We start from the raw sequence: 60,948 nt of genomic DNA on the forward strand, positions 1-60,948 counted from the left end.
CACACAAATATTAAAATACAGGAGATCTGCCCTTCTTTGAATCTGGCCTCCCCAAGTACAACTAGCCGCCCTTTTGTCCTGTCTGCTATAGTACACAGAAAAGGTCGGTGTGGTACATTAATGGAGTGGTACTGAACCTGTGTAGCTCCTTTCTCAATGGAATTTCTCAAGTGGCATGTTAAGACCATATTTGCCCCAGTTTCATTGCAATTGTTTGTCCCAATCTTTTAGCAAAATGCTGCTATTCATGCTGCCCCAATAATGTGTCCTGTCTACAGAGCTGGCCTCTATTCTCTGGGCACCTCAGGTATAAGGTCAGTGTGAAGGATGAGATGATAGGTCAGAAAATAGACTGTCTGTATTTGCTGTCTCCTTTTTCTTTCCTTGCCTAACAGACCTTGTAGAATTACATACAGTGGCCAGATAAAGCAGCAATCAAAAGCAACTAATCCAGATAACAGAATGACTGGACACAGGAACAACGTGTATTAAATAAGTGTGCGGATGGCAATTTTATCTGCATTGGTACTTTGCAAAGACCCCAGCCATCTGAAGGAGAGCTTTCCAAAACAGCACAAAAACTCCTCCTTTAGAGGCTGGAATCCCAACTGATTGACAATTGACTGATGTAGCTTGTTATGTTCTGCAACAGAAATCATTTTTTCCCTGATGCAAGAAATTGCAATATTAACTGACAGTTGGTCTAATCTACTGCAGCTCAGGGCTAGCCCATCTGGAGCTTCCATCTGTAGCCAACATTAACCTTTTAACATCTGATTCTTCATTCTTTACTTTGTGCTTGCTGATTTGCAGTTATTGAACATACTCTTATCTTCTATGCCTGTTTTTGTTGTTGTTTTGCCTTTATTGCAGCTCTAGGACAGGTTAAGTCTTATTCTATTAATCTGCTTTGTATGCTGGTTGTTACTGCTGATACCTGGGTACTGCCACACATTCTAACAAAATTGTTTTCTGTGTATGGATCCCTCTAGTTGGGAAGCTGTACAGAAATGAGTGAAAAAGACACTAGCAAAGGGATTGATATATTCTGTGGTTTACAGATGTTGTATGGGTGATGTAGAACTGTAAGGATTCAGTAGATCAGCTAATCCAATGTCTTGTCTTTTCAGGGCAATTTATAGTACCTTAGACATTGATATATGTCCAATATTTTCTTTTTAAAAGAAATGATAATCCCACTAGGTAACATATTCCATTGCTGAATGTTCTTATAGTTAAGAATAGCAGTACAGGACTATAGATAATCTACTCAAGCACCTGAAGGAATGCTTCCTCTATTACCTGCCATCCCATGCCTTAAGAACTTTGGGAGAGGTCCTGTTCATGGTTCTGTTGATATATGTAGTTTGTGGTGCGACAATGTGGAGCAGGGCCTTCCTTGTTTGTTTGTTTGTTTGTTTGATTTATATCCCACCCTTTCTCCCAGGAGGAGTCCTGGGCAGCAAACAAAAGCACTAAAAACACTTTAAAACATCATAAAAATAGACTTTAAAATATTTAAAACAAAAAACCATTAAAAACATATTAAAACAAAACTTCTTTAAAATATTTTTAAAAGCTTTAAAAACATCTTTAAAAAAAGGTTTAACACATATTAAAAAGCAATTCCAACACAGATGTAGACTTGGGATAAGGTCTCTACTTAAAAGGTCTCTTATTATTCAAGTTTTTCTGACTAGCATCAGCAAACCATACACAGTTCAGTTAAAGCTTCCACTGAACATAACCATCTGGTCTCCTGAGGATGAACTTTGTACAAGCCACCCTGCAGTACATTTCAAGATCACAAAAAATTGTTCTATTCCATAACTGGTAGATATTGTATTCTTGAATGTAATTGATACTCATGCATTGTGCTTTAAGGATGCGATTATTTAACCATTGCTATTTTTCATTACATAATTTAAGTGTTAAGAATGTTTTGCTTATAGGATGGGTTTGCTTTTCAAATCCCTCTGAATGATTTCCTAGCTGAGGGTTTTGCAGTATTTGGCTATTTGTTTTGAGATATGAGATTTGCCAATGTAGAATCTTGAACCGTTGCATTAGGCTATGAGCTCGCTGATCTCCAGCAATTACTTTCTCACCCATTTTATTTACTTTCTCACCCTGTTATAGAAAAAAGTTAGAAGTAGTGAAACACTTAGGAGAGCAAGCTACACTTCAGATAATATAGATGGTTGCACATAGATGGTGAGATTCCCTGTCTGGCTGGGGAGAGGACACCAAAGGAGGTTTAACCCTTATAATGCACCCCATTGTGGTGATTTTGATGTTTCAAATAATTCTGGTCTTTGTCTTAATGGCCCTTGTAATATGGATCCGATCTCACATGGCACAGTTACACCGAATGGAAGTCAGCGTTAGAGCCCGGGAGGCAAGACTGTGATGACTGAGGTGTGAAAGGACTTCTGTATAAGTATGTACAGATGTCTTCAATGGGGGGGAGTGTTACGGCTTGGCTAACCCCATTTTGGTTCAAGTGGAATCCAGGAGGTGCAAGGCCAAGAGCTATAACTCCCACCCCCACTCTCACACACCCCCACCTGATGGTATGGCTAGTGATGCGTTCCAGAGGTTTTGTGCAAAGGAAAAACAAGGACAGAGTTAAGAAAAACTATTGCATAAATGTTATCTTATTCTTTGGCGGACTTCCCCCACTCACAGTGAATTCCATTGTTTCGTTAGAAGGAGTCTTAGTTTTTCAGGGTCAGTTAGAAATATACATGCAGATATATATACACACATGTATGGGATTTCCTCACACCAAGACCCCTCCTTTTCACATTGATAAATGATTAATGATTAATGCTACCATGCACCTAGTAATTTTGTAATGCTATTCTCCTTTTTTCTCTTCACCAAATACTTTAGGATAATAAAAAAATGTGATATTGTATGAAGCTAGTATTCTAGCTAGCTTCAGAGGGGGGAGATGATGGGGATTTTTATATATACATACATGTATAGCTAATGGGGAATTCAATATACATAAACAATAAGCAAAATGTATTCTTCTATAAAGCTATATAGTTTCATATCATTTTAATAGTTTAGTAGTCAACCGGAACCTTTTTCTTCTTGCAGCTGTCTCCCTGACTATGCTGGTTGTTTGGAACTACTTGTACTCAAAACAATTGATAACACTGTGCTGAATATCTCGGTACCTCTAAGACATAGAAAGAATTGCAGAATAGCTCAGATGCTTTGCTCATTAGCAGCAGTGCTTAGCTCACTGTGAAAATGTACTTTCATGTGAAGTACTGAACATTGCCAAATTCATTAGAACACCAAATTCACTAGAACATGATGCAGAAAGGACAAAGTACCTGTGCAAATGCCTGTGTAATACTATCATGTCTATGTCATTCTGATGTGTTAAATCCTGATTGGTAGATGCTAAAGTTTTTGTCCTGAAATGTATAAAAACCCCAGACAAACAGTGCCAAGTTGCAGTTCTCCACTCACTAAGAGGGAGACTGGCCAAGTGTACACTTGTCATCCAATAAAGGCCTACCTTTTTGCTGCAAGCCTGTGTCTTCAAAATTCTTATTCAAGGACCCCCAGCAAAAGATCCCAATGGAGAAATACAAAATTCTCCAACAAATGTTATGTCAGCTCATGGATTCCTCCTTGTGCAAATGAATACTCTCTCCCTCTCCTCTCCCTGCCCCTCCAAATCTGTTCTGGTTTCCCCCCAACCCTCCATAGCAGATTTGGGGATGGTGCAGGGCATACGCTGGGAAAAGACCCATTGCCCCAGTGGTAATCCTTGCATTAGTGCTATTATTTTGTTAAATAGTTCCCTGTTTTTAGGTGTCAGGTTAAGAAGCATTCATTTTCCCAGCTGTATAGATTTGGCTGATGTAAGAAACAGATTGTTGCTGGATTGTCTATATTTCTGATGCCCTCATATTCTGAAACTTTGTTGTTGAGATCTGTTTTATCATCACGGTTATTCTTATTATAGTTTTTCTTTGCATTTTAACTTTATTTTAATTTTGTATGGGTGGTTTATTTATTCTAGTTGTAGTAACCCAGAATCCAAATTGGAGGAGGAGTGGAGTACAAATTTTTTGTTTAAATAAAATTAAATATATTGTTGGCTTTATGGTTCTTTTATTGATTTGTGTATTTTAATATATTGTTATGCACTACCCTGGGAACTTTTTTTATTACTACTATCTACTACTACTTCTATTCAGAACAGGGTCCCTTGATAGACTGACAATGGGACAGAAGGAGGGTATGGGAGCCAGAACTGTTATGGTGCTTCAAGAACAGTTTGCCAGAAAGGCCCTGTCTATTACAGACATGTAGTGGATTAGCATCCAGCCACTGAGGTTAATCAAGGTTGTTCGCTCACCAGAGTCAGAGAGCTGAGGGATGTGTCTTGTGGGGACTGAAAGCAGGATGTAGAGAAATATCAGATCTTTCAGTTGGCCAGCAAGGAAACTGACAGGAAAACAGACAAGCTGTATAGATAGATAATGCAGGACAGTTAAGGAAGGCACACCTGACTAGGAAGCATTTCCTTCCAGGCCAGGAATCTGGTTGCAGGTGAGGTGACAGCCAGCATTGCATTCACTCTGAATCAGAGCTTGGAAAAGTTACTTTTTTGAACTACAACTCCCATCAGCCCCAGCCAGCGCCATGCTGGCTGGGGCTGATGGGAGTTGTAGTTCAAAAAAGTAACTTTTCCAAGCTCTGCTCTGAATTAGCTTTGTTTATATTCAGTTATATTGTTATGTGCCCATATCTGAGTAGCTAGGTGTGATGGCATTGTTACGAGGAAGAAGAAAGCTGATTTGGGGGAGGAAAAGAATGGTGTGAAAGCTGCAAGAAATTGAGGTTCCACCCTCTGACCATCTCTTGAAGATGCACAGAGACAAGGGCCTCACATGTTGATCAAATGGGATTCATAGGTCCATGAGGGGAAAGACGGCCATTGAATTATTGGGGCCTTCAGCTATTGGAATCACCAAAATATGGGATTTGTATTTTGCGTCTCTTACAAATATATATCAGGTATAGCTTTAGCTGCAAACTTTGTTAATGAAAAACTCCATTAACTCCTTTATTTTCCTTTATTTTTCTCCATCATCCCTCATGACTTCATCCCCTCTTTTACTGGATCCCCTTCAGGACAAAATTCTAGACAACTGAACTGATTAACTGGTATCATGTAACAGTTGGCAGGGGAAATTTTCAGAGGGGAGAAAATGTGAATAAGAAGAAAACTTGTTTTACCTTCTCCCTGTTGTAGTCTTATTAATATCCTTTTAATAAATGTTGTAATTTTTTAATAATATTTATCAGCAATCCCTCTGCCCAAAGTAGGGTTGCCAGGTCCATGGCCTGAGACTGATCCTGTATCTTTAGAAGAAGAGAAAGTCAGCCAAGTGTCTTGCAACACTGTAATGGGAAAAAAGTCAGCCAAGTGTCTTGCAACACTGTAATGAGAAAAACCACAAGGTGGAATTCTTCGTTCCCCTGCACAACTTTTAAAGATACAGAAGACTTCTTGGTTGCCAGGCCCGGCCTCCAAGAGGTCTTCTGTATCAGGATCAGGCCCTGAACCTGGCAACCCTAGTCCAAAGTGATCATGGCAGGCTCCAGATCTGAGGGGGCCGGGGCAAAATGCCATCTGGTGAGCCCGCTCCTAAGTTGGTTAGTTTCCTCAAGCTGACATGGCAATTGCAAAAGCAGCAGCATTCTGATAGGAGCAACTCTGGACACTGTAGGAAATTAAAATAGCTGTTCACAGTACCAGCTGCCTGGCACAGGGCAGGTGTCAGTGCTGGTGGGCTCTAACAAGCTGATGGGGCCTCAGGACACTGGCTGCTGATGCTGGTGTTGAAGGTGATGAATAATATTACAATTTCATTGAGGACTGAAAGCTGTTAAGACTAATTTATTATGTGTCACACATCAGTTTTGATATTTTTTCTTCTTATTTATTTGCTTTCTGATCTCTGTTTCATCCCCATTGTGCTCCTCTCTCTCTTCTTGGCAGTCCTTCTTGAATTGTGGTACCTAGAACTGAACACATGATTTCCTATGAAGCCTTTCCAGTGATGGTCACATTGTAGCTATTTCTCTAAACTTGGACATAATACTGTTGTTTATACTACCTAAAATGACATTGGCCTCTTGTGCCACTGTGTCACTTCATTGGCTCATGTATAGTTTGATTGTATAATATTCTGCCACATTTACTCTGTCACAATAGCTCCTTGTTGCATCTGTGGGCAATTTTCTTAAAACTGTGCTAAAACAGCTGAATTAGTTGCATTTAGGCATTATTGTGTTCAAAAGAGAAGATTCTTCAGTTACATGATGCAATCTCAGCCTATCTGCAGTAAGACTGTTTGAATGCATATTATAAACACTTGTGATAACATGCTCACACAGAATCAGATATCTTGAAATGTAGAGGGTGCTTCAGAAATGTTTGCCTGTCTTATATCACTTGAACCGAGCTCCCTGAAGAAGAACTGAACTGAAAATCTTGCTGAGAAGAGCTGTTTGACAACTGCTGAGGAACACTACTACATCCAAGGCAGTTGCAGGGCGGGGGTAGGGATTGATGGCAACCACACAAAAAAAGTCTAGCAGCTGGGGGGCCATCAGGTGGCTCCACCCTCCCTAAAGAGGCAGTAGCACACTCCCCTTCAAAAAGGAAAATGCCACCAGTGCCACCCACTGTCCACCTATGTAAGTTCCCAGAAGCCTTTGGGGCAATTTTGCCACACACCCAACCAAAATTGTTCCCTGGTTTTTGCCTGCCCAGTCAGCCCCACATTTCAAACTGAGAATTTGACAATTTGAACTTTCAGCTCAGCCTACCATACAGTCAATTCAGCAAGCAATCTGTTTCTCGCCACAAGGTGGCTGCAGCTTTGAGGCTTACCATTTCCTAAGGTAACAATTTGCAGAGGAGCAGCTGTGTTAGTCTGTTGTAGCAAAAACAATGAAGGCTCTTGTGACTCCTTGTGGCTTAAGATTTCATAGACTACTGCTCTCTTGATCAGATGTATTAAGTGTTAGCCTCAGTTGGCAGATACACACACAGAAGAACAGAAAAAAATGTAAACAGTGGGGCTTCATGACTATGAAATATAAGAGGTACAGTTTGCAAGATGTCTTCCATTTCATGCTCCTCTGGCCCAACTGTTTATATTTCACTCCATATTCATGTATATGCATATACTTGCCAAGAGATGAAATGGTATCTAGTGCATATACGGACATTTATTCCACAATAAATATAGTAAGTGTTGTATCCAACTTAGTCATGGTCCCCACATGCCTCCAAATCTGGTCCAGAAGGCTGGAGGAAAACCCAGAGCAGATTTGGTAGGTGTACGGTGGAAGGAGAGGGGAAGTTCCATTGTGCTCGTGGAAGTCGTTCCACGTGCACAATGATTTAATTGGATTACAACTAGGGTTGCCAGGCCAGAAACATCCCAAACCCTGAGATTTCAGGGGTGGGCCCTAGTGATGTCATGGGGTGAACTCTAGTTATGTCATTAAGCATGATAAATTAAGCAACAACCACAGCTGCTTGGAGCATACCAGTCAAACAAAAAAAATTCTCTGATTGGAAATTAAGATAGAAATCTTAGCTAAAAGAGGGTGTTCCCAGGTCCAGCTGAAGTGATGGGATCGTTCCTTCTCACCTGCTTAGGAAGCCTGGATAGGGAATATTTAATTTAGCCTACTTGCTTCTGGCAAGAAGGGTTTAAGTGCTCTCAGACTAGGCCAGTCACCAGCAGGCCACTGTAGGAAGAAGGGGTCCTAGTATTGTGGGGATATTAGATGGGAGCATTCAGGAGTAAAGATGGATGCCCCTGAAGGCTGCAATTCAAAACACACTTAATAAGGAATTAAGCCCTATAGAACTCAATAGGACTTACTTCTGAGTAGATATGGTGAGGATAGTGCTGTTGGTAAGGCTTGTCTAGGGATCCTCTGCAAAGATACCCATATTCAAGTAGAGTTGGCAACCCTCTGTCTGGAATGCCCTGTCCCTGCCTTTTAATGTGACTGCTTCTTTACAGACCTTTAACTGCAGAGAGAGGTTCGAGAAATGAGTAAGAAGATTCTCTACCCTTTCCTCCCTGCCCTATGGGTTGCTATAAACTCACTTTGAAAGCCAACTCAATTCCAGTGGGTAATAATTGACAGAGTGAAAACACACATGGTTTGGTCTACCTTCACAGGCAGTAGCTTGGGAACAACAGCAATTGGAGCCATACTTCCAAGTATGTTAATTCTCTTTTACCTCTATTGGGCAAGAAACAAAGCATCATGAGTGGGTTTAAAGGGACTGAGCAGAGTACATGTAACCACTGTTGTTGCTTCTATGGATGTAAGGGAGTGAGGTCAGAGATAAATGAAATGCAAAGAAAGAAAAAAAGAAGACAGTGATGATTTCCTAAATGCAATACCATACCAATGACAACAAAATTCCTATGAGTAAGGCAGAAAACTCACCATCCCACAAGCAGTCAGGTTTCCTAACCAAAACTAAAAAAATCCTGGCAGCCAGTCAGCTAAGATCACAGAAATCCCCACGCAGCACAACCTGACACGGGGGTTCCAGTTAGTGCAGAATGCTGCAGCAGAATTGCTGACATGAGTGAGACCCTATCAGCACATAATATCTTTGCTCTGAAATCTGCACTGGTAGCCAAATTGCTACCAGGCAAGGTGTGTTTTCCATGTTATGGGTGCCACATGTTCTGCTCTTGTAAGAAATTTATCCTTTAGTATGGCAGCATCTGTGCTTTAGAACTCCCTGCCTATTGACATTAGGCAGGTGTCTTCATTGTACTCTTTTCAGCACATGCTAAAAACATTTTTGTTTATGCAAGCCTACCCAGGCATGTAGAAACTATTATGTCTTTTGTCTGTTTTTAACTCATTGTTTCTTTTATTATTTTGAATGTTTTTAATTGTTTTAATTTTTTCTGTAAACCACTTTGAGGTTTTTTACAATAAAGCAATATATAAATATTGTAAATAAAACACATAAATAAATTTTGGAGTCACCGTGGCCCTTGGGTCTCTTTCCTATTTTAGGAACAAAGGAATATGCCTTATACCCACACAGGCCATTTGGAACCATCTAGCTCAGTACTGATAACATGGACTAGCATTGGCTCTCCAGGATTCCAGGCAATAATCTTTTCCCGAGATTGTATTTTGGACATTTGCATGCAAAGCGTGTTCCCTACCACTGAGCTACAGCCCTTTTCCTGTTCAAAAATTATCTTTAAAAATTGTTCATTTCAATTCACTAATGAATGCTCAGCATACCTAGGGGAGAGCCACACATTTAAAGCACATTCAACAAAACCTTTGAAACACAGAATCATGGGAACTGTAGTTTGTTAAGGGTGGTGGGAATTATAACTGTGAGGGGGAAACTACACTTCCCAGGATTCTTTGGGGGAAGTCATGCACTTTAAATGAGAATTAGATGTGCTTTAAATGTATTGTGTGGATCTGCACTACTTCATAAGCTATGCCTGCATATAAATCATTTTAATGATTTTTAAAAAATGGAAATCAGCGGCAAAGTTTACTGGGTGACCATGGGCTACTCATAATCTCTCAGCCTAATCTTCCCCTCTTAAAGGGGGACTTAAAATGTAGAGGAAATAATAACGTACAACCATAATGTAAAATCAGATCAGAGCTTGGAAAAGTTACTACAACTCCCATCAGCCCAATCCAATGCAGGCTGGGGCTGATGGGAGTTGTAGTTTAAAAAAGTAACTTTTCCAAGCTCTGAATCAGATACTTATCAGGACATAGTATGAAGAAATATTTATATAAGCATGACAAAGATGTTTATTGTTTACACAGTCTACAAAGTTATTTATAGTGCAGTCCTATGCATATTTACACAGAAGCAAGTCCCAAGGTATTTAGGGGGGCTTACTCTAACAGAAATGTGCATAGGACTGCAACCTCAAGTGATAAGGAACTTCACTCATCTAATCCAAAATTCGGAATCATGCCACCTCAAGCTGTTTTGTAACAGTTTTATACTTGTTTTTATGGTTATTGGATTTTAAATGGATTTATTTCTTGTTGTGAGCTGCCTTGGTTTCCAATCAGCAACCCTACCTCACAGTGTTGTTTATTTATTTATTTATTTTATTGCATTTGGATACCTCCCCATAGCCGAAGCTCTCTGGGTGGTTTACAACAATTAAAAACATTAAAAACAAATATACAAATTTAAAAACACATGTTTTTAAAAAGCAAATTAAAAACACATGCTAAAATGCCTGAGAGAAGAGGAAAGTCTTGACCTGGCGCCGAAAAGATAACAGTGTTGGTGCCAGGTGCACCTTGTCCTTTTTGGAAAGCCTCCATATACACACACACTAGAGATATAAGAATACATACATCCCATATAATAGTTTATTGTCAAGACCAGTTGGTCATTGCAGAACTTTTTTAAAATATCAGTATTAGTTTCCTACCAAATAAAAGCAGTGACACCTAAGAAATCCCTGTCTAACTACTTAAAATAGGTTTGGAAGGGGAGAGAGGAAAACTTACAACACTATCGTTTTCTATGTTCACTAAAAAGTCCCATTGATTTACACCACAATCATAACCATGTCTACTCAAAAGTAAGTCCTAGTAAATTCAGTGGGTTTTTCTCCCAGGTATGTGAGATTAGCATTGCAGCTTTACTCCCAGAAAAGAGTATAGGGTTAAAGCTTCATATGGGGAAGGTTTTAAAAACAGGCTATGAATTAGACAAATAAACTGTCCACTTCAACAGCCCTGGAAAATTTAAACTTGTTTGACTCCTTATAATTAGAAAAGTATAACACATTGTAACGGCATCATAAGATGCATGTATACTTTTTAAAAATTTCTGTTAAAATATTATTCGAAGATAAAATGTATAACATGCTATTTTTACAAGAAATTTAAAAAGCCCTGCATGGACACTTTAATTATAATCATAACTGAAATTGTTTACTGTGCATACCTACCAAGATCCTGCTGTGGCCTTCAGTTCTAGATCTCCTGCTCAATTATTGTGCAGTATATTCACATAGAGAAAAAGGCACTCTTACTGTTGCTGAAAGCTATAAACTTATTCAATTAGTGATGTGCAGATAAGTAGGAAAAGGAAGCTATTTTCAGGATTTGCAATGGATTCTAGCTATTGCCTGGAGGTTAACAAATCCCTTATCAATCACAACCCTGACTTCACTTATAGTCTAAAAACCTGAAATGGCAGGGATTTGAGCAGCTGGTTATTAGCTCATTTAACAGAAGTTGCAGAAGGGGGATGCAGCTGACATTTTGTTTATCTTTTGAACCAGACCACCTAGAAACTTATTTTTTTTAAATGAAAGCTTATGATCCAGAGAATGGGGAGAATCTGGGTGAAAACCAGAGACCCTGCAATGCTGATTACAACCCTAAGTCTTTAAGGTGCTGCAAGACTATTGCATTTTGTGAAGGCTTACATTAATTCCTAGCATTGACTATATTTGGAGACAACAGGATATCAGGCTTATCTTATGACAGGAATGCTAATAAGAGCACATCCTGAACCAGTGCTTCTAGAAATATCAGAATTTGTATGGTCGGAATTTTAAGATAATTGTAGTGGTGGGGATTGGCAAGAGGCTTTCTAGCACTAGCCAATAAGTTGCTTTTCAGACTGGTAAGAGGTAAAGAGATTTATACAAATCTTTCCCTAGTTGATCAAGTTCCCTAGTTCATTTCTATTGACCAAGGGAGAAAATTATAGCTGGCTAGCAGGCTTTCTCACAGTACAGATGTTGCTGGTGTTCTCAGCATGATGTTGATGGGACACAAATTTAGTCATAATTACTTTACAGCACAAAGAAGATTAAAGAGGTTGGCATGCAGGTTTGAGGGGGAACAGCCTTGATTGACTGATTGATTGATTATACTTTTGTACTGCCCTTCATTCCAAAGAATCCCATGGTGGTGTACAAAACATATTTTAAAAAGTGCAGGATATGTGGATGTGGGGTTGAAGGTAGCAGTACTATCCATCAACAAGCTGCCAATGCCTTGCTACTTGGTCGTGATATTTTGGCCTACCTCATCCTCTTCTAAAGTGAGTCTTCAAGATTCCTCCGTTAGATGGGACGTTTGGTGGACAAGTGATAAGCAGGTGCAATATGGGCTTAGATTGTGTACTAAGTCAGACAATTGTTTTTCATTTTATTTATTTTATTTATTGCACTTGTATACCGCCCCATAGCCGAAGGTCTCTGGGTGGTTTACAGCAATCAAAAACATTAAAACAAATATACAATTTAAAACACATATTTTAAAAACAATTTAAAACACAATTTTAAAATGTAAAACAATATAAAAACAATTTTAAACACATGCTAAAATGCCTAGGAGAAGAGGAAAGTCTTGACCTGGTGCCGAAAAGATAACAGTGTTGGCGCCAGGCGCACCTCGTCACTGAGTTCATTCCATAATTTGGGGGCCACCACTGAGAAGGCCCTCTCCTTTTTCAGAGACTTGTAGGCAGTTTTTTGGTGCCCATGTTTGCTTGCTTTCTGTTCTCTAGCCAAATTGGGCTTTTCAGTGCTTCATGCTGAGGCTGTATTCTTGAAAAGCCTAAACCAAGAAGAAGTGCAACCATTTCTGCTGCGCATTTATTTTATTTATTTATTTAATTAATTTAATTTATATACCGCCCTAAGCCCGAAGGCTCTCTGGGCGGTGTACATAAAAGATAAAACAAGCACAGTGTAAAAGTACAATAAATACAATAAATCAAGAACCAAAAACAAACAATAAAAGAACCAAACAACGTCCAAAATACAAGATAATAGTGAAATACTGTTAAAATACACTTTAAAATGCATACATTTGGGAGTGTCATCCAGAAGAGTGTGTGTGGTTGGCACAAATTAAACAGGGCAAGCCTTTTCTAGTACAGAAATATAATTACGGGGAAAGCTAAGCTTCACCTGTTGACATTCTGTCTGTCAGACATCTTATTACTTTTGTGGCCCCTGATGTACTTTTGGGTCCTATATTTCAGCACAGCAGCTTGTAACATTCTGAATGCTGTTTTTTTAAAAAAATACACCAAAGACGACCTTTTTATGAATGAAATAGTTCATTCAGATGAACTTGAACTGAACTAGTTCCTTTTTGGACAGGATGTACTTGAACATAGAACTAGCTCCTTTAAAAATGAACTTTCAAGCACTGAACTTGGTGCCAGGCAAGTTGGTCTGATAAAAGTGTTCTATAATTGGGATGCCACTCCTGAAAAGACCCTATCCCTGGTTATCACTGCCTTGGGGTAGGAGAACTGAGAAAGGTCCTCCAAGCATGTTTGTAAGTTTGTGTGTGATATTTGTATGAGATAATGTGATCTTTCAGATACCTCCCATATAAGGAAAGATACAACATTTGGACTTTTTAGTTTAGAAAAAAGGCAAGGGGAGACAAGATAGAGATGTATGAGATTATGCATGGAATGGAGAAAGTGGATAGGAAGTTTTTCTTCTCTCATAATATTAGAAGCTGGGGGCATTCAGTGATGTGGAATGTTGGAAGATTCAGGACAAACATAAGTACTTCTTCACACAGTGTTCACTTGCACATGGAGGATAAGGCTATCAATGGCTTCTAGCATGATGGTTATGCCTTACCTCCACTGACAGAGACAGTATGCCTCTGAATACCAGTTAGTGGGAATCACCAGTGGGGAGAATGCTGTCGCACTCAGGTCCCACTTCCGGGCTTCCCATAGACATCTGGAAATCTGGCCGTTGTGAGAACAGGATGCTGGCCTTTAAAGTAGAGCTTGGAAAAGTTTTTTTTTTGAACTACAACTCCCATGAGCCCAATCCAGTGGCCATGCTGGCTGGGGCTGATGGGAGTTGTAGTTTTAAAAAAGTAACTTTTCCAAGCTCTGCTTTAAAGGCAAGAATTGGCATCCCCTATCCCAGTGGTTCCAAAATATTTTCCCCCACAGACCACTTGAAAATTGCTGATGATTTGGCAGACCACTTAGTGATTTTTCTGCCTGTTGTAGCAATTGTAATGTGCTGAGCTGGAATTCCACAGAATTCAAATTGTAATACAATAAAATACAATATAAGAAATAAAAGAAATAAAAATACAATTAAAAGAAATGAAAATTTAATGCAGGCATGCCATGGACCATCTGAATGAAGTGGTCCACAGATTACCGTTTGGGAACCCCATCCTAATTTCCATATCCCAGGCTAATGCTGCTGTATAAAGGTTGATCTTCTCTTTGAGCTATATTGTAGATTACTGGATGAACTTCTGATCTTGGAAGCTCTTGTCTATATATTTACCGGCCACGAGAATGGCCTGGTATTGCCAGTGTTGACAAGATTATGTAATGTCCATATAGAGCATGCCCTGAGTGTGTGTGACACAGTTAGAACGTCTTCAATTACACCCGCCCATTCATCCATATAATCACTTGACTCAAGGTATATAGTAGGGATTGCTAAAAGAACTCCATGTCAGGATGATTACCTGTAACCTGAACTGACAGGAGTTTGAGTATCACAATGGCAAATCAATGCTTTGGCAAAGGTTTATGATCTTTGGTGCAGTCTGCAGCCGATTTCTCTGTTACACAGATCAAGAGGCATAAAAGCTTGACCAGATTTATTATCCTCCAGCAATGATGGGCGGTGCTCCCAAGTGACAAGGGTATTTTATTCTTGATTCAGATTTCTTTCATTTGCTGGTGTAATGGTCTGTGGCCTTCTGCGCACAAACAACAAGGTCATTGGTTTAACCTACTGGGAAACTTCTCACTGTCTCTTTCTTTGTAGCCCTTTTGGCTGGACCAAAGCTGTGACCAGGGAGTAGCTTATGTGTTCCATCAGTGCTCCATGGTGATTTCTCAATATCCCAGGCCCCTTGACCCTGTGTAGCTGTGGGAGAGGTGGAAACTCAAGACTTTCTCTCTGATTAAGCAACTCAAAGTCTATAACAAAATATGATTTGTTTGCTGGCCAGAAAATTCTGGATTAGCCCCCATCCCAACTTCTAATCTTTGGTCGAGAAACCCTCCACTGGGACCCGATTTAGCTGTAGGAGAAGAGAAAGGATTGATGTAAAGGACATATGTAGTTTGGCAGAAGTTTCTGCATTAATACTGCTAGCATCTAAGCTGTCAAGATTCTTTATTGCATCACCATCAAATCCCCAAAATTAATAAGAGTTCTTCTTGCTTAATTCTCCCTACCCCAGACTGTTCTTGTGATTGAATGAAGAAATATTGTTCCAGTTAAGGGGGAATTGCAATGAAGGGCTTTGGGTACGGGTGACGAGAATACAGTTTTTTTTGTCACTGGAATGAGCAGAAGTCAAACCTATTCTGCTATTTTAGAACTCTGCACCTAAAGAAATATGTTCAGGGATGCAAGTGTCAATCAGCATGCCAGATTTGGAAAATGAACATACAGGTAGCTTCTCTTTTCTGTAACTTACGGGTACTTTCCATTTCAGGGTGAAACCACTTTGGCTTTGTTGCTAACAGTACAAACCAGAGGTGACTGAAGCTGGCCATGCTCCTTTGAACTCTGCAGGCAAAGTACATCTTTCCATAAATACATGGCTACTGCCCCCACATCTCTCTTCCCCAGGTCTCCTAGTGATGTTAACAGATGCACAATGTGATGACCCTGCAAAGCATGCCACATTTCTTTGGCCCCACTCCAATGAATTAGCTTTGGAGAGAGGTAAAATGCTGGGCACAAATGATATCATGTCATTTATTTATTTATAAGATTTATAAGCCACATTAATCAAAGAGCTCCCTAAACAGTGTATGTAACCAAATTGCAAATAAATTGCAGCTAAAATCCACAAAACTATTTAAAAAACAAAAATACATAAAACAATTATTATTAATACACAGGTAAGATCAGTAAAACTTTAAAAACAAATATAGGTGACTTAATTATATATCTGGCTAGGGTTGTTGTTTTAACTAAATGCTTCTGGGAGACATGAGGACAATCTGTAGGGTGGCAGCAGGCCTGACCCAAGACATGTTACACCCAAGGCAAAGGACAAGATCCCCTTATCCTCTCCCATTCCATGTACAAAAGCCAACTTGACTGCCCTTGAGGTCAGCAGGCTAATTTAGGGGGTGTTCCTGAGGACAGGACTCTAGGTCAGGTGGCTCATGCAGAATGGTGGGCTAGTGCCATCCCTAGCATCCACCACCTAAAGCAACTGACTCATTCTGCCTAATGGTAGGGCCAGACCTGGATAGCTGTGGCTGGACATTTATGATAAAATTAGTTTGGACCTATGCTGTCACGTCTGTATTTTCCTCTAATGCTGTTGAGATTTAAGCTTCTAACTTCTTTTTGAAACTAGGTCCGTTTTGGTGTTTTAAAGTTTTGTTGTTGTTATGTGCCTTCAAGTAGATTACGACTTATGGCGACCCTATGAATCAGTGACCTCCAAGAGCATCTGTCATGCATCACCCTGTTCAGATCTTGTAAGTTCAGGTCTGTGGCTTTCTTTACGGAATCAATCCATCTCTTGTTTGGCCTTCCTCTTTTTCTACTCCCTTCTGTTTTCCCCAGCATTATTGTCTTTTCTAGGGAATCAGGTCTTCTCATGATGTGTCCAAAGTATGATAACCTCAGTTTCATCATTTTAGCTTCTAGTGATAGTTCTGGTTTAATTTGTTCTAACACCCAATTATTTGTCTTTTTCGCAGTCCATGGTATGCGCAAAGCTCTCCTCCAGCACCACGTTTCAAATGAGTTGATTTTTCTCTTATCCGCTTTTTTCACTGTCCAACTTTCACATCCATACATAGAGATCGGGAATACCATGGTCTGAATGATCCTGACTTTGGTGTTCAGTGATACATTTTTGCATTTGAGGACCTTTTCTAGTTCTCTCATAGCTGCCCTCCCCAGTCCTAGCCTTCTTCTGATTTCTTATTGTCTTCATTTTGGTTAATGACTGTGCCGAGGTATTGATAATCCTTGACAAGTTCAGTGTCCTCAGTGTCAACTGTAAAGTTACATAAATCTTCTGTTGTCATTACTTTAGTCTTTTTGATGTTCAGCTGTAGTCCTGCTTTTGTGCTTTCCTCTTTTAACTTTCATCAGCATTCTTTTCAAATCATTACTGGTTTCTGCTAATAGTTAGGTATTGTCGGCATATCCTAAATTATTGATATTTCTCCCTCCAGTTTTCACACCTCCTTCATCTTGCTCCAATCCCGCTTTCTGTATGATATGTTCTGCATACAGATTAAACAAATAGGATGATAAAATACCCTTTTCTATTGGGAACCAATCAGTTTCTCCATATTCTGTCCTTACAGTAGCCTCTTGTCCAGAGTATAGGTTGCGCATCAGGACAATCAGATGCTGTGGCACCACCATTTCTTTTAAAGCATTCCATAATTTTTCATGATCTACACAGTCAAAGGCTTTGCTGTAGTCTATAAAGCACAGGGTGATTTTCTTCTGAAATTCCTTGCTGCGTTCCATTATCCAACATATGTTTGCAATATGATCTCTGGTGTCTCTTCCCTTTCTAAATCCAGCTTGGACGTCTCACATTTCTTGCTCCATATATGGTAAGAGCCTTTGTTGTAGAATCTTAAGCATTACTTTACTTGCATGGAATATTAAGGCAATAGTTCAATATAATTACTGCATTCTGTGGGATCCCCTTTCTTTGGAATTGGGATATATATTGAACTCTTCCAGTCTATGGGCCATTGTTTAGTTTTCCATATTTCTTGACAGATTTTTGTCAAAATTTGGACAGATTCAGTCTCAGTAGCTTGTAGCAACTCTATTGGTATGCCTTCTGTTCCTGGTGATTTGTTTCTTCCAAGAATTTTAAGAGCAGCTTTCACCTCACATTCTAAAATTTCTGGTTCTTCATCATATGGTTCCTCCGTGAATGAATCTGTCACCTTTGCATCTCTTTTATAGAGTTCTTCAGTGTATTGCTTCCATCTTCCTTTTATTTCATCTCAGTCAGTCAGTGTGTTCCCCTGTTGATTATTCAACATCCCTACTCATGGTTTAAATTTCCCTTTCATTTCTCTAATCTTTTGGAATAGAGCTCTTGTTCTTCCCTTTTTGTTTTCTATTTCTGTACGACCCTATCTGGACAGGGAGAATCTCGCCTCAGTTATCCATGCTATGGTAACCTCTAGATTGGACTACTGTAATGCACTCTACGTGGGGCTACCTGTGAAGACGGTTCGGAAACTTCAGCTAGTGCAAAATGCTGCGGCCAGAGTTCTCACTGGGACAAAGAAATTTGACCATATAACACCTGTCCTGGCGCAGCTGCACTGGCTACCGATATGTTTCCGGGCCAGATTCAAAGTGTTGGTTCTTACCTATAAAGCCCTAAATGGCATCGGACCGCAATACCTGGTGGAACGCCTCTCTCGCTATGTACCTACCCGTTCACTACGCTCGACGTCGAAGGCCCTTCTCCGGGTCCCAACTCATAAAGAGGCCCGGAGATAAACAACTAGATCTAGGGCCTTCTCGGTGGTGGCCCCCGAACTATGGAATGCCCTCCCAGATGAGATACGCCTGGCGCCTTCTTTGTTATCTTTTCGGCGCCAGGTAAAAACCTACCTCTTCGCCCAGGCTTTTAAACATTTTAAATTTAATTTTAAACCTAATATGGATTTTAATTTATAAACTCAATGGCAATTCTATTTCGGATTTTTATCATGTTATATTTTTCACACTTGCTCATATTTTGGTTGTGATTTTGTTTGTTGTGCACCGCCCTGAGAGCTTTCTGCTGTGGGGCGGTCTAGAAATGTAGTTAAATAAATAAATAGTTAAATAAATACAATAACAATTATAATAGTTTTCTTTGTCCCTACGTATAAGTCGCTGTATTGTTGCATTTAGGGTTCTGACAGTGTTTTTATCTCCTTTGTTTTCCTTAAGAACATAAGAACATAAGAAGAGCCTGCTGGATCAGGCCAGTGGCCCATCTAGTCCAGCATCCTGTTCTCACAGAGGCCAACCAGGTGCCTGGGGGAAGCCCGCAAGCAGGACCCGAGTGCAAGAACACTCTCCCCTCCTGAGGCTTCCGGCAACTGGTTTTCAGAAGCATGCTGCCTCTGACTAGGGTGGCACAGCACAGCCATCATGGCTAGTAGCCATTGATAGCCCTGTCCTCCATGAATTTGTCTAATCTTCTTTTAAAGCCATCCAAGCTGGTGGCCATTACTGCGTCTTGTGGGAGCAAATTCCATAGTTTAACTATGCGCTGAGTAAAGAAGTACTTTCTTTTGTCTGTCCTGAATCTTCCAACATTCAGCTTCTTTGAATGTCCATGAGTTCTAGTATTATGAGAGAGGGCCACTGGTCTGATCCAGCAGGCTCTTCTTATGCTCTCTTTAACCGTTTTAAGAGTTTCTTCAGTCATCCATTGAGGTCTTTCTCTCTTTTTAACTAGAGGTATTGTCTTTTTGCATTCTTCCCTGATCATGTCTCTGACTTCACTCCATAGTTCTTCTGGTTCTCTGTCCACTAAGTTTAAAGCCTCAAATCTGTTCCTTATTTGATCTTTATATTCTTCTGGGATGTTATTTCAATTGTATTTTGGCAATGTGATTGCTTTGTTGTTCTTCTTTAGCTTTACTCTGATTTCTGATATGACCAGTTCATGATCTGTACCGCAGTCTGCGCCTGGTCTTGTTTTTGCAGAAAGTAGGGAACTTTTCCATCTTCTGTTGCCAATTATATAATCAATTTGATTCCTATATTGATCATCTGGTGATGTCCACATGTACAGTCGTCTTTTCGGTTGCTCAAAAAATGTGTTTGCAAGAAACAAATTATTGGCTTCACAGAATTCAATAAGTCTTTCTCCTGCTTCATTTCTGTCTCCTAAGCCCCATTTCCCCACAATTCCTAGTTCTTCTCTGTTCCCTACTCTTGCATTCTAGTCCCCCATGATTATTGTCATATCTTGTTTTGGTGTGTGATCAATTTCCTCCTGTACTTCTGTGTAAAATATTTCCAATTCTTCTTCTTCTGTGTTTGCCGTTGGAGTGTAGACTTGGATGATGATTATGTTAATAGATTTCCGGTTTAATCTCATTGATATCACTCGCTCAGTCCTTGCATTGTAGCTCCTAATTGCTTTTGCTACATCACTTCTCAATATTAAAGCAACCATGTTTCCTCTTAATTTCTCATTTCCTGCATAAAATATTTTGTAGTTGCCTGATTGAAAATATCCCATTCCCATCCATTTTAATTCACTCACACCAAGTATTGTAATGTTGATACTTTCCATTTCTTGCTTGACAATTTCTAACTTTCCCTGGTTAAGAACATAAGAGCATAAGAAGAGCCTGCTGGATCAGACCAGTGGCCCATCTAGTCCAGCATCCTGTTCTCACAGTGGCCAACCAGGTGCCTGGGGGAAACCCGCAAGCAGGAGCTGAGCGCAAGAACACTCTCCCCTCCTGAGGCTTCCGGCAACTGGTTTTCAGAAGCATGCTGCCTCTGACTAGGGTGGCAGAGCACAGCCATCATGGCTAGTAGCCATTGATAGCCCTGTCCTCCATGAATTTGTCTAATCTTCTTTTAAAGCCATCCAAGCTGGTGGCCATTACTGCGTCTTGTGGGAGTAAATTCCATAGTTTAACTATGTGCTGAGCAAAGAAGTACTTCCTTTTGTCTGTCCTGAATCTTCCAACATTCAGCTTCTTTGAATGTCCATGAGTTCTAGTATTATGAGGAAGAAAAACCTTTCTCTATCCACTTTCTCAATGCCATGCATAATTTTATACACTTCTATCATGTCTCCTCTGACCAGCCTTTTCTCTGAACTAAAAAGCCCCAAATGCTGCAACCTTTCCTCGTAAGGGAGTCGCTCCATCCCCTGGATCATTCTGGTTGCCCTCTTCTGAACCTTTTCCAACTCTATAATATCCTTTTTGAGATGAGGCGACCAGAACTGTACACAGTATTCCAAATGCGGCCGCACCATAGATTTATACAATGGCATTATGATATCGGCTGTTTTATTTTCAATACCTTTCCTAATTATCCCTAGCATGGAATTTGCCTTTTTCACAGCTGCCGCACACTGGGTCGATATTTTTATCGTGCTGTCCACTACAACCCCGAGGTCTCTCTCCTGGTCAGTCACCGCCAGTTCAGACCCCATGAGCATATATGTGAAATTAAGATTTTTTGCTCCAATATGCATAATTTTACACTTGTTTATATTGAATTGCATTTGCCATTTTTCCACCTATTTACTCAGTTTGGGGAGGTCTTTTTGGAGCTCTTCGCAATCCCTTTTTCTTTTAATAACCCTGAACAATTTAGTATCGTCAGCAAACTTGGCCACTTCACTGCTCACTCCTAATTCTAGGTCATTAATGAACAAGTTGAAGAGTACAGGTCCCAATACTGATCCTTGAGGGACTCCACTTTCTACAGCCCTCCATTGGGAGAACTGTCCATTTATTCCTACTCTCTGCTTTCTGCTTCTTAACCAATTCCTTATCCACAAGAGGACCTCTCCTCTTATTCCATGACTGTTAAGCTTCCTCAGAAGTCTTTGGTAAGGTACCTTGTCAAACGCTTTTTGAAAGTCTAAGTACACTATGTCCACTGGATCACCTTTGTCTATATGCTTGTTGACACTCTCAAAGAATTCTAATAGGTTACTGAGACAGGACTTTCCCTTGCAGAAGCCATGCTGGCTCTGCTTCAGCAAGGCTTGTTCTTCTATGTGCTTAGTTAATCTAGTTTTAATAATACTTTCTACCAGTTTTCCAGGGACAGAAGTTAAGCTAACTGGCCTGTAATTTCCGGGATCCCCTCTGGATCCCTTTTTGAAGATTGGCGTTACATTTGCCACTTTCCAGTCCTCAGGCACGGAGGAGGACCTGAGGGACAAGTTACATATTTTAGTTAGCAGATCAGCAATTTCACATTTGAGTTCTTTGAGAACTCTCGGGTGGATGCCATCCAGGCCCGGTGATTTGTCAGTTTTTATATTGTCTATTAAGCCTAGAACGTCCTCTTCGTTACCACTATTTGTCTCAGTTCCTCAGAATCCCTTTCTGCAAATGTTAGTTCATGCTTCTCACATTCCATGTTCTTATTGTGTGCGTCATACGACTCTGGACTCTCCTTTCGCATCTGTGAGCATCAGCCTCTGGGCTTCCTTTCGGCTTTGACCCAGCTGCATCATTAGTCACAGTGCTACTCATACTTGTCCTTTGTTCTTCCCCAGTAGCTTGGTGAGTGCCTTCTGACCTGGGAGTCTCATCTTCCAGCACTATCTCATGTTGCATTTTGGATACTCTGTTCATAGGGTTTTCGTGGTAAGAGGTATTCAGAGGTGGTTTACCATTGCCTTCCTCTGAGTTTGGATGCATCTTAGCCTGGTGTCTCAGCTTTGACCATTCCACCTTGGGTGCCCCTGCTAGGAGTCTAGCCTCTTGGTCTAGACTCCTGACGGCATTGCTCTCAGCTTCTTCAACACTCTCAAGCCCCCTCACCATGTTAAGGTGCGCATCCTAAAGGGGTGGTTTAAGGTAATACAGACTAATTTACATTCCAGATCAGCCTTTCCCAACCAGTGTGCCTCCAGATGTTGTTGGACCACAACTCCCATCAGCCTCAGCCAGCATTGCCAATGGTCAGGAAAGATGGGAGTTGTGCTCCAACAACATGTGGAGGCACACTGGTTGGGAAAGGCTGTTCCAGATTCTCAAATTGATTGGAGGGGGTATCAAGATGCCTGATTTTCATTTCAGCAATGTGTAGAAGTGTGTTTTAATTAAGTTGTATGTGTAACTTGTATAAAACTATGGTTTGTATCTAATATTAGTCCTACTCAGAATAGACCCATTGAAATTAATGGATCCAAGTTAATCATATCCATCAATTTCAATGGGTCTATAAGCAGGACTAATACTTAATTGGATACAACCTTATGTTTGTCCTTCAGTGCCTTCAAAATGATCCCCAATTGAGCTTTTGAGAATACAGATTTGTTTATTTAATTAATAACTAAAATGTCTAATTAGCTAACCTCCTTAAAAATAAAGGGTTGTATCCAACACTGCACAAACACAATTCTACTCACTCAGTGGGACTTCCCCTTCCTCTCTTCTCCCAGCAGCACTCCCCCAAAATCTACTCTGAAGAGTCCCCAAACCATTCAGAGCAGATTTTGAGGGAGATATGAGGGGAGAGGAGAGGGAAGTTCCTTTGCACAAATGTAAATCTGTTGCGTGAGGAGAACAGCAGCATTGGACAGGACTCTCGGATTCTGATACCAAAACAAAACAAAACTGCTTTTTTTTATCAAAAAATGGAAATTAGAATCCCAGAACAACAAAAACGCTTGAATTATTATGCATCATTTATGCCACTCGTAATGATTTGAATTTCCAAAGACTGAGCTAATAGGAAAAGATGAAGGGTACAGGGATGAAGGATGTGTGGTGAGGCGGAGTTATGCACTGGAGTCTGAGGCTGGAATTTCTGTCCCATGGCTCTCTTGCTTGAGTTTTGGCCAGACATTGCCCAACATTCTCAGCCTTTACCCACAGCAACAAAGACTGGAAACTTGTTTCTTAAAGAAGAAATGTTTGAATTTGGGAGGGGCGTTGAATCCTGTGCCTATCAACCCTATCAGTGCAGCAATCTCCAGAATCCACAGAATGCACACACTTTAAGGATATTACAGCATGGAGAAGCCCTGCATCAATCTAGAAGGCACAAATTAGGGTGTTTTCTCGTGTCACTCTTTTGCATTTCCCACATCCTTTTTAATGTAAAGCCTGCCTTATGTATGTGCTGAAAAATTGTTTTCTTCTGCTTTCTGTTCTCCATTAAGAACAGCCATGCAATCATGATGTGAGACCATGATATGTATAAAATAATGACATAATTCTAGACAAGCCCCATTGAGTTCAATGGAGCTTCCTCCCTGGATAAGTGGGTATAAGAGATTGCAGCCTCAATGACTCACCCCTTCTCCTTCTCTGTAGCCCTCCTTGTTAAAAAAGAAATATCCAAAATCTTGCAGTATTCCTCCAACAAAAGCAGCAAGATTGGGGAGGACATGGTCCAGAGCTTTTTCAGTAGTGGCTCCCTCACTTTGGAATTCTTTGCCAACTGACCTCCGTCAGGCCCCTTCCTTGTTATGCTTTCATCGGGCCTTGAAAACCTGGCTCTTTAACCGGGCTTGGGAAGGGGGTTAGGGTGGCAGAGGGTAGTTCTGTGGGGGTTTATTCAGTTTTTAAATTTTATACTGTTTGCTTTTTGAATTGTTTTTACATGGATTGTATTGTATTTTGTTGTACATCACCCAGAGTGGCAGATTAACCTCTGCCAGATGGGTGTCTAACAAATCTAATAAATAAATAAGTGTAAAGGATCCAAATTAAGTGATCTATGCAAATCAGCTTCAAAATAACTGATTTATTCTTAGTACCAACACTAGGATGGAATTCTGTGTGTGCATTCCTGATACTGAGTTGTTGCCTTTCCCCCTCCAAATGTATAGTAGTTGGATAAGTTCAGAGTCTGCAGAGAGGCTATTTCCTACAAGTGTATTTGCAATACAGAAAAACACACACAACTGTCTCTTTAAACTCATGTCCTTCAGACGTTTGAATGTCTGCTAAATGCTATGTGGCAGATTTGATGAAGAAAATATCTATTCATATTTGTTTTCTCACCCAACCTTGTTGATAGGATCATTCAATGTCATAGTCTTTAGAATATTCCAGATTGCCACTTATGCTCAAACACCTTCACACAAGGGACTAAACACTGATATTCAGTTATCTTTAGCATGATGCTTAGGATATCCAAGCAGACTGCTGGGCGGATAGAAACAGAACATTGATTCTGCACTATGTAATCTTGGTGTTGCCAGATCAAAAGTATGGCTGCTAGTGCAAATATGGCTAGGATGCTTGGAAGTCTGCTATGGTATATTCACTCATTGCTCCTGGCTACTTCTACAGGGTATCACAGGCCTGGACAGTCTCTAGAAAATCTTTATTATGGATACACATGGTCACATTTGTTGTTAAAACATTCACCAGAGACTTCTGAGTACAACTTGCCTTGTAAATTAACAAGTATGGTTATGCTACAGAGCCCATGGTTACATTCAGTACATATGCTCATTTAATGAATGGCTGGAAGATGCAGGTGACTTGAAAAGAGATGCTAATGTGCTAAAGGGAAGGATAATTGCATTTTGAACATACTTGCTGCTTTCCTTTGTCTGTTGCACCATCTGGTTTCTCTCCCTGCATAGATACCCCAAGCCAGGTTTCCAGCAACAATCCAGTTACATCCAGACATTCACTGTTTTGCTTTGCCTCTTTTGTAAGGGTTTCTACACAGGAGTTCAGCTTGAAGTTGTCCTTGCTCATGCTTCTAAAAGCAGATGACAGCTCTTCATTCTTGGGTTCTACACTGTATATTCATTCTATTAATATTAGGCTGGGGAAGGGCCATAGCTCAGTGGCAGGCAGAGCATTTGCTTTGTATGCACAATATCTCATGTTCAATCCCTGTAGGACTGGAGAGCCCCTGCCAGTTAGTGTTGACACTAATGAGCTAGATGAACCAATGATCTGACTCAATATAAAGCAGCTTCTTAGGTTCCTAGATTTCAGCTTGAAGTGTCTGGAAACATGGGCCTCTGCCGGCTGTGCCAACAGGAAGCTCAGATACATAGCTATCATCTAAAAGGCAGCTCACACTGAAGATCCATGGTCTGTATGCTGGTTTTCAATCTTGGGTGAACTTGTGGTTCCTATCACCACATTCCCTCTGTTTATTTTTAAAAAATGTGTTTGTATTGTTTTCCACCTAACATAATAACAAAACTACTGAGAATCACTGGGATTTGTGACTGCCATGCAATATATGCAGAGCAGGCATCAGGGCCACATTCACACCATACATTTATTCCACTGTTATTCTATTTTAAACTGTTAAACCACTCTGGGAATGACTATCAGTTCCTCTTCCCAAAGAACTCTAGGAATTGTAGCTCTGTGACAATATGGGTCTCCTAACAACTCTCAGCACCCTTCATAAACTAAACTTTCCAGGATTTTTGGGGAGAAGCCATTACTGTTTAAAGTGGACTGTTTAAAGTGGAATGCGGCCAGCAACGTGTCCTCTCAATCCTTGCCCTTCTTGGCTTGCCGAGGGGGTTTGACCAAGTGGATTGAGGGTGTGGTCAACGCATCATTGAGGGAGGGAGTGTTTCCAGCTGCCCTGAAAGAGGTGGTGATCTGACTGCTCCTGAAAAAGCCCACCCTGGACCCATTGGTCTGTGACAATTACCGTCCGGTTGCAAATACCCCCTTCATAGGGAAGGTGATTGAGAGGGTTAAAGGAGCAACAATTGCAAGTACGCTTGGATGAAACAGATTTATCTTGACCCATTCCAGTCTGGGTTCAGGCCTGGTTATGGGACTGAATCGGCCTTGGTTGCCTTAATAGATTATCTTTATCAGGAGGACGGGGAGTGTAACCCTGTTACTCTTACTTGATCTCTCAGCAGCTTTTGATACCATTGACCATGGTATCCTTCTGGGACGACTTGGTGAGATGGGTATTGGAGGCACTGTTTTACAGTGGTTCCAGTCCTATCTCTGAGGTCGTTTTCAGAGAATAGCACTGGGTGTCTTTCAGCCCCATGGCAGTTGTGCTGTGGGATGCCGCAGGGTACCACATTGTTCCCCATGCTGTATAACATCTATATGAAGCCCCTGGGAACTGTCATCAGGAGATTTGGGGTGAGGTGTCAGCAGTACACTGATGATACCCAGCTCTATTTCTCCATAACATTTGAATTGGGAGAGGCCGTGCAAGCCCTGGACTGCTGCCTGGACTCGGTGGTGGGCTGGATGAGGGCCAATAAACTGAGTCTGAATCCTGACAAGATGGAGGTGCTGTAGGTTGGTGGTTCCCGTGTTCAGATAATTGGTCAGTTGCCTGCTTTGGATGGGGTCATACTCCCTCTGAAAGAGCAGGTCCGTAGTCTGGGGGTGCTCCTGGATCCATCTTTGTTGCTAGAGGCCCAGATGACCTCAGTGGCTAGGAATGCCTTTTACCAGCTTCGGCTGGCAAGACAGCTGCGGCCGTTTCTGGACTGGGATAGCCTGACCACTGTTGTCCACACACTCTATGTTGGGCTGCCCTCGAGGTTGGTCCGGAAGCTGCAGCTGGTGCAAAATGTGGCAGCCAGACTGCTCACTAGGGCAGGGTATCCCCAACATGTCACCCAGCTGCTGAAAGAATTGTACTGACTGCCCATTTGCTACTGGGCCAAGTTCAAGGTTCTAGTCTTGGTGTACAAAGCCCTATACAGTTTGGGACCAGGATACCTGAAAGACCATCTTATCCCTTATATACCCGGTCGATCACTGAGCTCTGCACAACATAGAAAATGGACTTTTAGTGTGGCGGCATCTATCCTGTGGAATTCCCTCCCCTTAAATATTAGACAGGCGCCATCTCTGTTATCTTTTCGGCACCTATTGAAAACCTTCCTCTTTCAACAAGCCTTTTAAGTTGAGACCTTATCCCACTCTGTGTCTGTTGGAATTGCTTAATGTTTTTTAAAACCTTTTTTTGATTTTTAAACAATGTTTTTAACCTTTTTCTTTCTTTCTTTTTTAAAGATGTCTTAAAAGCTTTTAAAAATGTTTTTAAAGATGTTTTGTTTTAATGTATTTTAAAGTCTGTTTTTATGATGTTTAAAGTGTTTTTAGTGCTTTTGTTTGCTGCCGTGGGCTCCTGCTGGGAAGAAGGGCGGGATATAAATCAAATAACAAACAAATAAATAATAGTGGAATAAATATATGGTGTGAATGTGGCCCAGGTTTGGGATATTTTGCTAGTCTTATTAAAACTTCTTTTTTTTTGCGCTTTTGCTTCCCTCAGAATTCCTTGGATGTTTTGATCTAGCAGGCACCTCCAATTTGTTTTGATATTTCACATAAGGTGAAATGTGGAGGCAGTTTTAGGATACTTCTTTTATGCTATGCAACTAGCCATCAGATAGTACCTCTTTTGTTATCAGGCATGCTGCCACACTTCATCAAACCCTTACCAATTCACTGAACCCCTGTTTGATGATCTAAGGGTGCTTCCACAGGGCAGTTTATTGTGAACTTGGTGCTGCTCATGCATGCATGTTTTGCACAGAATCCATTCAACATTATTGTCCTCATCAAAATTTTAGTCCATATTATCTTCCCATTTAATTTGGATGTGCCATTTTGGCAGAAAGTCTAACAAGTAAAAAACTCACACAAAACCATGGAAACTGTGATTCTGAATTATATGGGGGGAGGGGAAGAATGGAATGGGATTTTGAGGAGGATATTTATGCATGAGTAGCACTGAGTCCACAATAAATTGAGGAAGTGCCCTAACTCTGAAAATGGTGAGGATGTGGAAGGTGTGTATAGCAATAAAGTTCTCAAGGGTGAGATTCCAGCTCTGCTGAGTGCAAAATCAGAACACATGGCTTATGAGTATTTTCAAGATCTAATATGGAACTGGGCCTGAGGGGAAATGAATTGTTATGTAGTTAATATCTTGTCTGATTACTGTCAATTGTCTGACAATAATCATGGGAGTTCCTTAAAAGTTCTAAGTTTGCCTTTCCCCTCCAAAGGTCTTCATGAGACTCTGCAACAGACATGCAATTGAATTATTCCACACACATTTCGGTTGTTATGCTTGCAACCCAAGCCTATCCACGTTTTCTTGACAGTAAGCCCTATGACTTCAATTGGAGTAAGTGGCCATGGTATTTTGCAATCAGTGGTATAGAAATATAAAAAAGAAACAAGCTATTCTAATAACGCTGCCAGATATAAGCACATCACATATTGTGGGGAGCATCCTGCATATCCAGAAAACTGCATACTTTGCTATGGTATGTTAATATGCAAGCCATCCTAAGTGAGTTGATGCAGATACACCCAGGAAAGAATAATCCGAATATTAAGAAAAACTGTATTAGGTAAAGAGAAGGCATGAATAATGGCACAAAGGCAAGAAGGACTTTCCCAGGGTTATCAAGCTGCTCAGTACCACAGGCAAACTTAGCATTTATCTTCTGAATCCCTCGATGATGCCCTCAGTGTTGCACATTATGCTGTCTGTTACCTGTATTTCATTGGGAAAGAAAGAACCCAGCATGATCACCATCACAGGACATTTTAGCCATGTAAGAAGCCCCACAGGGGCTGAGCAATCCTTGAGCAGCAGCAACTGCTGGCTCCCTCCCTCTTTCCCTCTCTCTGTGCACTGCCGCTGTTTGCTAAACACACTCTCCCTCTCCTTCAGTATCACAGAGCATCCAGCTTTGTGGGGTAGGATTGTCAGTCATGTTCAGACATCAAAGCCTGGCTCATCAACTCTCTCTTTATCAAGAATGAGGAAGGTTCCAGGAAAAAAGGCAACTCTCTAATTAGGGGAGGCTGGGGGTGAGTGGGAAGAGGGCTTTTTCTAAAAAAAGAGTTACTTTGAGAAAGTGTTTTTTCTCTTGGCCACTACAAGATTTCACCAAGTGGAAGAAGAGTGCCAAGATATAAGCAAAGAGCTTGGGTTCGGCACAGGAATGAAACGGTAACTTCAGGTAAGTGCTTTCCTTTTATTCCTTACCAAGGAAGGACAATGAAATGCTTTTTCATTTGCTGGGGGGAGAGGGAAAGAGAGAAGCGATTGCTTCTTACTGTGCAGCTGAGATTTAGCATTTTTCATTATCCCCTGCTATCATTTATAAAACAGCACTTTTGTAACTCATTTGAGGCTGGAGACAGGCAAGAGTTTCTAAAGAGAACTGAAGGTGGTAAGATGACAGCACAGCTTCCTATGATGATGTACCCTCATTTCTTTTGGCTGACTGGCATCTCTCATCAAACAGGTTTGACAGTTTTTTTTAAAAGCACTGCTACACAAATGTGCAAAACCTGTAAATGGAAACAATAAGGGAGTGATTGTTCACGCAATGTCACCTTGTCACCTTTGTTTCTCCGAAAAGAATATTGTCTGTCACCAGCCTCAGGTGTTGGTGATATAGAGGCAGGTGCTGCAAGCAATACTGCTAGGAGTTTCAAAATGTTTGTGAGCTGAGATTGGGAAGCAGGGTGTGGGAAAAGGTGTGGGACAGGTGGGTCCCTGGACAGCATACTTTCTTTCTATCCTCAGAGTACAAGACAGCAAACCTAGATAATTCTAGTATCATTCATTGTTTCCAGGCGGCTTTTGTAAAAACTGTAAGTTTCTCCCTGTCCACAACTAGTTATAAGCAGTCTCCTGGGGCTCTGTTTGCAGAGGCTTGATTTACAGAATGAAGGACAAGGTTCTTGCTTGCTGTGGAACCTTGTCACACTCCTTTGTTGCCACCTACTTTCAGCTCGCTCCTGATGTGCATCCCATTTATAGAATGTAACCACTGGGTCAGTACTTCAGCATTCTGCAGTCTCTAACTGCTTCAGGAATCTGCTTCTCTCTTCTGAATCCTGCCATGTAGCAGCCCAAAGTAACAGAGGTGATGTTACTTTGACAGAGACTCCAGGTGCTTTTAGATGAGGGGCTTAACGTTCCAAATGGGTCACTGAGATATCAAAACAAGTCGGCAAACAGGTCTTTTAAAAAACTTACTGGATTTACCTCAGAAAGGAAAAAAATCAGATCAAACTGTGAGGGGAAAGGGGCTAGCATTTTGATACCAATGGGGGGAAACGGGCTACCATTTTGATGCATGCATGAGGAGCACTGATCCCACAATAAACAGCCATCTGGAACCGCCCTTCCTAGCAGGCTGTAGAGTACACCTGTCAGATGTACAATGACCTGTTGTGCTTCCTGCTGTCCATTCTCTTCCTCCATCACCTTTCTATTTCTCCTTTTGTAAAGTGAGTGGCAGAGTGCTTCTGCAGGCTCTTGACTTTTTCCTGGAAAAGAAAGTATTTCACCAGTCTAACTTAATGTTTTTTATGACCGTATGGAAAGCTCATGCTTGATGACTAGTGTAGGCATAAGTTTAAAAAGAGGACTCCTTGCAAGTATTCCCTACAATTGTGCTATGTAGGTAAGCTGGCGAGATGTTGAACTATGCACAATTAATTTGCTGCTCATCTTTTCCCCCTTCTAAACAGTTTTGGAATTTACTTTGAGTGCCACCAGAAAACAGCTATTTTCGCTGCAATCCTAAACACTTGAACTAATGAGCGAATCCTATTGAGCTGAATTTCCATGAAATAACATATGTTATCTTTAAAGCATGTAGATAGCTGTCCATGTGAAAAAGACTTGTTCAAATGGAAATATCTGGGTTGGGTTGGTTCAACGTAATTAGACAATGGCAGACATCATGAATAAGATTTTAGGCATAGCTTTCTGCTTTGCTAGCTTTATGGACCAGAAGTGTAAGGATTCATGCTAGTTTTAAGAACAAGGCCTTTGGCTTCTTGAGGATGAAAGGTGTCCTTGGACTTGAGGAGCGGACTGAAAATGGTATTCTTTGATGCTTGAGGATATTCCATTTCAACTTTCAGTTTTGTGAATCCTTTTTACTTTGTCCCTCACTTTCTTTTGTCTCATAGAAACATCATACTTACTAGCTGTTTTTGTTCATATTCTGAGCCAGATGCTTGATAGTCAGAACTGGGATTTTGAAAAAATAGAATGCTGGGGATTGTGTGTGTGTGTGTGTGTGTGTGTGAGAGAGAGAGAGAGGGGGGGGGTAATCCTTAATTCTGTTTCCTGCTAAATGTAAAAAATTGTTTGTTGCAATTGTCAACAAAACAACATAGTTGAACACAGCATGTAGGTGATTGCCCCCTTCTGGCTGCATCTAGCAATACCTGGATCTTTTCACAGAGTATTCTGTCTTCCGAGTAGAGGGCTATTTCCCACCCTTCCCTTAGGGATATAGCTTTATTCCTGACTGAGTGGAAAAAACCTGAGTGGAAAAAAAATGACAAGGAATTGGATAAAAGGTGTCAGGCAGTGATCAGATGACAGTCTGATATAATTTGCAGTGAGTGAAAATTATACAAAGCTACATATGAGAAGCAGTACCAGGCAGACATGAGGTTCAAAGTTGTGCAATCCAAAATCGTATAAAATCTCTACTTTAAACATTGCTGCCTGTCCTGAACTCACAAATCCCTTGATTTGCTATTTGGACAAGTAGTTATCATTCAGTGCAATGGCCAACATAACTGCCAATTCCCTTGTGGCTTGCAGGTGTCAGATGCATGAAAAACAAAACAAAAAAGGAACCTTCATCCAGCAGCTCTCTTAAAGGGTTCTAGTTTGCCACTGGCTTTCTGCACCATCTGGGACAAATAACTTAATTACAGTTCATCATTTCACTTTCCTGGCAGTATTCTTTTGAAGCCCTTGCAGATAGACATTCCAATAAGTTCCTAAGTGCTTTTGAGGGTTTGCAGACACTAAGTCTGTGTAGAGAGAGCAGCTGTGCTTTGAATTCCTCTGAAGAACAATCCAGTGATAATATGTGTGAGGCACTTTTACAGTGCAATCCTAAACATGTTTGTTTGGAAGTCTCAGTGAGTTCAATGGGACTTACTCCCTAGTAATTGTGTACTTTTGTAGAAAAGTAAAGTTGGGCAGTTGGGAAGCTGTCACTGGCAGTGTTCCTGACTGCGATGGTTGGTGTAAGGCTCTGATATGACACATTATTGGGTGGTGGGGAGGGAACAGAGCAGGGCTGGTGATAGACCTGCTGGATCCAAAGCTGGTTCATTTCCTGGAGAGGTGCCTAATCTGGGCCCCTATGCTTTACCAGCCTGGAGCTGGCATGGCAACCTTCCACCCTGGCAGGCAAGAGCTGGCTGGGCTATGGATGTGGTGGTGGATCCAATACTCTGTGGCTGCCAGCCTTTAATTAAAATTGGTCTGCCCAGCAGCAATCCTACACACAGTTACCTGTGCGTAAGCTCCATTGGACTCAATGGGACTTACTCTGATCTGAGTTGACTTGCATAGGATTGCACTGCCAATTAAATTTCTTCTTGCTTGGACTTAATTATTAGCATGCTTCCATTCTCGCCTGTCATGTCTACTAACACTTAGTATTTTCACAGGGTTCCAGGTTCTGAGGTAATTACTCTCCTCTCGGATGTAAAAAGTTTGCTAGTTGCCCTTAAGAAATATATATGATTCCCTGCATTCCTTCAGCTTTTATAAGGCATGTTTGCTATTATAGAGGAGTATAAGAAAACCATCACCAGCTACCCCAGGGCGTGTAATAACTGCTATAGTAATAATGAAAGTTGCTGTAACAGAAGCAAATTAATTACTAGAGGAACAGAATCTGAAGTAATGACCTAGAGAGTGTGAAGGTAAAGGGAAGCTGTAAATATTTAATTTGAGACATAAGACAGGGAGTCTTAGCAGCAATTTAAGGCTCATATTTTATGACTGAAAGGATACATGCTGTCATGTGGAGAGCAGGACAACAGTTGTAGAGAATATCCTGAGTTAGAAGGAAATATAATACCTATTTGTACTCTCTTCATTTCTCATGCTCAGAGCTTCCATCGCTTCATAATCAGATCTGAAACAGAGGAAGGAGACTGAGGTGGCTCAAGCTCCCCTTCATTTTCAGCCTTTGACTAATGATAATTGTGATTGTAGAGGGCAATCTCCCTGCATGCAGCTTTAGCTATTATTTCTTCCGATGTATACAGTATATTCCCCACATTCCACTCACAGGAGGCAATCAAAACTAGCTCCTCTTGGGAGAAAGATTTTAATTAAGGTGCTCTGTCTTTCATTCTGTTTCTAGAAAGAGTAAGTCTCTCTCCCTCATTCTTCAGGCCTTCTGTCATTTTGCTACTCTTGCCTTCAAGCATCATTTCAGGTAACAGTTTTAGGTAAGGTCCACAGTTTACACATTTGTGATCCAAAGAGCAGGGCTCTAGGAAGTTCTGATATGCTGAATTAATGTCCAGATTCACTAGTTTAGAATATTTGGATAAAAGGAGAATGCCAAAAACATGAAAGTTTGTCTGGGTTCCTGCTTGGGATGAAGGGGAGGATATAAATCAAATCATCATCATCATCATCAAATAATAAATAAATAAAAATGCCCCCCATTGCTAGGTCGCAAAAATTGAATGCAAAAAGAAAGATAAAGATTTAAATTCTTGTGATAATTTTAAACCATAATTATATCACTTGTTACAACTGTATTAAAAGAAGATAATATATAAACCATTAAAAGATAATATACTTAAAATTAAAATATCACTTTCCTGCTGCTCTGCTGATTAGTGGGAGCATCTGTAAGATTAGGCAATGGGCCAGAAGCAGCTGGGGGTGAATGGGCCGATTGCACACTTCTAAACAAGAGATTTTTAAAAAGCATATTTCTTGGAGGCTATGCATACTGACTGGTTGATGTGCATATTGCCTGGAGAAAGTACAAAATGCAGCTGCGATATATCGCCTGAATTTTGTACATTCTCTGGCCCTGTGAACCAGGGGACAAAAGGCTAACTTCTGAATCCCCCCTCCCCCAATGTAGAAGGAGCTACAATTCTGGTTATAGAAGAGTTCAAGTACTATGAATAAAGCCAGAGTCAACAGAAGCAGAAATGGAGAAGCATCATACAGAAATCCCATGGTAAGCAAATAGAGTTACAGTCAGGGTTAGCCATGTTTATCTGTTGTGGCAAAAATCAGAGTCCTAACACCTTTAACACCAAGAATTTTACTGTGGCTTAGATTCTGCATCTTCAGCAGGGCAGGATAATTGAGGTAGCAACAAGTCAAATCTGGAGCATCAGCAGGAAGTTTTCATTTATGGCACAAATGGCATGAGGTAGGGGCTCAGGAAATTGTAAGTACAAAGCATTACTGAGAAGGAACTGCAAGCAACACCTGCAAGTTATCAGTGCCCTAACCTCCTGCCTTTAGAAGAGCAACTTTGATTTATAGAACTCTGGTCTGAAGGCCTGAATCTAGACTTGATCTCAGATTTGGGAAAATCTGTGCTCATAGTAATGCATCTGTTTACCTAAGATAGATGATGAAAGGCCAACCTTATCAAGATAAAATTGCCAAAAGGTCTGCTATCTTTGATGGTGCAGGAAGGATTGACCCAGCATCAGAGTAACTCCTGATCCCATGCAGACATCAGCACAGCATATCACACCAGCTGTCACACTGCTAGGGCAGGTCAATAATGCCAGGGATCACACTGCTAGGGCAGATCAAGTCTACATTGGTCTGCGGCTGTTGTTGTTGTTATGTGCCTCCAAGTCAACTACGACTTATGGCAACCCTATGAATCAGCGACCTCCAAGAGCATCTGTCATGAACCACCCTGTTCAGATCTTGTAAGTTCAGGTCAAACCTTGCAGTTTTGCAACTTTTCAGATAATCCTAGTTCTAATGCAAATGTGGGGAGCTGCGCAGGTGGAGTTTGGGGTGGGATAAATGAGCAAGGAGGCACTGGGCAGGCTGAGGCTGACCTGAAAGTGGGTTGGGGCTCACTGGTGGTCCCTAGTCTACGGCTTGAGAAATGCTGCTTTATATATCCAATGGATTAGTTTAGCTCTCCCAGTAAGAAAGAAGACACATGAAAGTACCCTACATGTTTATCACAAAAAAAATTAATAGTCTCTTAGAGCTTTTACAACTATATCATGTCGCAAATAAATTCTTCTCTCTTTGCCAGTCAGAAAGACTGCTTAGCTATTGCTTCATTCTTACAAAATACCAGCAGTTGCTCCACAATCCATATACAGCAGGAGCCTGCTGGGCTACAGATTAAAAGAGATGTCTTGCTGTATGGGACCCAGCACATTTCAGCATGTTTTCAGCAACATTGCTTTCTGTTAGAGAGAACTTAATTGCATGGTATTAACTAGTCTAGAAGTGTTGCAAATTATCTTTGATCAGACTTATTAGTTTGCCTCATTTCTGAAATGTATTTATTAATTCTGAAATGTTAGTCTTCAAAAAGAAAATCCATTAAAACACATTTTTTAAAAAAAATCCAAAATGTCCCTAACAGTAATTATACCTCTGATTATACCTCTAATTGTCAGCTTTTAGAAATCATAATAATGGTTACTCTGCAGGCAGCTGTTTAGTGTGGGGGAAAAGGTTATAGGTACAACTGATCAAGCATTGTTTTCTGTGCAGCCTTTATCCATTTCAGTCTACGTGCAAAGAAGAGGAGGAGGCCGAGTATAATATGATGGCTATTAGCACATGGAAGTCAATGGGACATTCAAGCCATGAACAGTGATAAAGGAAATAGTTTCATGGACACACATTGGGTAAACCCACGCAATTAATTTAATTATTTGGCATACTGGATAAAATGATCATATAGACAAACTATTAAATACCACACATTAGGACATCCTGCATTATGTCAGTTTGTGTGTGTATACCTCAATGTATATACTTTGATCCATCAAGACAGATCTGTCAGTAGGAGCCTTCTGCACGTGTGGCAGATGTGGATGTTGGTAAGCATCTGCATCTACATTGCAACACTCATCTGAACCAAACTAAACTGCCCAGATCAGTTCTGCCATTAGGCAGAGTGAGGTGGCTGCCTCAGGGAGCAGGTTTGGGATGCCATGAAAAGGGCAGCAAATTGTTAGTTATTTAATTTGTTGTCGTATTTGTACTGCCAAGGAAGGGAACAAATGCTTGGGGGATTTTTGGCCTTGGATGCTAAAATATCTTGGCTGGCTTGGGCATTATGCACATTGACTTGGAGGGGATGGGGTGCCATTTGTTGCTCCATCATCTTGTGCTAGCCATGGGCCAGAGGCTTCTTTTGATGTGGAGCAGCGCACATGACTAGTTGTGCATGACTAGAGCTGACTGGGACTATCAAGTTCATTCTAGCTAAACTTAAAAACTTTAACAATAAAATGTTAAGTGTTTAACTTAGGTCGGAACTGCATCCATAGTACTGAACATAACTTAACTTGGGATCTGTTCATGATATTCAGTCTAGTGAGCCTGTTTTACTTGTTCCTTTTAGATATAATACTAGATAGCATGGGCTGAAGATGAACATACTCCACCAGCCTGTTCTGCAATGCCTGTAGGCAGTTGCTACATGAGTAAAGAAAGAGTGAACTCAAGTATCACCTTACACATCTCATCATGCAATTAAAATCCCTGTTCCCCAAGCTTGCAGATGCCCAATATGGCAAGAAGGGGTGACGTGGGGGAAAGAGCAAGAACAGTAAGTCACGACAACAGTGAAATTTAGCTCATGACCCACAGATTGGTCACTGTGAGGGTTAAACACTCTGAACAAAGTGAGAGCCTTTGAAACACAATGCCCAACCTTTATCTCACCAGCTTTTGAGCTGTGAGTTACTGTTCATTTCTACTGAAATGTTTGGGTCAATTTGACCCCTACTGCACAAGGGAGGTATAAGCCAGGAGGGATTTTTCTGGGCAGCAGTGAAGCAACAGTCTATCCCCACAACATCACAAAGGGATATTAATCTGTGTCTCTGTGGGCCATCTCAGACTCAGAGTATCTGCTGCTAGGCTCATCATCCATCCCAGATCAACTCATTGGTGTCAGTCTCTGCGAGCCAATAATATATGTCTTATCGCAGAGGGAAATGAGGAAGGAGCTGAGACCAATCTGAATTAGGCATTTTCTGTCTTTCTATGCAGCATTTTCACAGCCAAGCAGCCTGAATTCCTGCAGCAGCTCCCAAGAGGTATTATGAACTTCGTTCTACCAACTGGTAAATAAATAAAGGGCCCTTTATTATGAATTATGACATAACCCCAGCCTCTGTAACCATCTGGCCAGCCATTAGTCCTCCCCCAACCATTTGTTTAAGGAACCACTGCATGCATTTAACTGAATAACATGGTCAAGATAGATGCTCCAGAAAGAAACCAAGTCAATGATATTTGTACACCAAATTTCTTCGGTCCATTATCTTTAAACCAGTTAATTGCAAGTTGCCCCACTGATTTCACAGTCTGTTCATGATCCAGTTGTTGAGGAGTGTAGCATGTGAAATATGTAATTGTTTCTTTTAAGTGAACTATAGTAGATTGCTTACAAACAAATGCAAAAAACACAATCGCATTTTCAGGTTCACATAGCCTTTCTTCAAGCTAAGATGGAATGGTCAGAGCAAATGTTTGGAATGTTCCAAAAGGGAGTGATAAATAGCTGGGTATGGTGTACGATGAGATAATTATCATCTGGAAACTCATGGCACATTGGGGATATTCATTTGAGATGAAGCTTAATGGAAGTTGTAAATTAGAAGCTAGGGGGGGAAATTGTTCAACTGGGTATCTTTGAATTTGTTCACTCATGCATGTAACTCACTTGATTTCTCATTACTAGAAGTTCAACATACCCTCAAGTTATGCCAGCTCAAAGAGTCCTATTGCATCCTATACTGTACCAGTGTGTCTTCCTTTCCATGGCTACTAGCAGCTTAATGGGATGATTCAAGTCAGGGAAATGGTGAAGGGGTGAAAGGTAATCAGAAGTGTGGCCCTGATCTAAATCACCCCCATTGTCACTGCTCTTCAACAAAATTGGGGAAAAATTCGTAGATCCAATCATATCTAGTTTGGTAATGAGCAATATCTTCCCCCCGCCCAGCATACCAGTAATGCAGACTCAGGTTATGAAAACAAAGAACAGGAATCTGGTATAGCACAACAGGTAGACCCAAAGGGTCTAGTAACTCCTGTAGGCTTTACATTTGACACCCCTGTTCTAATGAGTATTTTATATAGTTCAGTTCTATGTATGTTTATTCAGAATAGAGGCAGCTTCAGTTTGGAAGGAGCCTGCAGTCAAGTGACCTTTAGTGAGTCCAGTTCTATCTAGTGGATCTCCCAGTGCTGTGGGCTCACCTGCAGGCAGGCAGCAGCAGCACTCCAATGGAACCACCATTCCCCTAACATACCATCTCTACAGGGTGTTCTGGTAAATTTAAATGGCAGCTCCCAGATGCCTACTGGCAGCTGCCATTTAAATTTCCCACAATACCCCAAAGCAAGCCAACATCAGGGACATAGTGGGAAATGTAATGGACAGCTCCTGGACCCAATGGCTGAGGACACATTGGACTGGAGTTCTGGTTAAAGACAAGACCAGGCTTAGTGTCAGTGCTGGGGTCCACCAGGTGCTCAAGGATACTGTATGTTACCATGTGACTCAGAGGTTGAGTCCCTGTTATCTTTCACCCAGGTAAATGTGCATGGAACTGCAGCCTTACTCTCACTCATGGGCAAAACTATAACAGATTCTATTTTCTTCCTACGCCTTTATTGATTTTTATATTTATTTGTATTCCTTCCCCATCCTTCATTCAAATTTAATTATTTGGACAAGCAGAGCCAATGTCACCAGAGACCACAAGAGGCAGACTGCAGACCAATGGCTGCCTGTTGTTAGCAGCTAAATAGAAGATTTGGTTTATATGATTACATCAGCGTGACATTTGAAGGGGTCTTTTCAACCCATTCAATTGTCAGCAAATAAAATTTGCAAAGTAAATACATTTTTATTTATTTATTTTACAAAGAATTCAGTTGGAACCAGCCTCTCAGGTATTCGGTCAGGATTAATTTTATCATGCAGATAAAAAGGGGATCTAACTAGGTCGGCCTTTTCTTTCAGAACATCCTTGGTGAATGTGAATGAAAACCACAAATGTGCTTTTTTAATGTGAAAGGAGGTGGTAGGAATTTAGGGATGGGGCCTAGTTTGAAATGCTCTCTTGGATATGCCATTGTAACCTAAGATACCTCAGGTTTTCCTCCTGTCTCAAATATATTTTTGTTTTTGTGCTTGTTTCCCTGTTTACAGATAAAGTTGTACACTTGATATAAACTATCAGCCCAAAGGCATAAATAAATAATAGGCATGGGGCTGCTTGATCAAGCCAACAGCACCAGCATCCTGGAAGAACATGCTTTGGATAAAAAGTTGCCATTCATCTCGGATGCAAAGGGCTTTGTCACCCCTGGTCAGGGACTTGAAGGATCCAACAATGTTATGATGGATAGCACCAAAATTTTGGGAGTCCAGATCATTCTGATAGCTGCCTACTCCCTAATCATTCTGCTAGGATTCACTGGCAACTCCTTAGTTGTCTACATGATCATGAGATACAAAACCATGAGGACTGTGACTAACTTCTTCATAGCTAACCTGGCTCTGGCAGACTTGATGGTGGACACACTCTGCTTGCCCTTCACCTTGGCCTACACTCTGTTGGACGAGTGGAAGTTTGGGGCTGTACTTTGTCACCTAGTCTCCTATGCTCAAGCTTTAAGTGTCCATGTGTCCACCCTCACCTTAACTGTGATTGCTCTGGACAGGTACAGATGCATTGTTTTTCATTTGGACAGCAGGATTTCCAAGAAGGTCAGCTTCACCATCATAGCTGTTACATGGCTGGTTGCTGCTATCTTAGCCAGCCCACTTGCTATCTTCCGAGAGTACAGATACGAAGAAATTCCATCCATCAATCTCAGAATTGCTGTCTGCTCTGAAAAATGGCCTTCTGAAAATAGGGATGCCACCATATACAGCTTATCAATGCTCCTCTTGCAGTATGTTCTGCCTCTTTCCATAATCTGCTACGCCTACACCAGGATATGGTTCAAGCTGAAAAGCCATATCAGCCCCACTGCTAGGAGTGATAGTCATTGCCACAGGAGAAAGACCACAAAGATGCTGGTAATGGTGGTTGTGGTGTTTGCAGTCTCATGGCTCCCTTTCCATGTTTTCCAACTTGCTGTTGACCTAGATCTGGTGCTCATCTTCCATGACTATAAACTTCTTTATACAGTTTTCCATGTAGTGGCCATGTGTTCCACTTTTGCTAACCCTTTGCTGTATGGTTGGATGAATAAGAACTACCGCAACGGGTTCCTCATGTTCTTCCGTTGCCAGAACAAGCCGGAGAGGCTCTACACAGAGTGCTCAATCAGGGGGCGGTCATACACTTTCAGAGCCACCACTTTGAATGGAAGCATCAAACACTCCACAGGCAATGGACAGCTACCAACACAAGTTTAGAACCACAAGTAACTTCATCGCCACAAAGGGGCAGGAACCTCAGTGGTGTCCACATAGGACTGATGTTTTTTCTAAAATTTGGAATGTGCTGTATTGCCAAAATAGTGTCAGTGTCATAGTCAAATGGGAGCACCTTGTCTTTCTGTCCAAACAAAGAACCTCGTGTACTGTCTATTTTGTCTCATGAAGCAAGTTAATTAATCCTTGCTTTGATTTCTGTGTTGCTTGTTACATAAGCAGCGGAAAACATGTTGTACACAAAATGTTTTCATTTTATAAGGCAGTTTAGTTCTACTGTCATCTGAGGGAGGGGAGAAACACTGAATAGGATTGGTTAACTGTTTAAGTCAGCCTTCCCTAGCCTGGAGCCCTGCAGGTGTTTCCGTTTACAATTCCTATTAGCCCCAGCATTGCCAGTGGACTATACATCAGGAGTGCACCACGTTGGGGAAGGCTGGTTGTAGGCATCCAGTGGGAAGAAAAGTATCTGCATCTATATGGACTAAGTACAGGACAGTATGCTACACATTAAATACATGGGGTATTCTTTTAAATGGCATGTCCTGTTCTTTTGAATTTCTCAGGCCAAAGTCATATTATTTCATTCCTAGGCCCAATTTTCAAGACTAAACTGTTTCTGTCACATTATGGGAAAATTTTAAAGTAAGTATTACAAAACAGTTGGGAGGCAAAAGGTGTGCAACATAGGTGTGCTGTTCTAAATTTGCATTTGTGTCTCCAGCTGGAATGATTTTTCATACAACTATGTACTAAAAACGGTGTGGTGATGCAGTGAAGTTCCTATTGCACCCTATGATCAATCTCTGCACCCAACTCCCAGCTCAAAGGGTGTTGTTAAAAATGTATTCCCTTTTAACGAGGTACATGCTGTTTTATTTTCTGGGCAGAAATCACAGGCCGTCCTCCCTGGCACCTCCTCCCTCCTTGGAGTATTCATTTCATTCTTGGTATGGGGAATGTATACCGCTGCATTTGTGCATGCAGTCACCTAGACACATTAATCTTTTTGCCTTTTAATAGACAGCTACTTAATTCCTTCCAAGGGTCACTCCCTTTTTTGCCAAATGTTTTTGAGAGATGCAAGTGTTCAGAAAGATAGTATGAAATAACATTTTAAAAATGTGTGTTCTCTGCGTACAGAGAACTGGGAATATGCAAAACGTTCCAATACAGTCAAGGCTAACACTGAAGGGACATGTGCCAGATATGCTCGTTTGGAATTGGATACATTAAAAATATGAGGCACAATCTACTGGGAACTTCAGCTTTCAAGTGAATGGAGCAGTCCTGTCCTTAAAAGGGCACTAATAGGGCCAAAGTACGCTTTATGTTAAACACACAGTTTGGTGATTCATGCTTGTTTTTAAAACGTTAAAGAGCAACTGCCACAGAATGTGTGTGTATGTGAAAAGAATTGGAAATACAAGTGTAGAGGGAAGAGGAAAGGTTGGTCCATTCCCCCTGCATGCTGTGGTCCCTGAGTACTGCAGTCCCAAGACTGATCATTCCCCATCCTTATTAGAGTTTAAAAAACAAGCATACATTGCCATAGAACCCATTTACTAGCTTAGCCCATAGCCTTTCTAGAACTGGTCTATCTAAAAATGAGTTGCTTCTACACAGACCATTTTCTTCCATGTCAACATAATTTGCTCACTCGTTTATTGCTAGATGATGGGTGCTTCCAGACTGTTGCTATTTTTGGGTGGGATTCAATCACATACCACCAAATTCAGATTGCACAATTAAAGTTCATTTGGCAGTCTTGCACAAGTCCATTCCACCTTCCAAAACCAGACTTTTTGTGATAAGAGCGTGACATGGAAATGCTTTGGCAAGTGTACGCTAACTGCTTGATGCAATGTCATATAACCTCCCCTACAAACAAATTAGAATGAATGCTCAAAAAAATAACTGATGTTGTCTTAACTTTCCTGCAAATTTTGTTCAAACAAATCAGGATGGATGCTCAGTAACCAGGTCATCTGGAAGTGACCCAAGTTTCTCCCAAACCATTGCATTCCTGTGTTTTTCCCATTATCACCCTATATCATGGATGGGGAACCTCAGGCCTGGGAGCTGCATGTGACTCTTCAGCGCAGCCTTTCCCAACCAGTGTGCCTCCCGACGTTGTTGGACCACAATTCCCATCTTTCCTGACCATTGGGAATGCTGTCTGAGGCTAATAATAATAATAATAATAAATTTTATTTCTGAGTCGCCTATCTGGCCGAATCAATGGCCACTCTAGGCGATGTACAATTTCATCAATAAATACAATAAAACCACGAAAATCATAATAATAATTAATAATATCAGTATTAAAACTAAACCACCCCAGAGGTCCCATAGGCCTGCCTGAACAGCCAGGTTTTCAAGGCCCGGTGGAAACCTATCAGGGAAGGGGCATGGCGAAGATTGAAAGGAAGGGAATTCCAGAGGGTGGGGGCCACAGTCGAAAATGCCCTCTCTCTGGTCTGCACCAGCCTCACTGTCCTAACTGGTGGGACCGAGAGAAGGTCTTGCGCGGCTGATCTCATCAGGCGGCATAATTGGTGATGCTGGAGGCGCTCCTTCAGATAAACTGGGCCAAAACCGTATAGGGCTTTAAAGGTCAATACCAACACCTTGAATTGGGCCCGATAAACAACTGGTAGCCAGTGTAGATCAATCAACACCGGAGTGATATGATCACGGCGGCGGCTGTTCTTAATCTGATGGGAGTTGTGGTCCAACAACATCTGGAGGCACACTGGTTGGGAAAGGCTGCTCCAGCGTCTCTGTCTGGCATTCAGGACTCTTCCCAGGCCACACCCATATCCGGCTCTGCTTCACATCTTGAATATTTTTGCCTGGTTAGAATGTGTCCTTGAACTTCAATAACACCTCTTGCTTGTCTGGATAGAAGATAGATAGGGGTGTGTGAGTAGAAACTAGCCTACTGTACAAATGTAAAATTTATATTTCTTGCTCCACCCACTTTCACCTCTGATCCCATCCACCGTTGACATATGGCCCTTAGAAGGTTGCCGAGTGGTAGTTGCAGCCCTCGGGATGAAAAAGGTTCCCCACTCCTGCCCTAGATTTTTAGGGTTTTGGTTTTGAAGTTATCCTTTCATCTTCCATCACAATTGCAGCAGATTTTTTCTGTCTGATCATGTGAACTGACTGCAGCAGTACTGACTTCAGTACTACTAAGGGGTGTGTAGACTACACAGACACAAATTCTTCTTCCCTTGCGACTTCCGTTTTACATTTCTGTTTCACCAGAAAAAGAGAGTGAATTAAATTATCTCAGGAGGAATAGGGAAGGAAAGAAATGGTACCTGGGAAGTCCACCAGAAGCATATTGTATCTCCCATGAATGAGAAGAAAGGACTGGGGCATTCTGTGTGTGTGTGTTCGCGCATGGGCACCACTATTACCCACTCTTGAAGAAATGGAGGCATCAGGAAATGAAGCAAAGTAGAACAAAGAACAGTACCAACAGGAGAAAGATCTGGGGCATCTCCCTTTGTCACTGTGAGGGCAGTTGACAGGAGAATTAGAAGGGGCAACTGCAGCACTAGAAGTGTTCCAGTGCTGCTGACACACACAAAAATGTTCATTTGAAGTAGGAATGTCAAAGGGGAGGGGGAACAGCTCCTCAGAGCAACGGGAATGGCAATGGCAGGGGAAAGAGGTGGATGACAAGTTTTCTCAGCATAGTTTTCTCTACATGAGGGCTAGGCAGTATGCAGCATAACACTTCTTGAGATGTTATGATGTCATCCCTGCTCCACACACAGAATATTTCACACACTGGTCTGTTCTGAATGTCTGGTTTGTACTTCTTTTGCGAATTCAACACACACCACGGTACTGGTACTGTATGCTGATATGCGGTATCATACTTCAGCATGCGCATTTCCATGTCAACGAGGAAGCCAAGAGGGAAACCACATGGGTTTGATGAAGTAGACTAAACAGCCTTTCCCAATCTTTGGGTCCCCAGATGTTGCTGGACTACAATCCCCATAATTCCTGACCACTGGGCATGCTGGCTGGTGCTGATGGGAGCTGTAGTCCAAAAACATATGGGGACCTAAAGCTTGGGGAAAGGCTGTGTTAGAAGTGACCAGTCACCAGATGTTTCTTCTAAGAGTTTCTTCTTTCTTCACCACTAATATTAACTATACTTTTGTACAAAGAGCAGTGGAATTTGTAAAGGTAAGCAGAACAACCTAATGACAGAGTCATATAATTTAATGCTAGATATTCCTGACATACTTGTTCAGACATGAAGACTTAATGCTTTCTGAGAACCTCCAAGCTCTAAGATGCAGAAATCCCTCTGATCTCCAATTCCATTGTTTCTGTGGGCCAGATTTCCGGTGTAGCAGAACTGGTAAGTGGATGAGGGGGCATTTCATCATCCTGTTCCCTTCTCTTTGGAATCCAGTACACTAATTCACTAACCGGAAGAGGTGGAAGCAATGGTTCTTATTACCAAAACTAAAGAAGCTGCCTTATACTGATCAGACCATTGGTCCATTCAGCTCAGTATTGCCTACACTGACTGGCAGTGGGTTTTCAAGTAGGGCCTCTCCCAACCCTATCTGAAGATGCTGGGGATTGAACCTGGGACTTTAAGCATGCAAAGCAGTTGCTGTACCATTGTGCTGTGCCCCTTCCACACAGGAAACCTCTCATCCATCCTAGACTGGTTCCCCTTGTCTGTATGGAACAAGGAAGAATCTTTATTGGGGCTTTTCATGACATTTATATTCATCCAAAATTCCAGAAATGCTGGGGTAAATATTAAATTTTCATTTAGATAAAATTAGAGTAATGGCATTGGAGGACTGTTGGCCACTGGCTGATTTTTAATGCAATTAGGGTACTATGTTTTAAATGCCATTATATATTATTGTTGTATCTCAGGAGAGAGAAATAATCTGTCAGCCCCATCTCATCCCATTACACAATCTTTTCACTGGAATCATAAAATGTATAAAAACAGCCTATACTACTTATTTCTTAAAAAAAAAAAATCTTTGAGACTGTGTCAGGCAGAGAAGCATATTTTTAACTTTGCCATCAAAAGAGGCTTGATTGCCACAGCACTCTTAACAGCTTGTCATTTGTCATTTGAAGCCTGTTCTCAACTGAATGGAAACGAATTTCTCCCAAATTCAAAAATAAAGATTTAACATACCTCCTCATAAAAAAAAGAGGAAGAGAGAGATGGGAACCTGTGGTCCTCTGGTTGTGCTAGACTCCTACTCCCAAGAGTAGGGGGAAGGGTGTCAAGAGGGAACCTTGCCCCCCTTGGAATTCTAAATGTAATGGTGAGTGGAGTGTGTTGCCAATGACCCATAGTAACAATTCATAGACCCTGCCTGCCCCCCTGCAAGAAATATTTCTGCAGATACTCTTGCCTGCAGCCACAACCAGAATGGCCATAGTTAGAGATTATGGGAGTTGGACATTTATATATTATTGCATTTATATCCCATCTTTCCTCCAAGGAACTCAAGGTAGCACACGTCCCCCTCCCCATTTTATCCTCACAGCAACTCTGTGAGATAGAGTAAGCTGAGAGACAGTAACTGGGCCAAGGTCACCCAGCGAGCTTCATAGCCGAGTGGGGATTTGAACCCTGGTCTCCCAGGTCATAGTCCAGCACTCTAACCACTTTGCCACACTGGCTCTCACAATCCAAAAACATTTGGAGGGCCACAAGTTCCCTATCCCTGGTTCAGGGAATAACTGGAGATACTGACTGCATACTTGCATCAACATTACATTCTTAATTGTTTCATTTCTGCATAGCTAGATCTTCCACGGAAGTGAATCTTTGCCTCAAACATTTTAATGTCTCCCCTATGCTCACACCCACACCTTTTAATATTTCTCTTGCTTTTCTACTAGTTTGGGTGCCTGATGCATGACCCATGGAATTGGCTCTATTTCTTGGAGACAAAGACATCAGCCTGCATGATTTCTTTAAATTTCTAAGTCCATTTGGCCTACTTCCTTCATGTTAAAGCTGTGGAGGAAGTACTATACTACAGACAGGCTTCATAGACATTGATGCTCTTTTATCAGATACAACATAAGAACATAAGAACATAAGAAGAGCCTGCTGGATCAGGCCAGTGGCCCATCTAGTCCAGCATCCTGTTCTCACAGTGGCCAACCAGGTGCCCGGGGGAAGCCCGCAAGCAGGACCCGAGTGCAAGAACACTCTCCCCTCCTGAGGCTTCCGGCAACTGGTTTTCAGAAGCATGCTGCCTCTGACTAGGGTGGCACAGCACAGCCATCACGGCTAGTAGCCATTGATAGCCCTGTCTTCCATGAATTGGTCTAATCTTCTTTTAAAGCCATCCAAGCTGGCGGCCACCACCGCATCTTGTGGGAGCAAATTCCATAGTTTAACTATGTGCTGAGCAAAGAAGTACTTTCTTTTGTCTGTCCTGAATCTTCCAACATTCAGCTTCTTTGAATGTCCATGAGTTCTAGTATTATGAGAGAGGGAGAAGAACTTTCCTCTATCCACTTTCTCAATGCCATGCATAATTTTATACACTTCTATCATGTCTCCTCTGACCCGCCTTTTCTCTAAACTAAAAAGCCCCAAATGCTGCAACCTTTCCTCGTAAGGGAGTCGCTCCATCCCCTTGATCATTCTGGTTGCCCTCTTCTGAACCTTTTCCAACTCTATAATATCGTTTTTGAGATGATGAGATGTTAAGGCTTTTGTTCTATCCATATTATACTCTTGCACTTGGCTCAGCTTCTAGTTACTGTTGATGCTGCTGAACCACCACTTTGATAACCTTCATGCACTTCCCCTGATTCAGTCACCAATGAACTGCTGTTTCCTGATAGGTTTTGACATCCTGGCTCAGTCCATGTGACCAACGTTCACGGGGATAGAAGGAAGGCCCTGTCCCTGAGCTACATATATTTAGTATACTGTGTGAATGGACAGGTTCTTTACACATACCGTTTGCACATGCATAGCCTCTATGCACTTGATTGGGAGTCTTGTAAAAATCAGGGCTCCTGATAATGCAGACAGGCCTATTATGCACATGCATATAGGGATGACCGATGCAGTATGCTGAAGATGTGTAGGCGAGTGATGGCCCTGCTGTCAAGATACTATTTCTCTTCATGTTCAGTATATACACACTGGTCATATGAACAGGGCTCATGTGAACCATTTAATCTGAGGACCAAACTACATGCTCCATTTTTTTTTTGCAAATAATTAATTAAAAAGTGTGCTTAAATGGGCCATTTTTATTTTGAAGAAAAAGCAGTGTCCACAATGCCTGATCCACAATGTACATGCAATCCCGACTGGCCCTCTGCTCCCAGTTTGCTGTTACAAATTGTCCTCCCTTGCTGCCATTGGCCCCGAAGGTGCTGTTTACTGCAAAGAACACTGTGCTGATCAGGTGCACTTTTCAAATCAGGGTCCCAACACTGCTTCTTCTTCAAAATGAAAGCGAACCATTTAAGCATGCTTTCTTAATATAAAAAGTACGAGTAACATAACATTAATTAATATGATCAATTCATAATCATATGAAACATCAGATGCAGTATGCAAATAAAAATTCAATGAAATAAAGAAAACACTGACTCCATTAAAACTATCAAAATACTGTCATCAGAGTAGAGTCAATGAGCAGCTCATTTATCTGGATAAGCCAATCTGGAGAAGAAAGAACAGGGGCAGCCAACTTGGTGCCCTCCAGATGTTGTTGGACTCAGACTCCCATCAGCCCTGACCTTTAGCCATGCTAGCTGAGGCTGATGGGAATTGAAGTCCAACAACATCTGGAGGGCACCACATTGGCTACCTCTGACATAGACTGTAGGAGCCAGCAATAGGTAGTTTGGTCCTAAGATTAGTTTTTTTTCAGGGTGACTGAATGGAAAGAAGGACAAGATTAATGATTGTGTAGAAGAGAGAATATACAGGAGAGTGATGTATGGGATTTCTTTCCCTCGAATGACAAGGAGCCAGTGCCAGCCCAAGGCATTTTTCTGCCTGAAGCAGAGCCCAAATGGCACCTCCCTTCCTTTCCCCAAAAGGACCAACACCTGATCCCTTATAGCTCTGCTCAGTCACCGAGATCTTTGGGGGAGTCTCCGTTGGTGGTCTCCCACAGCTCAGATGCACGTCTCATAACTATTAGAAGCTGTGCATGCAGTGTTGTGGGCCCAAGCCTGCGGAACTTTCTCCCAAGATTAGACAGGCACCCTCCTTGCTGAATTTCAGTTGCATGAAAAAGATTTCCTTATTTCAGCAGGCATTTGGAGGTAGTGTTCACTTTTATGATACATTTTTCTTTTTCTTATTCTTTATAACTTTATGTACATTGCTTGAAATGCCAATGATTATGCAATCTAGAAATACCATAAATAAATAAACTATGTTTAAAAATCTTGCCATACCATTCAGACACCAGTTCCTGCCTTTAGCTTTCTGCGCTGATGGTGCTGCCTGAAGCAAGTCACTTCACCCAGCTGCAGGCAAGGCCAGCCCTAGAAGGTGCAGCAGCCAAAAAATACCTTCTCTCCACATCTACTGAAAGTCCAGGAGCTTCACCCTACTTTGATTTGAGTCAGTCAGCCTATATATCCCAATTATTCAGAGAAACGTGTATGGGTTCCTACCATGAACGATAGCATGAATGATAATCTGTTATCATATCAATATTCACAACAAAGAAAAAAAGCAGAGTACCAACAGAATTTCATGCTTCTTAAAGTTGTGGGAAATGTCATGGTTCCTGGAATATCCATGTTTTGTGGAATAACAACAAGGTAGGTAAATCCCAGATTAAGTTATAAATCTATGTTGCGATTGTTGATACTATAATTTCTTGGCAGCAAACACAGAAATGACTAACACACACACACACACACACACACACACACACACACAAACCCGCAACCATATAATTATTCCTCTCCCTCTTGGCCAAGGGGTAAATTCATAGAATCATAGAATCATAGAGTTGGAAGGGGCCTTGTAGGCCATCGAGTCCAACCCCCGGCTCACAGCAGGAAATCCACAGCTAGAGCATCTCCCGCAGATAGCTGTCCAGCCTCTGCTTGAAGACATTCAGCGAAGGGGATCCCACCACCTCCCTAGGCAGTCGGTTCCATTGCCAAGAAGTTCCTTCTAATGTCCAATCTGAATCTACGCTCCTGCAACTTAAAACCATTAGACCTAGTCCTACCCTCTGGGGCAGCAGAGAACAAATCTGTACCCTCCTCTATGTGACAGCCCTTCAGGTACTTAAAGAGTGCAATCATGTCACCCCTCAGCCTTCTCTTCACCAGACTGAACATGCCAAGTTCCTTCAACCTTTCCTCATAAGACTTGTTCTCCATACCGGCCATCATCGTCGTCGCCCTCCTCTGGACCCGCTCCAACTTGTCTATATCTTTCTTAAAATGAGGCGCCCAGAACTGAACGCAGCATTCCAGATGAGGCCTGACCAATGCAGAATATAGTGGGACTATTACTTCCCTCGACCTGGAAACTATAGCTCTGTTTATGCAGCCCAAAACCGCGTTTGCCTTTTTTGCCGCAGCATCACACTGCTGGGTCATGTTCAACTTGCGATCCACTACAATTCCAAGGTCCTTCTCACACGCACTACCGCTAAGCCAGATATTTCCCATCCTGTACCCGTGCATTTCATTTTTGTGGCCTAAATGCAGAATCCTGCATTTGTCTTTATTGAATGTCATTTTATTAATTTCAGCCCAATTTTCTAGTCTATCCAGGTCCCTTTGGATTTTATTCCTGTCTTCCATTGTGTTAGCTATCCCTCCCAGTTTCGTATCATCCGCAAACTTCATAAGGCTTCCCTCCACCCCATCGTCTAAGTCATTGATAAAAATGTTGAAGAGTATCGGCCCCAGGACAGAACCCTGTGGCACTCCACTAGAAACCTCCTTCCAGTCCGAAGCAGAGCCACTGACGACCACTCTTTGAGTACGGTTTTCTAACCAGTTGTGAATCCACCTGACAGTATTTCCATCTAGTCCGCATTTGACCAGTTTGCTAATCAAAAGGTTGTGGGGGACTTTGTCAAACGCTTGCTGAAATCTAGATAGATGACATCTACAGCATTTCCACCATCTACTAAGCTAGTGACCCGATCAAAAAAAGAGATGAGATTAGTTTGACAGGATTTTTTCTTGACAAACCCATGCTGTCTCCTACTAATCACAGCATTGTCATCTAGATAGTTGCCAATGGACTCTTTTATTATCCGTTCTAATATCTTTCCCGGTATTGAAGTCAGACTGACCGGCCTGTAATTCCCCGGATCTTCTTTTTTACCCTTTTTAAAGAGCGGGATGACGTTTGCCCATCTCCAATCCTCTGGCACATCTCCCGTTCTCCAGGATTTCTCAAAGATGATGGCAAGAGGTTCCGAGAGTACATCAGCAAGTTCCTTCAATACTCTGGGATGCAGTTCATCAGGCCCTGGAGATTTGAACTCATTTAGGTTAACTAGGTATTTCCCGACTAGCTCCTTATCAATCTTGAACTGCAATCTGAGATTGCTACCGATGCAAGGTTGCACACTGTTCCCTTTTTGGGAGAAAACAGAGGCAAAATAGGCGTTGAGCAGTTCTGCCTTTTCCTTGTTATCTGTCAACATTTTGCCATCCTCATTGAGCAGCAGTCCCACTGTTTCCTTGGTCTTTCTCTTGCTTCGAACATATCTGAAAAACCCCTTTTTGTTGTTCCTCGCTTCCCTTGCCAGCCTCAGCTCATTCTGGGTTTTAGCTTTCCTTACGCTATTCCTGCAAGCCCGAGCCGCTCGTCGGTACTCTTCCTTGGTGATGTGTCCTTCCTTCCATTCTTTATACATGCTCTTTTTTACTTTTACCTCCTCCACCAGTCTTCTGTGTAGCCACATCGGCTTTTTCCGATGTCTTCCGTTTTTCTTCCTCTTTGGAATTGTTTGTGATTGCGCCTTTTGTAATACCTTCTTCATGAACTCCCATGCTTCTTGGGCTCCTTTTTTCTTTAGTCTATCTAGCCACGGGATCCTACCCATCATTTCCCTGAGCTTGCTAAAATTGGCTTTCCTGAAATCCAAGGTCCATATTTGACTATATTCTTTGGCTTTCCCCAGAATCACGAATTCCAGCATTACGTGGTCACTTTCCCCCAAGGTACCAACCGCTTTAATTCCCGTGACCAATTTGTCCCTGTTAGTTAAGATCAGGTCCAGGATTGCCGATCCCCTTGTTCCTTCTTCTACTTTTTGAAAGAGGAAATTATCAGCAAGGCCCATCAGGAATTTGTTGGAGGCTTTGTGCTTCACAGAGTTTGTCTCCCAGCAGATATCCGGGTAGTTGAAGTCCCCCATCACTACTACTTCTTGCCTCCTTGAGATTTCAGAGATTTGTTTGAGAAAGGCCTCGTCTACCACCTCTGCTTGGCCAGGGGGTCTGTAGTAGACACCTACTACCATGTCGGTTTTATTTGTTTCTCCATTTATTTTTACCCAAATGGTCTCTACCGGACCCCTTTGTTCGCTCTCTTGGATTTCCATAGAGGTGTATTTGTCTTTGACGTATAACGCTACTCCCCCTCCTTTTCTGTTGCTTCTATTCTTTCTGTAGAGTTTATATCCTTGAATGGCTATATTCCAATCATGGGAGTCATCCCACCAAGTCTCTGTTATCCCTATGAAGTCATATTTGCCTTGATGCACTAAGACTTCAAGCTCCTCTTGCTTGTTTCCCAAGATCCGCGCCAGAAGTCTCTTTTGTCCTGACTGGATTCCTCTGTTGATATACCGTGAGCTTTGCTGTGCATCCCTTTCTCTCTCCCAGTGTCTCCTGTACCCTTCAAATCCTTGCGTTTATAACCCGCTGTCTTTGGATCGGTATTTAAGCTATCATCTCCATCCCCCAGAGGCTTTAGTTTAAAGCCCTCTTGAGGAGTTTTGCCATACTTCTGCCAAAGGGATTCTTCCCAGTCCTCATGAGGTGCAGCCCATCTCTTGCCAACAGTCCCCCCTCCAAGAAGCTTAGACCATGGTCCCAGAATTCTGGTTCTTTCAAACTGAATGGGTATGCTGCATTTGTTTTTGATGGGATCAGGTTAATGGCAGCAGAGGTGAACATAAGTACTCTGTACGCAACATTCCATTTGCATAGCAGCGCATCTTCCTCAGATTCACAGAGTACTATTATTGTTTTAAAGGAGGCTTAAAGGAGTGGAAACTATTCTGTTTCATGCATAAACATTTCACAGAACAATTTAATACTCACTAATGCTTGCCAAAATAAAACAGTGTATTCAGCCACATCTATAATGGATCAGAGCATTTTCTCATCTATGACTGACAGAGAACCAAACCAATTTCCTATGAGCTAGCCAAAGGTCTTATTCTTTAACATTATAGACAAAACAGCTGGATGTTCAACAATATGGAGATGATGTTATGAATGAATATATAACTGGACTGGGAGCCATTCCTTCCCCCTTCCTCTGATGTCTCCCTTGTGTGTGGGCATGCGCCCCCCCCCGCGCGCGCACACACAAAGGACTTCACATGTTTTCAAAAACATTTTTAAAAGCCTCCATTAGTGAATTAAAATGTTAAGATGAGGGCACTAGTACACAACATCACCCTTAGGAATGGGAAATATTCTATTGTTATAGCTGTGAATGGGTGTGTGTTACACCTGCATCATTGTTCCCAGAAGCTCAGAGCAGCCTTTTACCCTCAGAAGAAGCATGTGTGGTAGGTTCAGCTGACAGTGTCTTATTCAAGGCAAACCAGTGAGCTCCTCAACAAAGTAGGGATTCAAACTTTGGTCTCCTACACCCCAAAACAACTCTGCAGCCACCACACCACAAGTAATGTCTCACTATAACACCATATTGGCCCATATCTAGTTAAAAATAAGCAGAACACCTGCTCTCTTTGGTTCTGCCTTTTAGATGAGCTGCAAGGACTCTCCATTATTTACCAAGGATCTTCCAAAGGCATTTTTTGAATGCATATCATGAAATGAGGAAATTCTTACAATCACAGTACTGATGCATGTTAATTTGAAGTTACAATGAAAAATAATTCTACATACATTTAATCATACTCATGCTAATAATGGGCATTTCTTTTTGTTGAACCTATTTGTCTACCTCGGCCTCAGATCTGGAAGTGGAACTCTCTAGGTTTTTCAGTTTGAGCTTGTTGTTCCCCAAACCTATAACTCACTGGTCATCTCCCTCAACTCCTGCTCTGCAGTAGCTGTTCTCCACCTGCAATTCATGAATTGTGCTAAGAGAAGGAACACATAAAATGTACAAGTAAGAGCTAAAAATTAGTTTTGATTCATTATTATCAAATGCCTGGAATCTACTCTTCTTTTAAGTCCTGAGCTCAGTCAGTCTCTAAAGGCTTGCATTGCAACCAAACATTTCTTCCATTTCCTTCTAGACGAACCATGTCAGATATAATTTATGACTTACAGCCCATGAAGCTGGATATAGCGATAACATAAATAAATAAATAAAGCCCTCTGCTTTTATCAAAGCACCTGCAGTAATACGAATAGTATCAGGAGACAAGATCAGTTTTCTAATATATGTTAATGAAAGAAATAGCTCTGCCAAACAGAGGTCACAGATGGCTAACAACTTCCCCAGAGATTAAGCATGTATCATTTGATTATTATTGCTAATTTAAGCCAAGGCAAATACATTTTTGCCTGGGCAAGATTTGCAATTATTTCAGTGCTTTATCTATAAAGGATTGTTTTGTCTGTGATTCAGGGATAAACAATGTGGACTTTGGGGGTAGCTGATGCCCTAATTTTTGTGCAAAGCCCTCTTGCCACATATGGCTATCATATACAAACTTTTATAATCTGGCTTTCAATGGAGGAAAAGGATTTGGATCATTCAATTTGAACCAACATTAGCTATATTATCTCATTTCAGTGTATCCTGTATCTATTTTGAAGTTCTTTGAGTGCCAGGAACAATATTACATATACTTGTCAAGAGTATTAATCTCTCCCTTGAGCTAATCTTAATAAAAAAAGGATTTGGCAAGCTAGCTATTTCTAGTCTTAATTTTGTGTATGTTACATGATGAGAGACAGAGCTTGCAATCCATGAGTCATTTACTTCAGAGTATGCCTAAGGCAGACCTATAGGCCACAATCCAGCACACAGTTGGTACATTTAAACACTTTGAAATCTATAGGATTAAGCATGCCTACAGTATACTGGATTGTAGCCGCTAACATTCAATTAATCAGTTCCACAAACTACACAAAGCACTGAAATCTGTGAATGGACTTCACTTCCTGATACTTCTACTTTTGGTTAAAAGAGCTTTCTAGCTCCCTTTCCATCCATGTAGTTTTCCTGATCTAAATCATCTCTCCAAAACTGCTCTTTGACTCACTGAGTTAAACATACAGATCATTTTCATTGGCGATCGCTTGTGCCCGAGTAAGATTATCTTCCAAGATAAGGTCTTTGCTTGGAAGACGCCTGTGCATGAATTTGTTTTATGTGGGGAGATCGGCGCATGATGATCAACACACAATCTTGACAGAAAAAGGCTTTGATCCAATGGCATGGATACCACGACAATTGGAAGTCTTTTATCTGCTGCAGCCTTCATCTGCTTTCACAGCCGTTGTAACGTACATATTGTTATCCTTCACCTGTTCTGCCGTTGAGGACTTTCTTGGATCATTCTTTGTCTGGTTCCTCTCCCTTGACCTTACCACCATGGGTGACCCTGCTAGGAGTACATGACTCCCGACGGCATCACTCACAGGGTTCATTGGAACACACAAGTCCGCTCACCACTACAAGGTGACGATCCAGCGAAGGATACACATGAATTTACAATTAGAGTCACATCACGCATTCAGCACAAAAGGAAACACCAATTTGCCTTCAGGCATATATATACATTGATATTCATTTACTCTCCATCATGTTTTTGTCCTCAAGAGCACTCTTGAGCTATGGGAATAAAGGTGGCTGTAATTTTGTGGGAGGATAGCATTTTTCCTTCACAAATCATAATACCTTTGTGATTCACATCAGCCTAAAATGCTTTTCTTAACCTATTCTTGGCAGGACCTAATTCATATGTGATGAGTGAAAAGTAATAGCACAGAGGGAGCCTTATTGGCTCTTCTTGTGTTCATTTATTTTTATTTTGCTCAGTAATACTTCAGGACATCAAGTTCAAGGAAAAGGAACTATGTTCCCAAAGAGCTTAATCAAATGAAATGGAACTGGATTCCAAGCAGACTTAACTCATCAAAGCACAACAAATCCTTCAGCAGCACCAGCTAAGAGAATTTTTAAATTTTATGTGAATCTGGTAGTTCCAGAGGTCTCCTGATGGCAAATGGAGGAGTGCCTGCCATTCAGGCAACCATTAAAACTATGACCATTAAGATTTTAGTTAGCTCTAGCTGTGTCACCATCCTCTGAGTTGTTCATGTGAAAGTCACTCACTGCCATGTGCCATATAATTGTTATCCCCCCCCCCATGCCTCCATAACCTGGGCTGGTCACTGCAGTATCCTTTCTTATTTTTAAAAAATATTAGTCAGATACTGATTTTATTTTTTCTTTAAAAATGTATTATCCTTTTCTGCAATAAAATGGTGCCTATTCCTAAGTAAATATGTATAGCATGAAGGCAGCAGAAGCAAGCCTTCTGAGTTAGTAGCTGTTTTAATTGTTTTAAACATGTTTCAATTACGTGTTTTTAAACTATTTCATTGATGTTTCATGTTTTTGTAAACTGCTTAGAAGTCTTTACATTCAAGTGGTATATACATTTTGTTAAATAAAACAAATAAACTCCACCATTTAAAATTACCTCGCTGTATCACTGACAAAAGCTCACTTTCCTGGTCACGGAAAAACATGGGTGAGAACTCTTTCTCTCCCCCCCCCTCCGGTCAGTTCTCCTCTGCAACTTTCAGCTGTAAGGCTCACATGGCTCTCACCAAGTGAGATATGTACAATCCTATATGTGCCTATTCAGAAGTAAATCACTTTCATTTCAACAGGTCCTGGTGGGTATAGGGATGCAGCCTAAGGTAATTTTCAAAGCGTACATAGCAGTTAGTTCTTTTACATTATGGGCGAGGGGCCTTAGATTCGGCCTCCAAGTCTCTCTGTCTGGCCCTCTGACCTCTCCCCAGGCCACACCTTTCAGTAGCCCTGCTTTACATCCTAAATATTTTTGCTTGGCTGGAATGCATCCTTGAACTCTAATAATGGTTCTTGCTTGTCTGAACATAAGAGCCTTGCTGGATCAGGCTAATGGCCCATCTAGTCCAGCGTCGTGTTCTCACAGTGGCCAACCAGATGGCTATAGGAAGCCAACAAGCAGGACCTGAGTGCAAGAGCACTTTCCCCTCCTGCAGCTTCCAGCAACCGGTTCGGAAGTGCACTGCCTCCAACCTTGAAGGCAGTGCATAGCTATCATGGCTAGCAGCCATCGACAGCCTTAGAGTATAGAAAGGAGCATATGTGTGCAAAAACTACTCTGCTGTACAAATGTAAGGGTCACATCCATTGCTCCCGCCACTTTTATAGTCACTGAATTTGTATTCATTGCTCTGTCCACCACAGGCATGTGGCCCTAAGGTTGCTCAGATGGGAGCATGGTCCTTGGGATGAAAAAGGTTCCCTTCCTTACTCTACACAAAACTTGCATGCATAAAAAGTAAATGGAGGATACTGAAAATCTGACTTAAGTGATGTCACAGGGGGTCATTCTATTGTTTGGAGTGATTAATCAGTATTGATATGCTAATATATTAACCTCCCCAAGCTGTCTCGTCTTGCTGGAAAGCTCTGTTCAGGAAAGGGCTGATGCTTCAATCTCTTATCAATGAAGTTAATGCTTGATTGAGGAGGTCAGGAGTATCCTGCTGCTCCCTCCCCCAGCTCAAGGCTTCTTTGAGTGCAAATTCCATACAGTGTGCCCTGTCTTCTCCCCTAAATGCAGCCACCAGAAGAGCTTTACTTTGGTAAGCTTATTTAACAGCTTAAAAATAAGGAATTGTTTTGCATATGGAATCACATGCATGAACAATTCCTTTCCACAGTAGCTGGGGAAGTAAATGCTGACAGCAGGAAACCGATGATAGATTCTGAGGAAGTTCAGAGGATTGACAATAGTCAATTTGACCCATCAAGTCTGGGTCCATTGACCCATGAAGTCGGGGAACTGTTGGCAGTCAGCCTGATGATAGGAAGTCATTCAAAATGAAAGGCAATAACGCTTCAGTAGTGCACTACACAGTTAGGGCTCATCCAGACGACTGCAAAATGTGTGACACGCCCGCTATGTGTGTTCATTATTTTTCGGTCGTCCAAATGATGTCTCGCGCTGTTATGCATTTTCGAGGGTTAAATCCGCTCCTTGCAATACCGGCAAAAATGTGATTTGCTGTTTAAAATCGGGAATCATCTGCTGTGCCTTCAGGAGGTAGGATGCAATACTGCGGACTTTACAGCTGATGGGTGGTTCTTGGGCGTTTCCCCTTGCCCCTTCTCCTCATTCCAGCCAATCACGTATCTGCACCTTTGCACATGTGCGAGAATAAGCTCGGGAAAATCGAACCAATCATCACAATGGTGGGGTGTTGAGGGGGTGGTCTGCAACTACTGTGCAGATGCATTTTATTTTTTGCCAGCCTGCAAACTGGGCGGCCGCTGTGGGTGAGATCTGCAACGCAAAGCAAGGGAGAAAGGGGCTGCTGGTCGGTTTCATGCCTGCCTCTGGAAAGCTTTGTCAATTTCATTCTACTCATTGGGGTTTTTGTTTCAAATCATTTCGCTGCAGGAAGGAAAGGGAGAAGGAGGGGTGTGTGACACGTTTCTTGCTTTTTTGGAGAAATAAGTGCAATTGCCAGCGAGTGTATCTCCTTAAATATCCATAAAGGCAGAAAAGCATGCATTCCATAAAGGCAGAAAAGCATACATAAGCGTAATATTGCAAATACAAACAAGAAAGCAAGCAGGCTTCAAATGGGTAGACCTAGTGGCCTGGTCTAACCATTGAAATGCATAGATTTTCTGGACACCAGGTCTACCCATTGAATTGCCAGATCTACTCATTGAAACGCATTGGCTGTTGTGACGCCAGGTCTACCCATTGTCGTGTCCAGGTTGAGGCTCAGGAACCAGACCAGTTGATGAAAACAAAACAGTTTTTATTAAAGTAATATCCAGACAAAGACTACGCCGTCTCATGAACTTTAACTACTAAACATAACCTGCGACATAGGAGAGAGTTGACAGAACAAGGAACCACTACTCCCCCTGTCCCTTAAGAAGGGGGCAAACGGGCGCAAATTCTCTCACTCCGCCTCAAAGTGCCCTCATCCACACCCCGCCTCTCCCCCTTCTTTTGCCGCCTCTTTTGCTGTCTCCTTGTACGTGGTGAAGGGGGTGCCACCGCCCCCTCCCCTTCTGAGAAATCTGACTCAGGTATGGGGGAAAGCGGGGGGCCAATGCTTAAACCATCTGGCTGTTTCTCCTTGCTTTTTCCTGGATCAGGAGGGGGTTGGATTCCTCCTTGCCCTCCCTCCTTCTCCAGCTCCTCCAAGCTCGGAGGAGGAAGCTCACGGTAAGAATCTGTGTCTGTTGGACATTCAAGGTCCTCGCTCCCAGACAGTTCTATCTCTGAGATTCCCTCCTCCTCTTCTGCTTCTCCTTCACACGACTGTGTCCAAATGACCCCCTCCCTCTCCTCATCGTCTGAAACTTCAGGGCCCCAATCCTGCATTTTGACACCCATTGAGACACATGGGCTTTTCTGTCCCAGTTCTACCCGTTGAAAGTAATGGGCATTCCCTGCCCTGCATATGAGTGGTTTGCTACAGCGTCCCTGCAGCCCGGAACCATAGAGACTGGAGAACCATAGGGCAAGAAATGTGTCATCCCCCCTCCTTCTCCCTTTCCTTCCCCTGGCAAAATGATTTGAAACAAAAACCCCAGCCAGTAGAATGAAATTGACAAAGCTTTCCAGAGGCAGGCATGAAACCGACCAGCAGCTCCTTTCTTGTTTGTATTTGCCATATTACGCTTAAACGAATGTATGCTTTTCTGCCTTTATGGATATTTAAGGAGATACACACGCTGACAATTGCATTTATTTCTGCAAAAAAGCAAGAAATGTGTCACCCCCCCTCCTTCTCCCTTTCCTTCCTGCAGTGAAATGATTTGAAGCAAAAACCCCAGCGAGAATGAAATTGACAAAGCTTTCCAGAGGCAGGCTGAAACCGACCACCCCCCTCCTTCTCCCTTTCCTTCCGCGGCGAGAACTCCTTTACAGCCATATTGTGTTTCGTTGCAAAGGGGGAGAGGAGCATACGTCATTTTTTTGCTGACCAATTAGTTGATAGGGGAAGGTTTTAGAGGCGGAGCTTGGAAAAAACGGAAAGAATGTAGGGGTCTTACCACTGCGTGTGCGGGTACAAAAAAGCATTTTTTTTAATTGGGAAAGAGCGAACTAAAAGGCAAAGTGAGGACTATCAGATGACAAACTGAATATGGAAACCGTGGATTATCCTGCTCCGTTTGGATAAGCCCTTAGTCTAGTATCTGAGCAGTGAGAGGTTTTGGGTGTCCCAGGCCCAGCAGATACCTGAGGTTGGTATTCTTGGAATGAAGGTCAC

At 41.7% G+C, this 60,948-nt stretch overlaps 1 protein-coding gene across 1 annotated transcript; it reads left to right on the forward strand.

Moving 5' to 3' along the window:
- The first annotated feature begins 40,041 nt into the window (after window positions 1-40,041).
- On the forward strand, window positions 40,042-41,503 carry LOC133382253 (neuropeptide Y receptor type 2-like). The gene has a single exon (XM_061621941.1). It carries the CDS (start codon window positions 40,042-40,044, stop codon window positions 41,200-41,202), a length of 1,161 nt encoding a protein of 386 aa, XP_061477925.1. The 3' UTR covers window positions 41,203-41,503.
- The last annotated feature ends 19,445 nt before the right edge of the window (window positions 41,504-60,948 follow it).

The sequence above is a fragment of the Rhineura floridana genome, chromosome 3 (assembly GCF_030035675.1).
Source record: "Rhineura floridana isolate rRhiFlo1 chromosome 3, rRhiFlo1.hap2, whole genome shotgun sequence".
NCBI lineage: Eukaryota > Metazoa > Chordata > Lepidosauria > Squamata > Rhineuridae > Rhineura > Rhineura floridana.

Bases quoted from the DNA above. Each gene is read 5' to 3' on its own strand.
- LOC133382253 (XM_061621941.1), top strand. From the start codon at position 40,042: ATGGGGCTGCTTGATCAAGCCAACAGCACCAGCATCCTGGAAGAACAT.